This window comes from Nymphaea colorata, chromosome 2 (assembly GCF_008831285.2).
Source record: "Nymphaea colorata isolate Beijing-Zhang1983 chromosome 2, ASM883128v2, whole genome shotgun sequence".
NCBI lineage: Eukaryota > Viridiplantae > Streptophyta > Magnoliopsida > Nymphaeales > Nymphaeaceae > Nymphaea > Nymphaea colorata.
In genome coordinates, this window is record NC_045139.1 from 3,744,522 (window position 1) to 3,816,610 (window position 72,089).

Sequence of the window (72,089 nt, forward strand, 5' to 3'; positions counted from 1 at the left end):
ATGTAAGGGCTACGGGCCTGGTGTCCACCTTCACCATTGAAATTTGCAGAGGACGGTGAAGGTTCTGTAAAGTGAAATTTAAAAGACAAAATTCTTTCATAAATTTGATATATATTTTTTATTTCAATAAATTACTTTTTATTAATTTTCTGGATGCTAAAAATAAATAATGTGCCTATGAGGTGTATATACAGGTGCTGGAGAACATTTAATGTGATCTTTGTGCCAAACTACTTAGAGGGCGGTTTATTCTAGCTTAGTGCAACTTTGTATTGGTATATATATATATATATATATATATATATATATATATATATATATATATATACTTTTTATTAATTTTCTGGATGCTAAAAATAAATAATGTGCCTATGAGGTGTATATACAGGTGCTGGAGAACATTTAATGTGATCTTTGTGCCAAACTACTTAGAGGGCGGTTTATTCTAGCTTAGTGCAACTTTGTATTGGTATATATATATATATATATATATATATACATATATTTATATATATATATATATATATATATATATATATATATATATATGAATCTTGACTCTAGATGTAGTATATATCTAGAAACGAGATAACTTCAAATTTGAATAGTTTAATTTAAGATTGAATGGTCCAGAGTTTTAAGTCTTTCCCTTCCTTCCTCTCCTCCATTCTCCCCAATCGGTCTTTTAGATTCATTCCTAACCCTCTCAAAAAGAGTTTGAACTCACTACATTTCTTATTTAACTTCATCAATGTTGCCGATGGCTAGTTGATTGGGAGAAGGCTGCCTATTTGTAAGTGGAAAGACAAATTCTCCCTTGAATTAATAAAAAATAATTCATCTTTAAAAGAACCGAAAAAGCAATTTTTTATAATAAATTACCAACTTGCCCATGGTGATGGAGAGAGAGAGAGAGAGGAGAGAACTTGGAGAAGTGGAGAGTGGGGCCTAAGACCCGGCAGTATCAGCCTAAAAAATGGTTACTTCAATTTTAACCAACAGCCTTCAATACTATCTGGATAGTATTCTCCAATAATTGAACTGACGACATGCATAACATGTTACTCAGCCTGACCAGTTGCACTATCCATCATTTGGTGTGTGTATGAGAGAGAGAGAGAGAGAGAGGTTCGTGTTTCATTAATGTGCTTAGTGGTTAATTTGCTTGGACAGTAGCGTACAAAAGAAAGAATATTGTGTATAGTTGACATAAAAAAATTAATATATGTAATAATGTAAAGCTGGGAAATGATAAAAAGAATATTCACAAAGAATGTTGCGAAAATTCTCTACTGTATAGCAAAGAAATTTACTTAATCTTAGGATAAGGGATATGAAAACCCAGTTTAGCTTTCATAATACATGTGTTTCCTCTCCATTCATTCTCAATTCCCATTGGCTATGACATGCACTCCGCTATGTACTTTTCACTTCAGGTACGTGGAGGAACTTATTACCGTCATATGCAATCGGATTTCAAGCATGCTAAACTCAGTTACATTCAGAATGACACCCCCTTGGTTTGGTGTAAAGGATGTGATCAGAATATTGGAGAAAGATAGAGGCCATGTTTGCGTGGTCGGAATCTATGGACAAAGTGGAATCGGGAAGACTACAATTGCAAAAGCCATATATGACCAACTATCTCATGAATTTGATGGCAGTGCCTTCATCTCTTATGTTCGTGCCTTCGAGGAAAGGAAATGTCAGTTTAAACGACAAAGAGCACTTATAGTCTTTGATGATGTTGATGGACGTGATGAATTTGAAAGTGGTGAAATATTTGATCCAAATTTGTTTGGTAAAGGAAGCAAGATAATTGTCACTGCAAAAGACAAAGGAGACCTCATCCGTTATGGAGTGAAGAAGAAGAACATTTATTTTGCCCACGAGCTAAACAACATGCAGTCACTACAGTTGCTTGGTTACTATGCTTTTAAAGGTAAGCAACCAACAACTGAGATTGTTGAATTAGCAAGGAAGGTGACAGAATTGGCTGGAGGGCTGCCATTAAGTCTTGCGGTACTTGGCTCACTCCTTTCGACTATGGGAACCAAAGAAGAATGGGAAAGCATGTTGGAAAAATTATCAAGTGGTCGGGGTGAAGGTATAGATAAAGTACTTAAAGTAAGCATGGATGCTCTCCATCCTAATCAACTAGAAATATTTTTTGACATAGCATTGCATCTAATTGGGTGTGAAAAGGAGTATGCAACTTATATGTGGGAGGATTGTGGGCACTCTACAACCGACACGATCGACGTTCTTCAGCAACGGTGTCTTATAAGCATCGATGAGAAAGGCAGGTTCAGGATGCATGACCAAATTCGAGATATGTGCGGGTCGATGGTTGAAAAGGGCGAACTCAAAATCTCTAAAGAGAATGGTTTAGTGGTGGCCTTTCCTGGTGATTGGCGGGTACGTATGAAATAGTTTCTGACAAATTCTATTTCACATTTTCAAAGTATTTGGGAACCTAATGTGCATGAGATTACCCATTACCTTCGGCTTGGTCAAGGCCAAAAAGGTGGGTCTGGTATGTCACATATTTTGTATTTTGCAGTTGAAAGTACATGGCTAACTGCTGTCTCCTTGGCTTAATCCCTCTATTGCCTCATTAGTAGTTGACCAATTCTGCCCACACCTTATTTTATTTACTATGAACCTTTTTTTTTTGCATGTATTAGTATTTGAGTGAAATTTATTGAATGAACTTTTAATAAAATGGCATAGTACCTCAAGAAGATACAAGTGAATGAACTGCATAGACGTACTTTTGATTCTTTGAAAAAGAAAAAAAAAATCATTTGTGAAGCATGTCAAAATGGTGAGTAATTAGATACTAAACACGAAAGAACAAATTTCTTAAATAGAGTTGTGAGTTGATGAGCTTACTGTCGGTCTAGTAGATTTGAAAGAACACATTTTTTAAATAAATTTGGTGGTTGATGAATTTGTCAGTTACCTGTAAGTCTGATAATTTTGAAATAATCATTTTAGACCTTCATAACTGATCTAAAGTATTGCTTTGGCTCACTTTATGAACAGGACTGGCAGATCGATGGTCTTCTTTGTCGCTTTAGGTGGCCTACACGGATTGAAGCAATGGGTACACAGATTGAAGCAATGGGCAATCTAAGGATGCTCCATCTTACAAATTGCGTTGTCGAGCACAATAGCCTACAGCTTTTGAAGAATCTTAGATGGCTACGGATGGAAAGGTGTGGGGAGTCCAGCCCGAAAGTAATTAACGACGGAGGCATCCTTGAGAAACTTCTTGTCCTCCAACTGCACGAATGTGAGATGCCAAGGCTGGTTAAGCAATTCATGACCACTGCACGCAATAACCATCAAGAGGTAAGAGTAGGGTTGTACAACCACTACTCACCAAGTTCGAGCAGAACTGGGGTCAACACATCTCTCTCTCTCTCTCTCTAAATTAATGCTTATTTGCATCCCGTTTCTCTGACCGTAGCAAAAAAAATTTATTCTGTAGGTCTTCAAGAAACTGAAGGTCGTAGAGATAACAGGTTATTTTGCACTGACATGTCATGATTTCTCACTCATGCCGAGCCTAGTGAAGCTGGTGATTGAGTATCCATGGAATTTTGATCACACTCCCAAGCCGATTTTGGGAAATTTTGAACAAATTCCTAAGTCGATATGGGGGCTTGGGAAGCTCGAATACTTGAGAATTAGAGGTGGGGAAATGAAGAAACTATCCAGTAGTATCAGTAACTTGAGTTCCCTTCAAACCCTTGACCTTGAAGGATCCTCTTGCCTTTTAGAATTGCCAAAAGAGTTGGGGGATTTGGCAGCCCTAAGAGAACTCATCCTTAGCAGCTGTGCATTGTTTGAGATTCCTAGTTCTGTGGTGCAACTTAACCATCTAAGGACCCTTATCATCAATGACTGTACGAGCCTTCATTGTTTGCCGCAACTTCCATCCTCTTTGATCACTCTTGATGCCTCTGGGTGTACCAATTTGAGACAGATCGCAGATATTTCAAGCCTAAAAGATCTAAGGAGTTTGAATGTTGATAAATGTGTTGTACTTCAAGACGTACCAGGCCTACAAAAATTAAAATCCCTAACATTTTTAAAGCTGCCATTTCATATTAGTCAGAGGGAGAAGCTCTAGAGTAGAATCTTATTAGGGACAGTTGCTTAGTCGTTGGCTGGTTCATTTTTCATTGTTCCGGTTTCAAAGACTCCATAAGAGAAGGACTACTTTTTCCATCACTTCTGTTTTCAGGCTTGAAATTTGTGTGGATTAATATGACATTGCTTGACTCCATGATCAGCACTCATTTCTGCCACTAATTCCACACTATTCTATGAATTAAGATTGCCTCTGTTTCAAAGAAGAAAATGAATTAGATGTTAAATTTATGTCTGAGATTGGTTCAACCTTCTTTATCTAGTTCCATTTAGATGGATTTGATCGTTTCCTGAATAATAATGTATTTGAAAGTGGAAGTTTTTCACTTGGAAAAGGCTTGCCACGATGCAAACATGCCAACAAAAATGAAAAGTGCTACATTATGCTCGCCAACCACGAGCGGTCAAAGAGGAAAAATTGCCAATTACTTAATAAATTATATACTTTTTCTTAGAAATTATTGAATATATATATATATATATAAGCTTTAATTAAATTTATGTTCATTTGATAAAAAATTTGTAATTTAGTTGTAGTACATATCGATCAATTAGATAAGTTTATCGTCCTTAAGTTAACACAACTTTTATATATTTCACGCTTTTCGTAAGAAATATTCCTTTTCGTTAAAAAATTATAAGAACTTTATTTTTGCATTAAAAATGGAATAAAAAATAAAACAAATTTGTAAGCTTTACTCTTTGACCAACCACCTTTTATATTGTTAGCAAAATGGTAGGCCACAAACAAAAAGATCGGAATATAAAACTTCATTTACGAATTAGAGGAAATTAAAAAAGGAAAGGAGTAGGAAATTGGAAGTTAGATATAAGCACAATTTCAAAATACTGCATTTTGAAAGTGAATTAATATAGAAAGTTTTGCGAGATGACCATGCTGACAAAAATATTACAATAGTTTTAGAAATTCAAGAACGCTTTTATGTTTTAAACAAGCAAATGGGCGCCCACGTGCAATCGTAAGCTTGGTGTAGTCTTAAAATATTATTACTGCTCTCAAATCGCTGCAAATTGAGCTTAATTATGTTCAATTTAGGTAAGGAAAATATCTAATTTGGTCAAATATTTACTTTGAAACGTTCCCCTAATCTTGTATTATTTTATAGAGATGTTTGGTGGTTACGGCAAAGCATTATCACATGGAAGCAAGAGAACACCTTCTAGATGGGGTTCTAGATGGGGCTGAGCAAGGAATTTTTGTTGTAGAAATTGAACTATAGTTTCAAAATTTTAATAAGAGTTGAAATATAATTTTTCAAAATTTATATAAGTTAAACTAAATTTTGGGCAGCACAATTAAATGTTTTAGCAATAATATGCCCACAAGTTTTCAATATCACAGAAAGGTACACTTTGAATTTTTCTATGGTTATGTGGTTATAAGAGGGCGTACGCACACGGTTAAATGTTAAATGAGTGAAAACTTGTCGTGAAAAAACATGGTAAACGTAGTTTTGACTTTTTAATAGTTTCCACGAGTAACTTTTGGGCAATATTAAAGGAAAAATGAAGGTTCGCCTGGCTAATTTAGAGATTAACAAACCATAGCTCATGATAAAGTATAGTGGAAACTATATATTAATATGTGTAATAGAAAGGGTCAATTTAAACCAACAAACGTTAAATTCGTTGCCATCGTGGATATTTGGGTTAGTTTATCTTTCAATAGCTTAAGATTTAATTGAACGAGGTTGTTTCCAACCACAAGACCAAAACTTAGACCAAAACTTAGGTTTGATTTCATAATATCACAAGGGTAGTTGGTATAGTGTTGAATATTGTCATACTTTTGTGCATGGTAATGTTTCAAAATTTCAATTTTTTTCAGCTTAGTTCTGTTGATAAATTTATCTCTGTGGAATAAATTAAAACTCAAAACGAGTAAAGTTGAGATTATAATATTTGGGAATGCATTATACGATGTGTCTCTGAAATTGTCCGGAGTGAGTCCTGTATGTACATGGAGATTTTGCCGCTTAGCACGACACAGTTAAAAGGGGATGGAGGAGGGTTCTATAGGATTAATCTTCCCACTCATCCAGAAAAACAAATTAATGAGCAATCATAAACTCAAATACATAATCACAAACTCAAATGCATGCAAACATCTAAAGTTACGCACGCATCTAAACAAATGTGCAACCTCTCTTTCCAAATGTCAAAAGCAAAGCAGCCCCTAGCTGCGACAAAACTAACACTATAATCAAAGCCGTAAGCCGTAAGTTTGTCTAAATCTCCTAGCAATGAGTCTAGCTAGCAAGCTTTGTATCTTTTTAAAGAACCATCTCTGTTATATTCTCTCTCTCTCTCTCTCTCTCTCTTCTATAATTGCATAGACACGATAATGGCATCTTCTGCATAAAATAATTAAAAAGCTGATCTGCTCCCCAGTCTTTTGCCCCTGCAAAAATGGAACTTCCTTGCACACATTTTAAATCTCTCACTTGCTTTTTGTTTCGTTGCCAACAAGTTAGATAGAGGAGCATCAGTTTCAATTCTCAGCTTGGGGTATATACATATTAATATATAATTGCTTAGATCAGAAAACCAAAAAAAAGAGGAGAGACGTAGACACTCTTGTTTTTGTCTGTAATTTAATTTGTCTATCTGTAATCTCCATTAATAGCTCCCTTAACTCAGGCCTAAGACCAAATCCGGTCTGGCGGGTCTTCGTTCAAGCACGTTCAAGCAGACCCGGTCTGACCTGTTGTTTACCCGACCTAATGTCGGGTATGATTTTTATCTTTTGAGTCACATGAAACTTCAACTTTTTTATAATTTTTCAGTTAAAAAGTGTGTTGTTTTTGCCCTATATGATTAAAGTAAACTCTTATTCTTGTCAAAGGAAGTAAGTCTTGCATCAGTAAGATAAAATAGAAAAAACTGAAGCTCTTAGATTACATGTGCTGTTTTTGCTTACTTAAATATTCATTTCCATCTACCACATGCATTTATGCTCCCCTTGCCATTTACCTCATAAACACATGAACTTGGCAGTTTTAAAATGGTAATTTATATTCTACTTTATAATCCATAATTCGGGCAGCTGAATTCTCTCGTTGCTTATTAATAAAATGATCTATCTAAAACGGAACCAAGACATGGGTAAAGGGTAGAAAAATAAAATCTAAAAAAGCACGATGATTTCTGTCACTATTGAGAAAAGCCAATAGAGAATAAAAACAGAAGGGTTGGTGAATAGATAATTCGGCAATATCCCAGACAACTTTTAAGTCTTCGCGTTTTAATGCAACGTGAGACGTGAGTTGGGGCCAGGGCCCCCCTGGCTCCACCTCTGGTGTCGTGGAGAAGTCGAAGTCTTTTCCTAACCCTTGTCCTGGGGTTTTGGACCTACTTGAAGGAAGAGACTGGGTAGCTGTGATGCCACCGTATACTATGTAGGCAAATGCATAGCATCTATGAGAATCAAACCGATTTACATGCAAATGCAAACGAATAAGCCACGTAAGGAAGGGGGGAACAATGGGCTCCACACAATGAACAATGGCTTCCATCTGATTGATTCTCCTCTCGGTTCTTTAATTTGCTTGGAACGTCCTTTGGGGTCTAAGTGCCTTAGGACGGCCCTTTTAAATCTTCCAAACAAAGCTGTCCAAGGTGGGGTGGGGTGGGTGCGTCTGGTAGCTCATGAATTGACGGTAGGAGACCACCACCACCACCACAATTGAAGGTGCACCTCCACTGAGCGGTCGTTCACGTGCTGGCTCTGGTTTTGTTGTTGTAGGTTCACACCACATCCTCACTCAAAAGCAGATTCTGAGACCATGAGCAGTTTGATAAGGAAAGTAGAAGAACAGGGACGATGAGAGGAATAGACCTTTTTTTCATTCTCTATTCCTCTCATCGTTCTATGAAATTCTACCATGGTGGATCTCTTATTCACTGATCCTTTGTCTCTAATACCATGATAAGGAACGTAGAAGAACAGGGAAGATGAAAGAATTTCATAGAAGAACAGGGACGATGAGAGGAATACGATATACATTTTGTCATTCTCTATTCTTCTCATCGTCCCTGTTCTTCTACGTTCCTTATCAAACTGCTCATCGTCTCAGAATCTACTACCCCAAAGAACTAGAATATCATCAGTTACTTAAATTATTTCGCCATCATGCCTTTAAGCTGTAGACCGCCAACATCGGAGTTTCTTGACTTGACTTATTAGAGAAGGTTGTCAAAGTTGCAGGGAGTCGCCATTAGCCCTCAAAGTGTTTGGGTCACATTTTTCTGCAAAAAATAGGGGGATAAACAAGTTTGGGAGGTTGAGTTGGGAAAACTGTAAAAACATTCACATCAAAAGGTTATTCAAAGGGTGAAAATAAGCTACGATGGATTGGATTTTTCGCAGAAGTATGTATTTTTAAATGTAGGTGTTTTAGTTTTCATGATGGTGATTTGGTTTCTCGTTCTGCGCTGTTTTGTGCGATTGAAGAGTTTGTTTGCTACGGTGTGTTTCCCCTTTTCTTCAGTCCAGGGGTTTCTCATCGCTCAGCAATTTTTGTCCCAGAAACGACGGTTCAGGATTGTTCTCAACAAAGTGACATTGCAGTGTTATGTACTCATTCTTCTTGTGTCCTTTGCTTCCCAAAAAAAGGCTTACGTGATTCTTGTTGTTGCGGCCACTGTGTTCAGGGCATTGTCTTATATGCCCAAAAATGGCGGCGTTGTTTCACTTACAGTGATAAATTGTGTTCTTTTTTTAAAAGTTGCAGTTGCTCTTTTGTTGGTTATTCTGATAGCATGGGGTCTTACGCATCGATTGATGGTGGAGTTATGTTTCTCCTTTTTACACCATTGGTCAAAAATTTTAAAATATGAAGAAGAAGAAAGCGTTGAAGCATGTCATTACCATGCAGTCTAATGTAATAACAGTCTAAGTGAGAAAAATTTCAACCATCAACCAGCAAAGTTAGTTTACTTTTGTTTTGGAATGTGTGGCTACTCTTGAGCAACAAAAATTGCATGATAATCCATGTTTTATTGTGTTACTGAGCATTAAATTCATATTTTAAAGTGTTAAGTAGGTAATTTTTGTATATGGCGAATCCTTATCTGTTCATTATACAATTGCAAGTATGGTCACCTCAACAAAGTTTGAACGAAAAGTAGAAACCGAACTTTCATTCATTATGTTATTCGTTTCGATGATTTCCTAGTCAATTATTTTGCTCCGAAATTTTGGACAGATTCATGGAACACTACGCTATAATGTTCTACGGATGTACTTAAGTTTCTAGCAAACATTCACACATAGGAGGAATACGTAAAATTTTTAGCAAACACTCCTACGCATGTATAGGAGTATGTAATGACTCAAATACCCTTCATAAAATGGAAAAGAAGGGTTTTAAAAACGTTAAAAGGAGATCATAAAGAATAAAAAGACTAGAAAGTACACGACATTATCAAAAATTTCTAAAATGTCTCAATCCCTCTGTAAATATCTTGTTATTTGTGGCTTGTTTGCATTTGTGGTTGTCTTTTGTTTTTAGTTTTGGCAATGGCGACTTTGTCTTCTTTTTCTTCATCTGTTGGGGCTTTCTACGATCACCTATCGCCTCACTTTATGTTGCTTTTGTGTTATTCGATATTTGGTATTTTAGTTTTCGTGATGGTGATTTGGTTTCGCATTCTGCGCTCTTTTGTGCGATTGAAGAGTTTGTTTGCTACGGTGTGTTTTCCCTTTTCTTCAGTCCAGGACGTTTCAGTTGGGTTTCTCATTGCTCAACAATTTTTGTCCCACAAAAGGCGGTTCAGGATTGTTCTCAACAAAGTGACATTGCAGTGTCATGTACTCATTATTCTTTTGTCCTTTGCTTCCCAGAAAAAGGCTTACGTGATTTTTGTTGTTGCAGCCACTGTGTTCAGGGCAATGTCTTCTATGCCCAAGAATGGCGGCGTTGTTTCACTTACAGTGATAAATTGTGTTCTTTTTTTGAAAGTTGCAGTCGCTCTTTTGTTGATTATTCTGATAGCATGAGGTCTTATGCATCGATTGATGGTGGAGTTATGTTTCTCCTTTTTACACCATTGGTCAAAAATTTTAAAACATGAAGAAGAAGAAAGCATTGAAGCAGGTCATTACCATGGAGTCTAATGTAATGACAGTCTAAGTGAGAAAAAATTTCAACCATCAACCAGCAAAGTTAGTTTACTTTTGTTTTGGATTGTGTCGCTACTCTTGAGCAACAAAAATTGCATGATAATCCATGTTTGATTGTGTTACTGAGCATTAAATTCATATTTTAAAGTGTTAAGTATGTAATTTTTGTATATGGCGAATCCTTATATGTTCATTATACAATTGCAAGTATGGTCACCTCAACAAAGTTTGAACGAAAAGTAGAAACCGAACTTCCATTCATTATGTTATTCGTTTCGATGATTTCCTAGTCAATTATTTTGCTCCGAAATTTTGGTCAGATTCATGGAACACTACGCTACAATGTTCTACGGATGTACTTAAGTTTCTAGCAAACATTCATACATAGGAGGAATACGTAAAATTTTTAACAAACACTCCTACGCATGTATAGGAGTATGTAATGACCCAAATACCCTTCATAAAATGGAAAAAAATGGTTTTAAAAACGTTATCTGTTCATTATACAATTGCAAGTATGGTCACCTCAACAAAGTTTGAACGAAAAGTAGAAACCGAACTTCCATTCATTATGTTATTCGTTTCGATGATTTCCTAGTCAATTATTTTGCTCCGAAATTTTGGACAGATTCATGGAACACTACGCTATAATGTTCTACGGATGTACTTAAGTTTTTAGCAAACATTCACACATAGGAGGAATACGTAAAATTTTTAGCAAACACTCCTACGCATGTATAGGAGTATGTAATGACTCAAATACCCTTCATAAAATGGAAAAGAAGGGTTTTAAAAACGTTAAAAGGAGATCATAAAGAATAAAAAGACTAGAAAGTACACGACATTATCAAAAATTTCTAAAATGTCTCAATCCCTCTGTAAATATCTTGTTATTTGTGGCTTGTTTGCATTTGTGGTTGTCTTTTGTTTTTAGTTTTGGCAATGGCGACTTTGTCTTCTTTTTCTTCATCTGTTGGGGCTTTCTACGATCACCTATCGCCTCACTTCATGGTGTTTTTGTGTTATTCGATATTTGGTATTTTAGTTTTCGTGATGGTGATTTGGTTTCGCGTTCTGCGCTCTTTTGTGCTATTGAAGAGTTTGTTTGCTACGGTGAGTTTCTCCTTTTCTTCAGTCCAAGACGTTTCAGTTGGGTTTCTCATCGCTCAGCAATTTTTGTCCCACAAAAGGTGGTTCAAGAATGTTATCAACAAAGTGACATTGCAGTGTCATGTACTCATTATTTTTTGTCCTTTGCTTCCCAGAAAAAGGCTTACGTGATTTTTGTTGTTGCGGCCACTGTGTTCAGGGCAATGTCTTCTATGCCCAAGAATGGCGGCGTTGTTACACTTACAGTGATAAATTGTGTTTTTTTTTTAAAGTTGCAGTCACTCTTTTGTTGGTTATTCTGATAGCATGGGGTCTTACGCATCGATTGATGGTGGAGTTATGTTTTTCCTTTTTACACCATTGGTCAAAAATTTTAAAATATGAAGAAGAAGAAAGCGTTGAAGCAGGTCATTACCATGGAGTCTAATATAATGACAGTCTAAGTGAGACAAATTTCAACCATCAACCAGCAAAGTTAGTTTACTTTTGTTTTGGAATGTGTGGCTACTCTTGAGCAACAAAAATTGAATGATAATCCATGTTTGATTGTGTTACTGAGCATTAAATTCATATTTTAAAGTGTTAAGTACGTAATTTTTGTATACGGCGAATCCTTATCTGTTCATTATACAATTGCAAGTATGGTCACCTCAACAAAGTTTGAACGAAAAGTAGAAACCGAACTTCCCTTCATTATGTTATTCGTTTCGATGATTTCCTAGTCAATTATTTTGCTCCGAAATTTTGGTCAGATTCATGGAACACTACGCTACAATGTTCTACGGATGTACTTAAGTTTCTAGCAAACATTCATACATAGGAGAAATACGTAAAATTTTTAACAAACACTCTTACGCATGTATAGGAGTATGTAATGACCCAAATACCCTTCATAAAATGGAAAAGAAGGGTTTTAAAAACGTTAAAAGGAGATCATAAAGAATAAAAAGACTAAAAAGTACACGACATTATCAAAATTTCTAAAATGTCTCAATCCCTCTGTAAATATCTTGTTATTTGTGGCTTGTTTGCATTTGTGGTTGTCTTTTGTTTTTAGCTTTGGTAATGGCGACTTTGTCTTCTTTTTCTTCATCTGTTGGGGCTTTCTACGATCACCTATCGCCTCACTTGATGGTGTTTTTGTGTTATTCGATATTTGGTATTTTAGTTTTCGTGATGGTGATTTGGTTTCGCGTTCTGCGCTCTTTTGTGCGATTGAAGAGTTTGTTTGCTACGGTGTGTTTCCCTTTTTTTTCAGCCCATGACGTTTCAGTTGGGTTTCTCATCGCTCAGCAATTTTTGTCCCAGAAACGACGGTTCAGAATTGTTCTCAACAAAGTGACATTGCAGTGTTATGTACTCATTATTCTTGTGTCCTTTGCTTCCCAGGAAAAGGCTTACGTGATTCTTGTTGTTGCGGTCACTGTGTTCAGGGCAATGTCTTCTATGCTCAAGAATGGCGGCGTTGTTTCACTTACAGTGATAAATTGTGTTCTTTTTTTAAAAGTTGCAGTCGCTCTTTTGTTGGTTATTCTGATAGCATGGGGTCATACGCATCGATTGATGGTGGAGTTATGTTTTTCCTTTTTACACCATTGGTCAAAAATTTTAAAATATGAAGAAAAAGAAAGCGTTGAAGCAGGTCATTACCATGGAGTCTAATATAATGACAGTCTAAGTGAAAAAAATTTCAACCATCAACCAGCAAAGTTAGTTTACTTTTGTTTTGGAATGTGTGGCTACTCTTGAGCAACAAAAATAGAATGATAATCCATGTTTGATTGTGTTACTAAGCATTAAATTCATATTCTAAAGTGTTAAGTAGGTAATTTTTGTATTCGGCGAATCCTTATCTGTTCATTATACAATTGCAAGTATGGTCACCTCAACAAAGTTTGAACGAAAAGTAGAAACCGAACTTCCCTTCATTATGTTATTCGTTTCGATGATTTCCCAGTCAATTATTTTGCTCCGAAATTTTGGTCAGATTCATGGAACACTACGCTACAATGTTCTACGGATGTACTTAAGTTTCTAGCAAACATTCATACATAGGAGGAATACGTAAAATTTTTAACAAACACTCCTACGCATGTATAGGAGTATGTAATGACCCAAATACCCTTCATAAAATGGAAAAGAAGGGTTTTAAAAACGTTAAAAGGAGATCATAAAGAATAAAAAGACTAGAAAGTACACGACATTATCAAAAATTTCTAAAATGTCTCAATCCCTCTGTAAATATCTTGTTATTTGTGGCTTGTTTGCATTTGTGGTTGTCTTTTGTTTTTAGTTTTGGTAATGGCGACTTTGTCTTCTTTTTCTTCATCTATTGGGGCTTTCTACGATCACCTATCGCCTCACTTGATGGTGTTTTTGTGTTATTCGATATTTGGTATTTTAGTTTTCGTGATGGTGCTTTGGTTTCGCGTTCTACGCTCTTTTGTGCGATTGAAGAGTTTGTTTGCTACGGTGTGTTTCCCTTTTTCTTCAGTCCATGACGTTTCAGTTGGGTTTCTCATCGCTCAGCAATTTTTGTTCCAGAAACGACGGTTCAGAATTGTTCTCAACAAAGTGACGTTGCAGTGTTATGTACTCATTATTCTTGTGTCATTTGCTTCCCAGAAAAAGGCTTACGTGGTTCTTGTTGTTGCGGCCACTGTGTTCAGGGCAATGTCTTCTATGCTCAAGAATGGCGGCGTTGTTTCACTTACAGTGATAAATTCTGTTCTCTTTTTAAAAGTTGCAGTCGCTCTTTTGTTGGTTATTGTGATAGCATGGGGTCATACGCATCGATTGATGGTGGAGTTATGTTTTTCCTTTTTACACCGTTGGTCAAAAATTTTAAAATACGAAGAAGAAGAAAGCGTTGAAGCAGGTCATTACCATGAAGTCTAATGTAATGACAGTCCAAGTCAGAAAAATTCCAACCATCAACCATCAAAGTTAGTTTACTTTTGTTTTGGAATGTGTGGCTACTCTTGAGCAACAAAAATTGAATGATAATCCATGTTTGATTGTGTTACTGAGCATTAAATTCATATTTTAAAGTGTTAAGTAGGTAATTTTTGTATATAGCGAATCCTTATATGTTCATTATACAATTGCAAGTATGGTCACCTCAACAAAGTTTGAACGAAAAGTAGAAACCGAACTTCCCTTCATTATGTTATTCGTTTCGATGATTTCCTAGTCAATTATTTTGCTCTGAAATTTTGGTCAGATTCATGGAACACTACGCTACAATGTTCTACGGATGTACTTAAGTTTCTAGCAAACATTCACACATACGAAGAATACGTAAAATTTTTAGCAAACACTCCTACGCATGTATAGGAGTATGTATTGACTCAAATACCCTTCATAAAATGGAAAAGAAGGGTTTTAAAAATGTTAAAAGGAGATCATAAAGAATAAAAAGACTAGAAAGTACACGACATTATCAAAAATTTCTAAAATGTCTCAATCCCTCTGTAAATATCTTGTTATTTGTGGCTTGTTTGCATTTGTGGTTGTCTTTTGTTTTTAGTTTTGGTAATGGCGACTTTGTCTTCTTTTTCTTCATCTGTTGGGGCTTTCTACGATCACCTATCGCCTCACTTGATGGTGTTTTTGTGTTATTCGATATTTGGTATTTTAGTTTTCGTGATGGTGATTTGGTTTCGCGTTCTACGCTCTTTTGTGCGATTGAAGAGTTTGTTTGCTACGGTGTGTTTCCCTTTTTCTTCAGTCCATGACGTTTCAGTTGGGTTTCTCATCGCTCAGCAATTTTTGTCTCAGAAACGACGGTTCATGATTGTTCTCAACAAAGTAACATTGCAGTGTTATGTACTCATTATTCTTGTGTCCTTTGATTCCCAGAAAAAGGCTTACGTGATTCTTGTTGTTGCGGCCACTGTGTTCAGGGCAATGTCTTCTATGCCCAAGAATGGCGGCGTTGTTTCACTTACAGTGATAAATTATGTTCTTTTTTTAAAAGTTGCAGTCGCTCTTTTGTTGGTTATTCTGATAGCATGGGGTCTTACACATCGATTCATGGTGGAGTTATGTTTTTCCTTTTTACACCATTGGTCAAAAATTTTAAAATATGAAGAAGAAGAAAGCGTTGAAGCAGGTCATTACCATGGAGTCTAATGTAATGACAGTCTAAGTGAGAAAAATTTCAACCATCAACCAGCAAAGTTAGTTTACTTTTGTTTTGGAATGTGTGGCTACTCTTGAGCAACAAAAATTGAATGATAATCCATGTTTGATTGTGTTACTGAGCATTAAATTCATATTTTAAAGTGTTAAGTTGGTAATTTTTGTATACGGCGAATCCTTATATGTTCATTATACAATTGCAAGTATGGTCACCTCAACAAAGTTTGAACGAAAAGTAGAAACTGAACTTCCCTTCATTACGTTATTCGTTTCGATGATTTCCTAGTCAATTATTTTGCTCCGAAATTTTGGTCAGATTCATGGAACACTACGCTACAATGTTCTACGGATGTACTTAAGTTTTTAGCAAACATTCATACATTGGAGGAATACGTAAAATTTTTAACAAACACTCCTACGCATGTATAGGAGTATGTAATGACCCAAATACCCTTCACAAAATGGAAAATAAGGGTTTTAAAAACATTAAAAGGAGATCATAAAGAATAAAAAGACTAGAAAGTACACGACAGTATCAAAAATTTCTAAAATGTCTCAATCCCTCTGTAAATATCTTATTATTTGTGGCTTGTTTGCATTTGTCGTTGTCATTTGTTTTAAGTTTTGGTAATGGCAACTTTGTCTTCTTTTTCTTCATCTGTTGGGGCTTTCTACGATCACCTATCGCCTCACTTAATGTTGTTTTTGTGTTATTCGATATTTGGTATTTTAGTTTTCGTGATGGTGATTTGGTTTCGCGTTCTACGCTCTTTTTTGCGATTGAAGAGTTTGTTTGCTACAGTGTGTTTCCCTTTTTCTTCAGTCTATGACGTTTCAGTTGGGTTTCTCATCGCTCAGCAATTTTTGTCCCAGAAACGACGGTTCAAAATTGTTCTCAACAAAGTGACATTGCAGTGTTATGTACTCATTATTCTTGTGTCCTTTGCTTCCCAGAAAAAGGCTTACGTGGTTCTTGTTGTTGCGGCCACTGTGTTCAGGGCAATGTCTTCTATGCCCAAGAATGGCGGCGTTGTTTCACTTACAGTGATAAATTGTGTTCTCTTTTTGAAAGTTGCAGTCGCTCTTTCGTTGGTTATTCTGATAGCATGGGGTCATACGCATCGATTGATGGTGGAGTTATGTTTTTCCTTTTTACACCGTTGGTCAAAAATTTTAAAATATGAAGAAGAAGAAAGCGTTGAAGGAGGTCATTACCATGAAGTCTAATGTAATGACAGTCCAAGTGAGAAAAATTCCAACCATCAACCAGCAAAGTTAGTTTACTTTTGTTTTGGAATGTGTGGCTACTCTTGAGCAACAAAAATTGAATGATAATCCATGTTTGATTGTGTTACTGAGCATTAAATTCGTATTTTAAAGTGTTAAGTAGGTAATTTTTGTATATGGCGAATCCTTATCTGTTCATTATACAATTGCAAGTATGGTCACCTCAACAAAGTTTGAACGAAAAGTAGAAACCGAACTTCCCTTCATTATGTTATTCGTTTCGATCATTTCCTAGTCAATTATTTTGCTCCGAAATTTTGGTCAGATTCATGGAACACTACGCTACAATGTTCTACGGATGTACTTAAGTTTCTAGCAAACATTCATACATAGGAGGAATACGTAAAATTTTTAACAAACACTCCTACGCATGTATAGGAGTATGTAATGACCCAAATACCCTTCATAAAATGGAAAAGAAGGGTTTTAAAAACGTTAAAAGGAGATCATAAAGAATAAAAAGACTAGAAAGTACACGATAGTATCAAAAATTTCTAAACTGTCTCAATCCCGCTGTAAATATCTTGTTATTTGTGGCTTGTTTGCATTTGTGGTTGTCTTTTGTTTTTAGTTTTGGTAATGGCGACTTTGTCTTCTTTTTCTTAATCTGTTGGGGCTTTCTACGATCACCTATCGCCTCACTTGATGGTGTTTTTGTGTTATTCGATATTTGGTATTTTAGTTTTCGTGATGGTGATTTGGTTTCGCGTTCTGCGCTTTTTTGTGCGATTGAAAAGTTTGTTTGCTACGGTGTGTTTCCCTTTTTCTTCAGTACAGGACGTTTCAGTTGGGTTTCTCATCGCTCAACAATTTTTGTCCCAGAAACGACGGTTCAGAATTGTTCTCAACAAAGTGACATTGCAGTGTTATGTACTCATTATTCTTGTGTCCTTTGCTTACCAGAAAAAGGCTTACGTGGTTGTTGTTGTTGCGGCCACTGTGTTCAGGGCAATGTCTTCTAGGTCCAAGAATGGCGGCGTTGTTTCACTTACAGTGATAAATTGTGTTCTCTTTTTTATAGTTGCAGTCGCTCTTTTGTTGGTTATTCTGATAGCATGGGGTCATACGCATCGATTGATGGTGGAGTTATGTTTCTCTTTTTTACACCCTTGGTCAAAAATTTTAAAATATGAAGAACAAGAAAGAATTGAAGCAGGTCATTACCATGAAGTCTAATGTAATGACAGTCTAAGTCAGAAAAATTCCAACCATCAACCAGCAAAGTTAGTTTACTTTTGTTTTGGAATGTGTGGCTACTCTTGAGCAACAAAAATTGAATGATAATCCATGTTTGATTGTGTTACTGAGCATTAAATTCATATTTTAAAGTGTTAAGTAAGTAATTTTTGTATATGGCGAATCCTTATCTGTTCATTATACAATTGCAAGTATGGTCACCTCAACAAAGTTTGAACGAAAAGTAGATACCGAACTTCCCTTCATTATGTTATTCGTTTCGATGATTTCCTAGTCAATTATTTTGCTCCAAAATTTTGGTCAAATTCATGGAACACTACGCTACAATGTTCTACGGATGTACTTAAGTTTCTAGCAAACATTCATACATAGGAGGAATACGTAAATTTTTTAACAAACACTCCTACGCATGTATAGGAGTATGTAATGACCCAAATACCCTTCATAAAATGGAAAAGAAGGGTTTTAAAAACGTTAAAAGGAGATCATAAAGAATAAAAAGACTAGAAAGTACACGACATTATCAAAAATTTCTAAAATGTCTCAATCCCTCTGTAAATATCTTGTTATTTGTGGCTTGTTTGCATTTGTGGTTGTCTTTTGTTTTTAGTTTTGGTAATTGCGACTTTGTCTTCTTTTTCTTCATCTGTTGGGGCTTTCTACGATCACCTATCGCCTCACTTGATGGTGTTTTTGTGTTATTCGATATTTGGTATTTTAGTTTTCGTGATGGTGATTTGGTTTCGCGTTCTGCGCTTTTTTGTGCGATTGAAAAGTTTGTTTGCTACGGTGTGTTTCCCTTTTTCTTCAGTACAGGACGTTTCAGTTGGGTTTCTCATCGCTCAACAATTTTTGTCCCAGAAACGACGGTTCAGAATTGTTCTCAACAAAGTGACATTGCAGTGTTATGTACTCATTATTCTTGTGTCCTTTGCTTACCAGAAAAAGGCTTACGTGGTTGTTGTTGTTGCGGCCACTGTGTTCAGGGCAATGTCTTCTAGGTCCAAGAATGGCGGCGTTGTTTCACTTACAGTGATAAATTGTGTTCTCTTTTTTATAGTTGCAGTCGCTCTTTTGTTGGTTATTCTGATAGCATGGGGTCATACGCATCGATTGATGGTGGAGTTATGTTTCTCTTTTTTACACCCTTGGTCAAAAATTTTAAAATATGAAGAACAAGAAAGAATTGAAGCAGGTCATTACCATGAAGTCTAATGTAATGACAGTCTAAGTCAGAAAAATTCCAACCATCAACCAGCAAAGTTAGTTTACTTTTGTTTTGGAATGTGTGGCTACTCTTGAGCAACAAAAATTGAATGATAATCCATGTTTGATTGTGTTACTGAGCATTAAATTCATATTTTAAAGTGTTAAGTAAGTAATTTTTGTATATGGCGAATCCTTATCTGTTCATTATACAATTGCAAGTATGGTCACCTCAACAAAGTTTGAACGAAAAGTAGATACCGAACTTCCCTTCATTATGTTATTCGTTTCGATGATTTCCTAGTCAATTATTTTGCTCCAAAATTTTGGTCAAATTCATGGAACACTACGCTACAATGTTCTACGGATGTACTTAAGTTTCTAGCAAACATTCATACATAGGAGGAATACGTAAATTTTTTAACAAACACTCCTACGCATGTATAGGAGTATGTAATGACCCAAATACCCTTCATAAAATGGAAAAGAAGGGTTTTAAAAACGTTAAAAGGAGATCATAAAGAATAAAAAGACTAGAAAGTACACGACATTATCAAAAATTTCTAAAATGTCTCAATCCCTCTGTAAATATCTTGTTATTTGTGGCTTGTTTGCATTTGTGGTTGTCTTTTGTTTTTAGTTTTGGTAATTGCGACTTTGTCTTCTTTTTCTTCATCTGTTGGGGCTTTCTACGATCACCTATCGCCTCACTTGATGGTGTTTTTGTGTTATTCGATATTTGGTATTTTAGTTTTCGTGATGGTGATTTGGTTTCACGTTCTGCGCTCTTTTGTACGATTGAAGAGTTTGTTTGCTACGGTGTGTTTCCCTTTTTCTTCAGTCCAGGACGTTTCAGTTGGGTTTCTCATCGCTCAACAATTTTTGTCCCAGAAACGACGGTTCAGAATTGTTCTCAACAAAGTGACATTGCAGTGTTATGTACTTATTATTCTTGTGTCCTTTGCTTCCCAGAAAAAGGCTTACGTGGTTCTTGTTGTTGCGGCCACTGTGTTCAGGGCAATGTCTTCTATGCCCAAGAATGGCGGCGTTGTTTCACTTACAGTGATAAATTGTGTTCTCTTTTTGAAAGTTGCAGTCGCTCTTTTGTTGGTTATTCTGATAGCATGGGGTCATACGCATCGATTGATGGTTGAGTTATGTTTTTCCTTTTTACACCGTTGGTCAAAAATTTTAAAATATGAAGAAGAAGAAAGCGTTGAAGCAGGTCATTACAATGGAGTTTAATGTAATGACAGTCCAAGTCAGAAAAATTCTAACCATCAACCAGCAAAGTTAGTTTACTTTTGTTTTGGAATGTGTGGCTACTCTTGAGCAACAAAAATTGAATGATAATCCATGTTTGATTGTGTAACTGAGCATTAAATTCATATTTTAAAGTGTTAAGTAGGTAATTTTTGTATATGGCGAATCCTTATCTGTTCATTATACAATTGCAAGTATGGTCACCTCAACAAAGTTTGAACGAAAAGTAGAAACCGAACTTTCCTTCATTATGTTATTCGTTTCGATGATTTCCTAGTCAATTATTTTGCTCCGAAATTTTGGTCAGATTCATGGAACACTACGCTACAATGTTCTACGGATGTACTTAAGTTTCTAGCAAACATTCATACATTGGAGGAATACGTAAAATTTTTAACAAACACTCCTACGCATGTATAGGAGTATGTAATGACCCAAATACCCTTCACAAAATGGAAAAGAAGGGTTTTGAAAACGTTAAAAGGAGATCATAAAGAATAAAAAGACTAGAAAGTACACAACATTATCAAAAATTTCTAAAATGTCTCAATCCCTCTGTAAATATCTTGTTATTTGTGGCTTGTTTGCATTTGTGGTTGTCTTTTGTTTTTAGTTTTGGTAATGGCGACTTTGTCTTCTTTTTCTTCATCTGTTGGGGCTTTCTACGATCACCTATCGCCTCACTTGATGGTGTTTTTGTGTTATTCGATATTTGGTATTTTAGTTTTCGTGATGGTGATTTGGTTTCGCGTTCTGCGCTCTTTTGTGTGATTGAAGAGTTTGTTTGCTACGGTGTGTTTCCCTTTTTTTTCAGTCCATGACGTTTCAGTTGGGTTTCTCATCGCTCAGCAATTTTTGTACCAGAAACGACGGTTCAGAATTGTTCTCAACAAAGTGACATTGCAGTGTTATGTACTCATTATTCTTGTGTCCTTTGCTTCCCAGAAAAAGGCTTACGTGGTTCTTGTTGTTGCGGCCACTGTGTTCAGGGCAATGTCTTCTATGCGCAAGAATGGCGGCGTTGTTTCACTTACAGTGATAAATTGTGTTCTCTTTTTGAAAGTTGCAGTCGCTCTTTTGTTGGTTATTCTGATAGCATGGGGTCATACGCATCGATTCATGGTGGAGTTATGTTTCTCCTTTTTACACCATTGGTCAAAAATTTTAAAATATGAAGAACAAGAAAGAATTGAAGCAGGTCATTACCATGAAGTCTAATGTAATGACAGTCCAAGTCAGAAAAATTCCAACCATCAACAAGCAACTTGGTGGCTTGTGAGGAACTTGAACATTTACTTCACATAATGTTTTCCTTTGTTGATGGACTGATCGGCCTCTCCCGACTAAGCTTGGTCCTTAAAGGCAAGTCCAGGGGAATGGCAAGGAGAGGCTGACAAGGGCTCTGGCCCCACCTCATTTTTTCTTTTAAAAAAAATGAATTCAATATAAAAAAAAAAAATTTAAATGATATTTCAGCTCCTATCAAAAATTTGAAACTATAATTCAACCCTCCATAAAAAAATTTTGGCTCCACCCTTGTCACTGTCACTTTTTCATTATTGCATTGAATACATAAAAATGTCATTAAAAACAATATGAAGTTAAAATTACAAATCGATTTTAAAAGAATTTAATAATTAGGATTCTGGCTCATAAAGTTCCAACCTAGGTGTTAAGAAAATAATGCTACAATACTCATAGGCAACCGTTGAAACTGTCAATCATGCCGGAATAATGAAAGACAAAGTTTCACTGGAGCAGAAAAATCACCAATACCAAACAGTGACAATGCTTCTCTTTCATCACCGCACACAACCAAAACCATCAGTAGGTTCCTATCTCAAATAAAGCTTAGCAAAGTATAATAACTTGAGAGAATCTGTTGATGACAAATGATTGACAATAGATAACACAGTACCCCAAACAGAACTCTTATATAGTTATATTCCTCTCCATGCTCCCCCATATCAACTGCAGTAACTTAACGCAAGTCTGACACATGAACATCATGAGCGCTCAAAGGCCAAACTAACTTTGATGAAAGGCAAGGGAAAAGGGAAAATCTGTCCCCCAGCTGGAAAGGAAGAAGGATGCTTGGCGCATATAAAATTTTTGTTATAGCATTAAAAGTAAAAAGAATTCTTATCATAATTACTTGTATATAAAATTTGTTGTATTAAATGTAAATCTCCAACATAATTACATCTTTCTCTAATCAATTGATTGGAAAAAAAAGTTCAATTTGATCGGAGTCCATCAATTATGATTCACACCTACTTCAACGAAAGTGTTTGGCATTGGTAGAAGCAGAACCGTCTAGCGCACTTACTTTGTTGCCATGCCTCGCACCAAGCTTCCTAAAAGGTCTACTGTCAAAACCGTCGACTCCAAGGCCTTAGCCGCTAACATGCCGGAATATTCGTTGAAGCCGAAAAAAACGATATGCAGCACTTGCTTGGAAAGGTAGATCCACACCACAAGCTTCAATATGTACATTAGGCACTCCAAGTTGTGGAGCTCATGTGGACAGTTCAACTCTTCTCTTGAAAAGGTGGAAATAGCTGTCCAAGTGACGAAAAGGAAGCGAACAAGGAGGTAAGAAAATGGTGGATTCACAAAGTAGAAGACCACCAAGAACGCGTGGGAGCTGATCGCCAGTTGGTGTGGCAGCACAAGCAAGGCTTCCCATGTTGAGACCATCGACCAAGCACGATCGCACTCCTTAATATGAGAAAGAGAGAGAGAGTTGGTAATTATAGCTATCAAGAACAAAAGAAGCACAAAAAATTAAAAAAAAATATGATATCACCGCAAACCTCTGGGCTTCCTGATGGAGGCAGACAGAAAATGAACACAGCCGTTGTTCGCCGGATGCATATTGTCAAATGGACCATGATCAACATGAAGGACTCGCATAGCATGGCCATCAAGCGGCAACTGTCAGCGGAAATACCGGGGGCAACGTCAAAGATATTGAAGCTTTTGAGAAAGCTAGCTACAACAAAGTAGCTGAGAAAAGCGGCTTCACCGCGCCCGGCGGCGATCAGGTAACGGAGTTCCCGAGGTGCGTCGGGTCTTGGAGAAGCTCGCCAGAGACAAAGGGCCAGCCGCATGGAGGAGAGGTAGCAAACCAGAAGGTAGGCAAGGGGTGCGTTAATGGTGGAGAATAGCAGCTACAGCGCGTGAATGTAGATCAACAGAATGATGGGAGTCATGATCACTTGTGCTCAGCTCAAATCTGGTCCAAACGGGGTTTGTTAGAAAATGTTCCAAACTTTTTAAATTTTTTTGAAGTTTATAATCTATAAGACTTTATTATGATATGTCAAAATATGTAAATCCAAGAGCAGGTCCGGTAGATTCTGAACCATAAAAACTGCATCCATATCTTTCCAATATTTGGAAAAGAAAGAGCAGAATTTTTAACTTCCAAAAGTTTGAATTTCATATGATGTCACTTTGGCACCTTTTGGCTTTGTGGAATATGATTCTTTTGTTGAAAAGGAGGAAGTCCAAGTTATAGCAGAATTGCTTAAACAGATTGACAGATTCATACTTATATTGGTCGATATTTTAATAAAAATATAAGTCGATAATATTATATTTTTTAAAGTTGGACTCAAATTGCAAGATAAACCGAAACTCTTTATATTAAGTTGGATCGTATTGGTTGCGTTAACTCAATTCGAAACTTTACATACGAACGTCAACAGATTGGATTCCAACCAATGCTTACGTATTCGGATTTAAACTCGAATTTAAATAAAAATAAAAAACTTTATATCACATCCAAATATAATTTTTTTGATTCATAATCCGAATCTAATCATAGTCCAAATTTTTTATGTTGACATCGAATAAGAATCCAACTTTTAAATATTCAAAAAAATTTTAAAAATTTGAAAAATATTTCCTAAGCTAGGAAATTTTCGACCCATCAAGCGGGTCCTAAATGTCTGACATATTTTTAGGATAGACTCATGGGACCCTTATAGAGGGATGAGTGTTTTGATGCCAAAGTACCTATTAAAAATATAAAAGTGTAAATTCTTGAGGGATCACATAACCTTTGAGAAAGGGCTAAGCCAGGGCGGCGGCAGAGGCAGGGGCAGGAGACATATCTTTCAGAACCAAGAACGGGATATTCGCATTAGCAGAAGATGTCTCCTGCTATATAGAGATATCTATATACATGGATCCTTGGCCTTTCCCTCTTAAACAAAAAAAAAAAAAAAAATCACATATAAATTTCATGAAATTTATTTGTCTTATATAAAAATTTATAAAAGTTATATTTTCGATCCCATTGAAATTTTGACATTATAATTCAACCCCCTTTATAAAAAAAAAAAAAAAAATCTATCTTCACCCCTGCCTCTCAATAAAGAAAAAAAAAGGAGAAGAGTGCCCATGACGATTGGAGTTTCACGGACATTAATTTGGCTAAGTGCATCAACAACGACCCACCAGCTAAGGTGGTCCAAACATCAGCCAATGTATACTGTATATGAACTACCGTAGAGGAAAACAATATTTTTTCGACGTTCCTCTGCGATGAAGAACATCAGCGAACATCTTGAATGGAAAACTTCCACATATGAAGGAAGTAAAAGGTCAACAGCCGCATGATACGAATCAGCCAAATAGCAGCAGAAGAGGCAGGGTTCCATTGAGCGGAGAGAAAGAGAGAGACTGTACCTGATCCCTGTATGCTGATCGTCGTCCGCGCGCTGGCCGGCGGGTGCAATCGGGGCGACGTCCGGCGGATGACAGTGCTCTTGAAAGAAGCGGCGAGCGGGCTAGACCGTGCTTTCCAGAGCTGCTAAGTCGCGTGAAGAGAGAAGGTTGAAGGATGTGATTTTGGATTATTTTGAATTCTAAGTATTACTGCATTAGTTAAAGATAATATCAAGGGAAGCTAATTTCTTGAGGCGTTTTTATGTTTCTGTTTTGTCTTCCTTTTCATTTGCTGTATGGAATTCCTCTTTCCATTTGTACCTATAATTTTTTCTCCTTTAAAAGGTACAAAATCTTTTGGACAGCACCAAAGAATTTCCTCTCTTTGTTTCACCATTTTCCTTTTTAATTTATGGAAGGGAGAAATTTTTTGTAATTAATTTAAAAATTAAAAAAATCTTCGTCAATCATACACGGCGTTTTGTCCCTTTGATCAGCGACAAATGAAAAGAGAGAAAGAGAGAGTGCGGTATTTTTGTAATTAACTTAAGAAGTAAACAAATCTTTACATAATTACTTTCCCTATGTAAAATCAATTTTAATAAATCAACATTTTCCATCATAATTTCTTGAGGGGGCTCACCGGTGCGGCAGCGCTAAAGTTTTGTTAATAAATTAAAAGTAAAAAAAAAAATCTTCATTTTAACTACTTGTCGTATATAAAATCTTTAACTACAAGTTCAACTTCCTATCCCTCCTTATGACCATTCGGCCTGTTGTATTCGCTGACATACAAGTGAATCCAGACAGAGACAACCAATGTCATAGAACCACTTCAAATCTTCCTCCTACAGAAAATGAATCAGATGAACAAGAAAGCATAAGTGAAATTGGTTAAACAGAGTCTATTTCTTCTATGGGTTCCAGACATTGAACACCATAAATCCACGAGACAGAACTACGTCCACTTAGGTCCAAAGTCCCACAACGCTTCCAGAGAAGTGCAACCTCTTGCATAAAGATGCGTCAGAGAATACGGCAACTGTGGAAGATAGCGAATTTCTTGGCACTCGCATATTGAGAGCAGCTGAAGTCTTGAAAGTTGGCTGATGCATAATGGAAGTTCATCCAAATTGTTGCCGTCTAATATCAGGGCTTCCAGTGATGGCATACTTTCAAAAACAAAGTTAGATAGAAGGTCAGAGAAGAATATCCCATCCCAATTTAGGTTCGGAACCAGCAACTTCTGTAAGTTTGCTGGAGTCGGATTTGAACCTCCAGGTTCTCGGAATTTGAGCCTAACCTGATATACACCGCCCAGTTTTTCAGCAGTCCTTCTAGAGTCCAGTTCCTGCAGATTGGCCAAATCCACGATGGAGTCTCTGCCTTTTATTTTTGTGCCTACTATTGACAGATCTTTCAAAGACTCCAATCTGCCGATGAGGCCTGGTATTTCACCAGTAAGCTGCACCTCTCCAAAGACGGCTCCGAAAGTTTTTTAAGCAGTGCCACCGATTCATGTGGCTTCTTAACTCCAGGATCTTCAGTTGGCCAAGAACCAATTGACCGCAAACCCTTTGCTAAATTTCATAACAAAAAATAAATGAAGAATTAGTAACCTGAAAAGGAACTATCATAATTCCTTGCATCTTACCACTCCATCAAACTCAAGTGAACTCCTTTAATCTAGGGTTTCTTTTTCTGATTTTCAAAATTCAAACCAAGGAAAGCGGTCAAGTCCAATAAAGAGTTGGTAAAAGTGCTTAAACAAATCGAGCTGACCGAGTTCGAGCACAACTCGACCCGTGTGCAGGGGTCAACACATCTCTCGCTCTGTCTCTCTAAATTAGTGTTTATTTGCCTTCCGTTTCTCTGACCATAGCAAAAAAAATTTATTCTGCAGGTCTTCAAGAAACTGAAGGTCCTAGAGATTACACGTTGTAGTGATGTTGCAATGGCAAATCTGGATTTCTCACTCATGCCGAGCCTAGTGAAGCTGGTGATTGAGGGGATTGAGTATTCAAGGTATTTTCATCAAATTCCCAAGTCGATTTGGGGGTTTGGGTAGCTTGAATACTTGAGAATTACAGGTGGGGAAATGAAGGAACTGTTCAGTAGTATCAGTAACTTGAGTTTCCTTCAAACCCTTCACCTTGAAGGCACATGGCTTTCAGAGTTGCCTGAAGGTTTTGGGGATTTGGCAGCCCTAAGAGAACTCATCCTCTCAGGATGTGCCTTTCTCAAACATCTTCCACAACTTCCATGTTCCCTTCAAACCCTTGACCTTGGAGTTGCCAGAAAGTTTGGGGGATTTGGCAACCCTAAGAGAGCTCATCCTTTCAGGATGTGTCTCTCCCAACCATCTTCCACAATTTCCACGTTCCCTTCAAAGGCTTGAGCTTGGAGGATCCAAGCGGCTTTTAGAATTGCCAAAAGGTTTGGGGGATTTGGCAGCCCTAAGGGAACTCATCCTTCGCAACTGTAATGAATTGAAAGAGATTCCTAGTTCTGTGGTGCAACTAAACCATCTACAGACCCTTATCGTCATTAACTGTTGCGGACTTCGCCGTCTGCCACAATTTCCATCATCTTTGATCACTCTTGATGCCTATGGGTGTATAAATTTGAGACAGGTCGCAGATATTTCAAACCTACAACATCTAGAGACTTTGAATCTAGATAGATGTGATGTACTTGAAGTGGTACCTGGCCTACGCAATTTACAATCCCTAACATTTTTAAGACTGCCATTTCATATTAGTCAGAGGGAGAGGCTCTAGAGTAGAATCTTATTGGGGACAGTTGCTTAGTCGCTGGCTGGTTCATTTGAGGACTACTTTTTCCATCACTTCTGTTTTCAGGCTTGAAATTTGGGTGGATTAATATGACATTGCTTGACTCCACTAATTCTACATTCTTCTATGACTTAAGTTTGCCTCTCTTTCAAAGAAGAAAATAAATTAGATGTTAGATTTATGTCTGAGATTGGTTCAACCTTCTTTATCTTGTTCCATTTAGATGGATTTGATGGTCAATTTTCTGGATAATAATGTATTTGAAAGTGGAACTTTTTTACTTGGAAAAGGCTAGTCACTATGCAAACATGCCAACAAAAATGAAAAGTGCTACATTATGCTCGCCAACAAAGACCAGTCGAAAAGGAAAAATTGCCAATTATTTAATAATCGATATACTTTTTCTTAGAAATTATTGAATATATATATATAAGCTTTAATTAAATTTCTATTAATTTGAGAAAAAAATTATGATTTAGTTGTAGTATATATTGAATAAGAAAGATCAATTAGATAAAGTTTATCGTCCTAAAGTTAACAGTTAACACAACTTTGATATATTTCACGCTTGTCGTAAGAAATGTTGCTTTTGTTGAAAAATTATAAGGACTTTATTTTTGCATTAATATGAAATAAAAAAACAAAACAAATTTGCAAGCTTTGCTTTTGTTGAAAAATTATAAGGACTTTATTTTTGCATTAATATGAAATAAAAAAATAAAACAAATTTGCAAGCACGACTTTTTAATTGTTAGTAAAACGGTAGGCCGCAAAAGAAAATGTCTCAATATAAAACTTTATGAATTAGAGGAAATTAAAGAAGGAAAGGAGTAGGAAATTGGAAGTGCTGCTCCTCCCTCTGCCACATCATAGACTCCAAATTTTTTTTTAAAAAAAAATCAATGCAAAAAGTTTGTTTATATGTTAGAAATTAATGAAAATAACAGATAGGAAGGAATTGATGAAAACGAAAAAAATTAGAAAAGTGCCTTCAAGTTTTGAGTATCCTATAAAAACTTTCGAAATATTCTGTGCCATTGCGTAACATTTGCAAATGCGTAACATTTGCAAATACATTTCACCATAGGAAATTAACTTTGGTTGAACTCAGGGCGGAGAGAAGGGGGGCTTGGAGGGGCCCCCTCAGATTTTAAAAACGTTAAAATTAAATATATAAATCTAAATTTTAGTTTAATATATATATAAAATTTAAAAAAATTTATTTCCGCCCCTGTTAAAATTTTGAAAGTATAATTTAGTTCCTGCCACAAAAAAATTCTTGACTCTGCCACTAGTTATACTGATGTACAGATTAAGACAACACCTTAGGAAAAACTCTATACCTTAGGAAAAACTCCATCGGCATGATGACAGCGGCAAAGCCATATATATCCATGGGCCACGCTGGCTTCTTCTCAGTGCGAGATGATCATCACTCTCGATCTCATTAGGCCCAGAAGAAGGCGAGTCTCACATGGCCGTTGTACTCGTGTTTGAATTGCAAACTGCTTGCTTAACATGCTATTCATGTTTATCGGCATATGATAACACATCAATATGCATAAATATATCCTTTCCCTTCTTCAATTAGGTAACCAATCCCTTCCCAACTCTTCAATCACCATGGAAAATTGTTTCATCGGGATGTCAGCCTTCCTAGTTGGCCCTAGGGATATCTGCACATGAAGTCGAGCTCAAGTTGGGCCAGCTCAAGGTCGACTCTACTAAGAAAACTCGACTCCAAGTTTGGATGAACTCGAGTCCAGCCAGCTCCATAGAACAGAGTCGAGCTCGACTCGATGATACAGCGTTGAGCTCAAGCTCGACTCGGTTAACTTGTTTAATTTCTACTCAGCCTGTTGATTGCTACTCTCATTATATTTTGGTATTCATTATGTAGTCAAGCCGAGCCAAGTTCTTAAAACTAGAACTCCACTCGTTTAACATTTTAGGCATACATTTGAATTGAGCTCGACTTGTTTTATTTTTGAAGAAGTCAAGCTCGAGTTGAGTTCAGCAAGTTTGAGTCAAGCCCGAGCTAAGTCAACCTGTTGTGCAGCCCCTAGCTGGCCCTGCCACATTAGGGATCACAACAACTCCACTTTCAGTAAGGAATGCTGCATTGCTGTGTGATGAAAATTACACATTTGAGTTCATTTTTGGCTATAAGAAATGCAGACACTTCTCAGCCACATTAACAGTTGCCAGCTTTGCACCTTATGTTTTTGCTTCACATAAGTCAAGAGAATCTTCCTCTGGGATAAAATTAATTTCTTTCCTTGAATGTGCTAGTTCAATTCTTGAGATGTAGTGAAGACAACCCAAACCTTTGATTTCTAAGGTTTTGCGTTGCTATGCTTTCATCGCATATATATATATATATATATATATATATATAATTTTAATTGTTATAATGTCATATGCGTAAACCGCGACAAAGTTTGTGCTTTCGATTCCTTTGATATGAATCAGGAATTATTTAACACACTTCTTTAAAGGGAAAAAAAGAAAACTTGTGAGAGCAAAACTAAGTTTGGCATACTATGCTTGTAGAGGTTGCTTCAACCCACATATTAATTTCTTAAGATTACACACAAGATAATTGCATGTTTTAGCCAGTCTTGGAGGAAATTTGCATATAAATAAACTTCTACCTTAAATCTCCTTGTAAAAATATTGCAGGCAACAGATAACATGATTTTCAAAATATTCATTTTGCAATTGCTACAAAACTAACACTATAATCAAAGCCATAAGTTTGTCTAAATCTCCTAGCAGTGAGTCTAGTATATCTTTTTAAAGAGCCATCACTATTATATTCACCTTGTAACTCACTTTACAACTAACAACTTCCATCCCTTGAGCCAAAGGAACTATATTCCATGTGTTATTTTTAGACTAAGTGCTCGGAGCTCCTCCTTCATGGCCTTGCCTCCACTCCGGAGATCAGTTTACCTCTTTAAATGTTATCTGGTCCTTCTATATGAGAGATATTACCCAAGAAAGCAACATCGCCGTTTGGCAAATAATCATAAATAATATTATGTCACTCTGTAGGGTGAGATGCAGCTTGAAAATTAACATAATCGTTAATTGACTGGGAGAATGTTCATTAAGACCAGACTGTCTAAGAGGTTCTAATCTCAACTTCAATTTGCATGAGTTCCAACACAAACATTTGCAAGACATTGATGGGTTCAGGTTTGCTTAATTGTCATGGATATTGTTATCGGGTTTTTAACGGTGAGACTTCTCTCGGGTATCTTTGGCAAAGTTTTTCTCAAAAAAATATGAGAAAAGCACTTGAAAAATTTTAAACAATGAAAAATTCACAAAATTAGGTAAAAATTAAACAAATCTGAAACTAATAAGAAAAACATAAATAAAAAGAGATAAAAGTGATGAAAAGAATGTTTTAATGATGATAAAACTAGATAAGAGTGATGAAACAAATGTTTAATGATGATAAAAATGATGTTGAATAATTATAGTTTCAGCTTGAAAAGGAATAAGTGATGATATTACCATTAAAAAGAAGAATGAAAGATAACATGAAATAACACAAAAATAGTGCAGAAAAAATGTGATAAATATGTTTTCCCTTTTCTTCCAAAATGTCATGATTTTTTCCCTTTTTTATTTTCCTTGTTTTTCTCGTTAATATCATAATAGTTTCGAAAATATTAAGATGTCTGTGACACTTTTTCATGATTCACTTTGAGCCTTAGACTTGTAGATCTTTCATAATACAACTTATCTTACATGTCTTAGACATCTCTGGACATATATAATCTTTTCTTCTATAATTATAGCATCATTGACCTTTTCGTGAATGTGAATGTCCTAAGTAAACAAACCTAATGGCTGAGTGACTCAACTCATTGTTGTTGTGAGCTTGTTTGTGGAAGAACAGTGTGCAGCCAAAGACTTGCAAATTGCTCAATAATGTGTTTTTTCTTTATAAGGACTTTAGCAAGAGACTTATATTTTTAATCTCCTATTGGGCAATTGATTGATGATCTAACTAGTAGTAAAAACTGCTTTTACCGGGTGGCTGTTTTTTCATTTTGCTCTCCTTCCTGTTCTGCTTGGAACTGCCCAAACACATAGTTTCATGCATCACTCCCATGATTCCATGTTTATTTTTTAGTAAATAAAATTATAATTGACTTGCTCTTTCCTGTTGCTTGGAACTAATTCAACTTTAGTGCCAAATTGAGTCGAAACTAACTTACAGAAAGTATGGAATTTTTTGAAAAAGTTCATATTTGGATTTGAGGAAGTGCAATTAGCTTAAGAGAAATCATCCATGGTGAAATATCTACAACCATCATAACACTCAAACTCAAGAGGGTTGACCAAAACATTAGAACCCACCAATTGAAAACGAAACAAGGAAACACCATCGAACTATGGCCAAAAGCTTTTAGTTACCTTTGACATCTGACAAGCAGTCACACTTGTCACAGACAAAACAAAGTTCTGGAAGCAACTGATTCAGTGTTTGACTAGATGGGTCCCCAGCTATCTTGTTGCTTTCATCGAGTATGCGAGAAATCAAAGCAATCTTAGCATGAAAGAGCAGACATAATCTTTGAAGCACAATTCTTTCAGCAATCTTCATCTTACATTGATCCTGAAACACAATCTTGGAAGAAGTAAATAATGACAGACAGTTATGAGTTTTAGTCATTTTGCTAACCAACAATAAATTGGAGGCAGGATGGGGCATGTATATCACTCTGCTTTCAATTTTAGAATGAAATGTGTAGATCCTTTCCAATCAATTGTAAGATTTGTGATGTCAGCAGTAGTGACTGGATTCTGCACATTTGATAGGCAATATATGGAACCAAACATATTGTCTGATGTGCTGAAGCTAATAATGCAAGAACATTCATTAGCTTCGACATCCATATCTAGAACTAACTATTTAAGTACTACATATCTTTATTAATTTATAAATCTTGTACCTAATTAGCCAAAGCTATGTGTATTGAAAGTTAATTTTGAAGATAAACTTTTGTTTGGAAGAGTTCCGTCTGCATTAAAGTTAAAATTCAGTAACTTTACATAATTAATTTGCTGCCAATAAGAATTAAAGACAAGAAGAACATTCAACAGTGATGGTGAGCTCTGCAAACGGGGGATTGAAATCCGACCAAGCAGTGTTATCCTGTGCAGTTACTCGCAGCACAGCGGGGTCGCTCCCCAATAACTTGTGTATATCCTCATCCTTCCCAAATTTGGCAGTAAGAAGCTCCGAACTGGTCCTTCCCACATCCTCAGAATCAAGGACCTTCGTGGTCTCGAAAACTTGCCTGCCTTCTATCATCACCCTAACGAGTACATGAAAGGGATTACATCCCCCTACGAATTTTGCAAAGTTTAAGACCATCTCCTTAATGTAAATTTGACAGTCGCTTGCTGGGGACTTGGGTATCACAAAAGAAACTAACTTTGAATTGGGTATCACAAACTTTTTTTCTCCGCTATTGACATGAAACAAATTGCAGGGAAAGTGAAATTGCTTCAGTTGCTTGAACGTTGTTCTCCCAGTGCACCTCGAGCTAAGATCTTGCGGACCAGCATGAACATGTATGCTGACGTCTAAATCTCTTATCAGCTTGTACAGTTCATCACCCTCCTCAAGATTGATAGTGTACAAATAGTCGTCAGTCATAAGTTCGAGATCATGTAGGTAAAAATGAGCAATCCGTGACGACTCAAAGACAATTTGTTGATTCACCACAGCATAAATAAGAACACCTACAGAGTTCAACTTCCTATCCCACCTTACGACCATTCGGCCCGTTGAGCAAGACAATCGCTGACATACAGGTGAATCCAGACAGAGACAACCAATGTCATATGTAGAGATACGAACAAGAAGAAGAGGAAGAGAAGCAATGATCACGATGTAACGTGGAAAACCCTCGACACGAGGGAGAAAAAACCACGAATGAGGAGGAGTTGGTGCCCACTAGCAGCCAGACTCTCTCTCTCTTAAGATTATCATTAACTCTTAAGGATTAGGGTTACATGACTTAAGTAGAGCCCAAAACGGGCTACAAGGCGGGTCGGGTATGGATCCGGACCCGAAACCCACAATCTATCAACACTCCCCCTCAAGTTGGGCGTACATATCAAACATGCCCAACTTGGATACATTCCTCTCAAATGAAGCTGAAGGAAGAGCTTTCGTCAGAACATCAGCAGTTTGGTCTTCAGACTTCATGTAAGGTAAGATCAACTCTTTCGCATCAATCCTTTCCCGAATGAAGTGACGATCAATTTCAACATGTTTTGTTCTGTCGTGAAGTACAGGATTGTTGGCTAAGTTGATTGCAGACTTGTTATCACAATACATCTTCATAGGTCCTTCAATCTCTATTCCAATGTCAGTCAACAATATCTTCAACCATAATAACTCTGACACTCCCATAGCAACTGCCCTATATTCTGCCTCTGCACTGGATCTAGAGCAAACATCCTGTCTCTTGCTCCTCCATACAACAAGGTTTCCTCCCAAGTAGACACAGTACCCTGTAGTGGATCGTCTGGTATCACCACAACCTGCCCAATCCGCATCAGAATAGCCCTCGATTTCCACAGTCTCTTGTTTCACATACAGGAGTCCCTTACCAGGATTTTTCTTCACGTAGCATAGCACTCTGTCCACAGCCTTCAGATGTGCATCGGTTGGCGCATGCATGAATTGGCTCAAAACATTCACCGCAAAGGTGATATCAGGTCTCGTGAGGGTAAGATAAATTAGCTTCCCAACCAAACGTTGATATCTTCCCTTGTCTTCTTCACAGAGAGGCTCTCCATCTCTAAGACTCAACTTGTGCTCAGTGTCAAAAGGGGTAGGAGTAGGTCTACATCCCAATTTACCAGTTTCTTCCAGCAGGTCTAATGTATATTTCCTTTGGTTTAGTACAAGACCAGTACTAGACCTAACAACCTCCATACCAAGAAAATACCTTAGTTTTCCAAGATCTTTGAGGTCGAATTCTGTAGCCAGTAACCCTTTTAGCTTGATAATCTCCTCCTCATCATCTCCAGTAACAATCATGTCATCTACGTAGACGAGCAGGAGAGTAACCTTGCTCTCCTTCTTCTTCACAAACAGAGTGTGATCTCCATTTCCTTGTTTGTATCCATGACGTATCATCACTCTTCTCAGTCGTTCAAACCACGCTCTGGGCGATTGCTTAAGGCCATACAATGCCTTTTTCAGCTTACAACACATTTCTGGTTTTTCATATCCTGGAGGCATATGCATATATACTTCTTCTTCGAGGTCACCATTGAAGAATGCATCAAAGGTTTCCAAGTAATCAATTCCATATTTCTGGCTAAACCCCTTGGCCACAAGTCGAGCTTTATATCTTTCAACACTCCCATCTGGTTTGTACTTGATGGTATACACCCATTTGGATCCAACTAGGTGAGCGGCTTCAGGAATCTTCACCACTTCCCATGTCAAGTTTCTTCTTAGGGCATCTATTTCTTCTTTCATTGCATCGGCCCACTTGGAGTCACTTTGAGCTTCAGCGACAGTCCTGGGAATCACAGCCAAAGAAAGAGTAGAAACAAAGCACTTGTAATCTTTCCCAAGTCTGGAATAAGAAACAAAATTACCAATGGGGTGTTGAGTACATGACATGACACCCTTTCTCAGGGCAATGGGAAGATCGTCATTCTTCTTTTCAACCTCATCATGGGTCTCCACGGTCTCCTCGGTAGGACTTGGTTCATCCAGGGAAGGAGTGGCATTGGGATTGGAAGTAGATCTAGCATCACAAGTCATCACCTCTGTCCGAGTACCTCGTCTAGAGTAGAACTGTCCAAACAACTGAGGGTCTTCCTTCTCAATGTTATTGTCACCCCTTTCCTCCTTCTCAGGCACATCAACAGTATTAAGTGATTCTGTTTTCTTGTAGTCCAAAAAATCTATAAACTGAAGTTCCTGTCTCTGAGAATACTCTTCCCTGCCCACAGACTGCTCCCCCTGAAGAGGATTTGCACCAAAGTAAGAGGCATGTTCCAAGAAGGTAACATCCCTCGTAACATAAGCTCGACCAGTAATAGGATCAATACATTTGTATCCTTTTTGCGTAGGGGAGTATCCAACAAAGACACATTTGATAGACCTAGGATCAAGTTTCTTGACATTTGGACTGTGATCATGGATAAAACATACACAACCAAAAACACGAGGAGGAAGAGGAAATGGTGGACGACTGCCAGGAAGCAACGAGTGGGGAGTCCTACCATTCAAAACACGACTGGGCATGCGGTTAATAAGATAGGCACTAGTAAGAACTGCATCACCCCAATAGTGTTTAGGAAGATTTCTCTGAAACAAAAGAGCCCTGGTGACATTAAGAAGTTGACGATTTTTCCTTTCAGCTACCCCATTTTGAGGGGGGGTGTAACTACAGGATGTCTTGTGAACAATCCCCCGTTGTCTAAGAAACTCCTCAACAGGCCGACACATGTACTCACGGGCATTATCGGACCTGAAAGTTTTAACATTCGCACCATACTGGGTATGCACAAGAAGAATAAATGTCTCGATGATTCGAGGAACCTCGCTGCGGTCTTTTAACAAGTATATAAATGTAGCACGAGAGAAATCATCAATGAAAGTGATAAAATACTGGAAACCTTGACGGGTATGAATGCCCGAAGGTCCCCATACATCAGAGTGAATCAGAGAAAAAGCTTCATTAGCACAACTAGAAGAAAGAGGGTACGAAGCCCTCACATGTTTGGCAAACTGACAAACATCACAAGAAATGGAAGACACATCAAAGGAGGAACACAAGTCTGGAAACAAATGTTTCAAAATCCCAAAAGGTAAATGCCCAAAACGTTCATGCCAGTACATAAAAGACTGAAGACAATCTTCTCTTCTCTTATCTGTCTTGCGGATCGCTGTCAACAGAGCAGTAGCCACACGTATGGGAAGACGATATAATCCATCAGAAGCTAAACCAATCCCAATCCTCTTCCCTGTCACCAAGTCCTGCAAAACACAACGATCGGCAGAGAATATAAGTTCACAATTCAATTCTTTAGTAAGTCTACTGACTGATAAGAGATTTAAAGGAAACTGGAGAACATGTAAAGCGCCCTGCACATGAAATTTGTCCAACAAGGACAGAGTGCCTTCGCCTGCCACACAGGTAGAGGAACCATCTGCAAGAGAAACACGTTCCCTTCCCGAGGACAACTTATACTCATGAAACAATTTTGGATTACCTGTCATGTGATGAGTAGCACCACTATCTACAATCCATTCCCCCACAGAAGAGTTACCTTGATTGCCAATAGCTGCAAGAGCATGATTAGCTGTAGTTCCCTCTGAGGTCTCAGTCTTGTTGACATCGAGCCTGCCCAAATAAGCCCTTAGTTCACGAAGCTGGTCAGCAGAAATGGAGACTTTTTCTCCACTAGAGGCTTGCACCTCAGACACGGGCGTTCTCCCAGTCAAAGATCTCCCTCTGTTCCCCTTCTTTTCTGGATGAAGATCCCAGCAATAATCCACAGTGTGACCTGTCTTCTTGCAGTAAGTGCACCGGCGAAGAGACCTAGATGGGCCGCCAGGACCACGACTCACGAGAGCAGATCTCTCGTTATAGGGCACAAGTTCCCTCTTCCCTTCTTTTGTAACAAGCCTTCTCTGTTCTTCCGCTTCAACACAGGAGTACACATCTTCAATACTGGACACCTCCCCTGAATTCAAAATCTGACTTCGAACACCTTCAAACTCATCATTTAAACCTGCTAAAAATAGGAACACCCTGTTTTCCCATTCATGAGCAACATAAAGCGCCTGATCATGGGGACAATGCCAAGGAATATCAGAATGATAGTCAAGCTCTTCCCACTTGGCTTTCAAAGCCCCATAGTACTCTGCAACAGACGAGGTCCCTTGTCGAATGCCATAGACTGTCTTCATTACTTGGTAAGTACGAATTGCGGTCTTCTTTTGGCCATACATTTGCTCGAGGACCACCCACATGTCTCTAGCAGTCTTCTTCCGAAGGATAAGGGGCTGAATATCGGCGGAAACGGAATTGACAATCCAAGTTTTCACTTGATTATCCTCAAGAAACCAAGTATGCCACACATCACTTGTTCTTGCTGGTTCGGGGTTGCTCCCATCAATATAGGCCATGCGACCACGGCCAGCAATCCCCATGGTCATAGCAGGTGACCACGAGAAATAATTATCCTTGGTGAGGCGAAGAGTGATGACCTGCATGGGAACATTCTCAGTTCTAAAAGCCCCTATTTCAGTGGGATTGGTGTTGACGGTTGACGAGGAAGAGGCTGCCATAATCACAGACCAGTAGGCAGCAAGGGCAGCAGGAAGCAATCACACGATACAACACCAAAAAACGGACAGAGAGCAGGAAACGGAACCAGGCAAAGCGGCACGGCGCCGGAAAAGGACACGGCGTTGGGCGGAAAAAGACCGCCGTTGGACAGGTCGTCGTTTGGGCAGGCCGACGCTGGGCGGAAGCGGCTGAACGGGAACGCCGCTGGGCAGGCCGACGCTGGGCGGAAGCGGCTGAACGGGAACGCCGCTGGGCAGGGCGTCGCTGGGCGGAAGTAGCGGATTCCTGAGCGGCGCTGATCAGGGCGGCGCTGGGCGGAGACGGCGGCGGGACGACAGACGACGCTCGGGCACGAGCGTCGGGCACGGGCGAGACGATGAACAGTGCCGGGCGATTCTCCTCTAACACGGGCAAAAGACAACCAGAAACGCCGGAACTTCACGGCTCTGATACCATGTAGAGATACGAACAAGAAGAAGAGGAAGAGAAGCAATGATCACGATGTAACGTGGAAAACCCTCGACACGAGGGAGAAAAAACCACGAATGAGGAGGAGTTGGTGCCCACTAGCAACCAGACTCTCTCTCTCTTAAGATTATCATTAACTCTTAAGGATTAGGGTTACATGACTTAAGTAGAGCCCAAAACGGGCTACAAGGCGGGTCGGGTATGGATCCGGACCCGAAACCCACAATCTATCAACATCATAGAACCACTTCAAATCTTCCTCCTACAGAAAATGAATCAGATGAACAAAAAAGCATAAGTGAAATTGATCAAACAGATTCTTATATGCCGCAAAATCAATGCACTCATTCAATCAATACTTACTTTGCACCCAGTCAACAGAGTCTAATTAATACAATTCATTACCAATGGTTCATCATTTAACGAGAATCTAGCAAGACTGTATCACTCAAGGGACCGTTTGGTTGGAGGTAAATCCCAAAATTACAGGGCCCATTCATTTTAGAAACACCAAAGTGGCGACTACCAATTGACACCTGAGCCTCACAGGGGCCACGGGTTGAGTGGCTCAAATTTCTGGGTGACTTGCCTAGGTGATGACCCTATCCCAGTTTGAACTGCAAAGGTGCTACACAACTTTCCTCGAGTGGAAAATTTTAAAGAGATTGATTACCTTTTGGTACGTGATATCAAATTCAGGGCCAAGATGAAAACAACCACTTAGGTCTATTTCTTCTATGGATTCCAGACGTTGAACACCATAAATCCACGAGACAGAACTGCATCCTTTTAGGTCCAAAGTCCTCAGGTGCTTTAAGTTTGAAATGTCCCACAACGCTTCCAGAGAAGTGCAACCTCTTGCATGAAGATGCTTCAGAGAAGACGGCAACTGTGGAAGATAGCGAATTTCTGGGCACTCGCATATTGAGAGCAGCTGAAGTCTTGAAAGTTGGCTGATGCATAATGGAAGTTCATCCAAATTGTTGCCGTCTAATATCAGGGCTTCCAGTGATGGCATACTTTCAAAAACAAAGTTAGATAGAAAGTCTGAGAAGAATATCCCATCCCAATTTATGTTCGGAACCCGCAACTTCTGTAAGTTTGCTGGAGTCGGATTTGAACCTCCAGGTTCTCGGAATTTTAGCCTAACCTGATATACACCGCCAAGTTTTTCAGCAGTCCTTCTAGAGTCCAGTTCCTGCAGATTGGCCAAATCCAGGATGGAGTCTCTGCCTTCTATTTGTGTGCCTACTATTGAGAGATCGTTCAAAGACTCCAATCTGCCCATGAGGCCTGGTAATTTCACCAGTAAGCTGCACCTCTCCAAAGACAGCTTCGATAGTTTTTTAAGCATTGTCACCGATTCAGGTAGCTTCTTAACTCCAGTTCCCTCAAGTACGAGAACCACTAGTGCTTCCATGTCGCCCATTCGTTCTGGCAAAGATTCAAAGGAGGTGCAGTAAGAAAGATCTAGAATTTCCAGAGAGCTCAACTCAGAGGCTTCTGTTGGCAGCTCACGCAGGGATGTACAGTGTATCATGCTCCAGAACTTCAGCGATTTGAGGTGCCTTTTAGAGGCATGGACTTTCTTCAAATTGCAACAGAAATCAAGTTTCAACCTTATCAAGAATGGGGTACGAGAAAAATCAGGCGTTGAAGTCAGGCAGGTACAGTCGCTGAGGTCAAGAATATTCAGTTGGCCAAAAACCTATTGACCGCAAACCCTTTGTTAAATTTCATAACAAAAAAATAAATAAAGAATTAGTAACCTGAAAAGGAACTATCATAATTCCTTGCATCTTACCATCCTTGACGGTCCCCACTTTTTGAGCACTCCGAAAATCGAATTGCATCGTGAATTCCGGAAGTTACATGTCCTGAGCTCTAACCAATTCAGATTTTTAGGAAGGTCCGACAGTATTCCATTTAAGTCGACATCTGATAATTGAAGCAGCCTAAGATTTGGCATTTTTCTAAAAACATCAGTGCTCATCAAACTACGACCGCAAGGCCGTGAATTCGGCACAATGGCTTCAATATTACTGCACATTTCCTAAAAATGAAAGAAACGATCAGCATCATCATTTTCACTCATTTCACTTTATTCAAATCTATTGATTCCCTTGACAACTTGGTCATAAAACTCACTAGAACTAGAAGAACTAGGAGAAAACAAGCAGAACTGCATGCACCAGTAAATTTTACATGGTCAGAAAAAAACAATTGAGTGGCCACAGAGAGGCGTGTAGACTTTATTAGTAATCAGACACAAGCATAACATTTGAGAAAACAAACGCTTCGAGAAATAGCCTGATCATGGGCGGAGGTATATTGGTTAGGAACTTAGGATGAGATTACTCAGTGTTCAACTTTATTAAGATACACATATTCACACCAGAATTGCATAACCTAGAAATATGTTCTCTACTAAAGAAAAAGTGTATATAGATCTATAACGTCGCATGAAAGAATATACACATTTACGAAAATCTCTAAGCACGAAAGGAACACATATCATCACTGTATGTAACCCGTGGTGCAAGATCTATGAGGACTTCAATTCGCTCAGCTTGACCAAAAGTTATTGAAGTTTAAGGAAACTTATCTCTGGCATGCCATGCAAGACTTTGTCTTGCCCTGTTTTCAGGGGAAGATACTACGGCAAGAATTAGTTCTTTTGGCTTCAGGAAGTCGGAGTGCAACAAAAATACTAGGTTCTACGGAGACGAAATCTTATAGAGGTGTAGAGAATTTTATAGGGTTGAGGAATGTCACCTTGGGATTTTGCAGTACGTATAATATATCATCAGGATCCCACAACCTGCTGCGCGACAAAGGATTTGAAGGGCTTTCTTGCCGAACAATATCTCTACCCATGTCTCGGATTAAATCATGCACCTCAAACTCTCCACTGTTACTGTTCATCTTAACAAGAGATTTATGCACAAGGACCTTGACAGATATGTGTGGGAAGAGCTTGCAGCTTTCCCACATCTGCATCCACGAAGAAGCAAGCAATGTCTAGAAATATGCTTTTTTCTTCTTTGGTAAGTCGATCATAGCTTATTCTTAACTTTTGCAGAACATTATGATTTGGAGCGCGTGTGAGGTTTTCCAACATTTCTTCCCACTCTGCCACTGTTTGGAGATCAAAGCACAATGAGCCATACACCTCAAGAGCCAAGGGCAGCCCACCAGCCGCTCGTACCACTTCTATGGAATGTTGTAGATGCTCTTCCGGCGGCTTCTCATTCCTAAAAGCGTGATAACTGAATAGCTGAAGGGACTCTTTGTCTTTAAGCAGTTGAATGCTGTAAATTTCATGTCTTCCTAAATCATGCTTGACCAAAAGGCTGTCATCCCTCGTTGTAATGAGGACCCTGCTTCCTGGTGAAAACCAACTGCGCTTGCCTGCCAACGACTTAAGCTGTCTTTCATCGTCGATGTCATCAAGAACAAGCAATATTTCTTGTGTGCGACTCTCTGCCTGATCACGTTGATCCCTTGCCCGAGGGCATCATCTATGCTTGTGGACGAGACATCAACTTTGAAGAGGTCGACAATTAGCTTTTTCTGCAGATCCACGAGGCTGTTGTCTGCTTTGGACCTCTCTGCAATATTAAAAATGAAGCAGCTGTGATCGAAATCACGGTGTAAGCTGTTATAGATGGCCTTGGCGATGGTTGTTTTGCCGATTCCTCCCATTCCGTGTATGCCCACCAGCCGAACGTCGTTTGCCTCCATGTCTAACAGTCGCATCACGTCCTCCACCTTAGAATCAACGCCGATGGGATGCTCGGCAATGTTCATGGGGGCACATTTCAGCCGACTGAGGACATCCTTGACGACAACTTGAATGAGCTTCGCTTCGTGCCTGCTATTTTGCAATAAAAAATCAGCGAAAATTTTCCCCTCAAAAGTTTGAATCAAGAAATCCACTAGACGAAGCCATGCTGGTTTATCATCTCAAGCACGGACTGGACTGACCACCGGGCAAAAGATGTTCAGCTACTTATCGCAGAAAGAGAGACAGAAAGGGAGAGAAACTTACCCATTTGTCTCAGACAGGAGTTCGTATCCACAGAGCTCCCCTGCCTTTCTCAATGCACCCCTCCATCCATTCACCGTTTCTTCATTCAATTCCGTGTTCTTCTCGTGCTCCAAGAATGCCGGCTCGAATGGTCCCGTTTGGTGCCGGACATCCCTCGGCTCCACATCGAAGAAGACAGGGAGTACCAACCGATCGCATTCAACAATCTTGGCGATCTCACGAAGGCACCATTCGGAATCAGCATAGCGCTTTGAGAAGACAGGAATCAAGATCTCAGAACACTCTATCGTCCCTAGCAGCTCGTCTATTCTTCTCCCCTTATGCAGTTCTTCACTGTCCAAGAAGGTGGAGATGCCCTTGCCTCTCAGGGCTTCGCAGAGGTGGCCGGTAAAACCCTTTCGAGTGTCTTTCCCTCTGAAGCTTAAGAACACATCAAATTCGAACGTTGGCCGTGACAAGTCCGCCTTATTTAGCCCAGAATTTAAGGCCTTCCTTCACTTCTCTCTTCCCTTCAACCCCCATGAGACGAGAGGATCGAGAGGAAGGGGTTCTCTTGCATCAGACCATGAAGTCCCACAGTGTAGAGTTTGAGCGAAAAATTGTTGGAGTAGCGTGACTTCCCTATGCTCCACCAAGAAAAGTAGGTGAGAGTTTGCAGTATTTTAAAAATTAAACAAAAAAGATTGACTTTTAAGTTTTTTATTATCATTTTCATCTTTATAAGAAAAATTGCTGCAGTATTCTGGTCTGAGATTACGATGCATATAACCAGTTTTGAATTGACATTGCATTAAGCTGACTTACAAAAATTAAAGAATACGGTGTTAGGCACACGCGTGGGATTAGCTGTGGCGTTATGACTAGCATTTCATTCTACCACTTAACATTGAAACTTTTACACGGCTTGCATTTCTTAAGATTAGGATACCAGGAATATTTCATTCTACCGGAAGCGAAACTGTCACTCTTCTCCCATCCCCCCACAAGATATCAAGTGTACTTACTTTGAGTATTTTGACTGATGTTCCCCTAAATTTAACTTGTGTATCAATGTTTCTTTCTATAGGATCAACAGTATGCGGCTCAATCCGTTGCATGATGCGAGATGAGATGGAGTTCAAGTGGATCAAATGCTCTTTATCTGATTCCCCTCTATGGTCAGCATCGTAATCATCATGCACTTCAACATTTCTATTTTTCTTTTTTCTTTTTTTGATAAATATAACTTTTATTTCAATATGAGATTTTGGTTTTGGCTTAATCTTAGATTTTTTTTCTTAAGAAAAAAGGTTTTTGTCTTTAGTATCCAACTTTGTCAAAATTGGTCCACATGTTAATAAACGATTTTTTTTTTAATTGGGTTGACCTGGTAGAGGACCAAATCAAACAGAGTCAACCTGTTTACCCGGCGATTTTTACATTACTGTTTTCAGCATTAATAAAAGATAGTTTTGTGCAGTCTAAAACTGATTATTGGATGTTCATATCTTATACACTTGCTATGCTCCTAATTGTGTTAGTGTACGTTGACAATCTCATAGTAGCATTAACATTGTATAAGTGCATGGTAGGAAGAATGATCTATTGAACAGTAACATGAACCTATATTATATTTGTATTCTATCTGTTTGGGGTAGATAAATGCTGAAGAGGCGAAGTCATAATTTTTTTTTTAATAAGACACTAAATATATAGTTAACAAATTTTTAATTGACTATGGGGAAGTGGCCCGAATCTTGTGGAACTACCCATATAATTGGCCTTAAGTTCACTTAAATTTTGAACGCTAAACAATGTTTCAAAAAATGGGCTTTGCGGGGCACACATCCCACAGAAACCTCACCTGCCTTTGCCCCTACGTGGGTGCGTAAAAACATGTTGTTTGTTCTATTCTTATATGTGCTACTCTCTTTGATCTTTTTAAGATCATGACACTCAAGTTGAAGGGTATAGCATATCCAGCTTAGGTCCCGACACAATCTATGACCCTGAAGGCAAGAGGGGGATGACCTTTGAATTTTTTTCAGGTGGTGGGTTGCTCACCTTTTGCTCATATGAAGTAGGTAAATGTAATATTCAACTATACTCCATGTAGACGGTTGATTATTTTTAGTGCTTTGTATTCCTGGAAGTGTTATCTTCATGAAGGTTCTACATTGACTTCCTATACTTGTCATAAAAAGTTCAAGCATTAAAGAGACATCACCCCGAGACACTAAAAGCATGCCCGGTATCCTTCGTGGTTGTTTGACAGTCAAAACACTATAAAGATTGAAGCAAATTCATGAAACACCACAACTAAGTGTTTATGAATCTACCTCAATTATTAGGGTAGATTCATGGAACACTTGCAAGGTGTTCCACCAAACAACCCCTAGAGGATGGAGCTTCTGTTCTTTTGTTGGGCAGTTAAGATGAAATATTTTTTCTACTCACTTAACACTGATGTCCCCTAAACATGTTTAGAATGAGAAGCAGCTCACTTAACACTGATGTCCCCTAAACATGTTTAGAATGAGAAGCAGCCAAGAAAAGGAGATTTCATTGTACTCTACAGGTAGTTACGAGATGAGCCAAGCCTCAAAGTTCCTTTCTATGGTTCTGCATGTCTGAAAACGGCCACATACCCTTTCAGGTCGATGAATGTCGATTCTGGTACTAAGCAATCTAATTGTGGTGAATTAGATGTTAAATTTATGTTTTGATGAGTGAATTGAAACTTTCTTACTTTTATTTTATTTCTTACAGATATATTCAATGATTTATTTTCCTGATAACATATTTGAGAGATAATATTTATCAAGGAGAAAACTAGCGGGATGCAGTGATGCTCGTAAACATGAGGCGTTTTCCACTTAGCTAGCCAAGGCATTGTACTCAAGGCATCCAGTCAGGGGCAATGACACATGTGGGTTGGTGTGGACAATTTTTGCTTAATCTTATATTAATATCTCATGACTATTTAAGTATTTATACTTTGAGTTATCTCTTAAAAACTATAAATTAGTAAGAAACTTCTGGCCCTGCCTCTGCATCCAATATGAAGGAGTAAGATCTGGAGATAAATATTGTTATCCCTTGGCATAAGTTGGTAGAGATCTCCATACTCTGAACCAATTGTGTTTCAAAAGAGGAAAATGTTGCCTCTTTCAACAAATTTTGCTTGGAAATGTATAGTTTTAACTGTTCTCATTAACTTGAATAAATTCCTTAGTTTGTTCAAATTTCTTAAAAGGATTTTCTTTAATTTTTCTTACTAAAAAATTATTTCAATTTGATTCGAACTCAGCTGATTTTAGAGAGAGGTGGCTGCACTGTAGCTCATACATGTGTTACAGGATAATACGTCGGGTACTTGCAATCATAGAAAGGATACGGCGTTGGTCTATTAAAATCATTCTTTTATGTTGCCCCAATGTGGCTACTTGCATCATAAGTACATTTATGAATGCTAAAACAAGAGATACTTCTCATTTAACATCGTTTGACACGAATAATGATTTAATTTGTATACGTCGCTCCTCCAACAGTGTGATACATTGACCATACATGAAGCATCTCAGTGTTTATCGATATTAAATTTGCCACCAATCAAGCTTGCTGCATCGAGAACGATAATTGTCTCCCAGGTTCTCCTCTCCAATTGAATATTGTTACATGAAGCATGTCGAAGTTTTCTGCTATCAGCATCTGGTCAAAATCTCAGCACCAGTCCTAGTTATCAAAATTGTATGCTCACATTGTGCAGCGAGACTGCCATCAGCTGTAAGTGTCGTCCAGTTGTCGTCCCATGTAACACACTCTGTACTTCCCACTGTAAGGATTGGTTCTGCAGATCCCAAATTACATGATTTGGTTCAGTAAAATTCAAACCGAGTCACGTTCGGAACACAAAGTTGACATAATTTCGATTATATGGATGACAAGTGAAAAGCATGATACGGGGAAGACAGTAAGATGAAGTGGGTGACAGGCCACACCTTCAGATGCTCATTCATTGAAGAAAATGCACGAATGTAGAGTGACGTGCTTCAGCTGTGTGTCAACCACTAGCAAGGTTGGTCACTAGCTGGAGAAAGCATAAAAATAGTTGTGCACAAAGGGAATATAGTACAGTGACAAATCCAAGCAAGCACATAATGGTACAAGATTGCTCATGTTACATGCAGACATACATGAACACGTGCTCGCACTTGCAGAACACAGTGAAGCACACTGACACATTTGACGTGGCTTTGTGAAGCTTAGTGGTGGACAAAACAATTCAGCCCTGAGCTGAATTCAAACTAATATGTTGTTTATTTTGGTTGAGAAGTAATCTTGAAATACACAACCGAGACTGCTATCAGTTTTTTTGAAGATCTGCAAGAAATAACCGGGCCCTTGCAGTATGGGTATATTGTGAAGGTCTAAGTTGAAACAATTGAAACGACACAGAAAGCAAACCTTCTTCAAAACACATATTCCGATACACTAGAATGGCATTACATACCTATGGTAAATGTTTGACCTTCAACCATGCGGCCAGGTCTGTCATTACCTGCAATTCAGAAGGTTATTGAAGTCAACTCATTTTAAATGCAGGGAACCTATGTCAACCAACGCTCAAACTAATTTTCTGTCAAAAAAATTAAAAGGAAACAGCAAAAAACTAAAAAGTATCCTTAAAAGGCCATTTGGCCTAGAACTACAAATTCCCCCACAAAAAAGGTATTAATCTTACAGTCAGCCAGTTGCCGGAATACTCTTCAGAAATGTCATATATTCAAATAAGATTCTCAAGAGGAACTGAAACTTTAGTATAAATCACGTATTAGAAGAAAGATGCCAATTTTGAAATAGTTGGATAAATCGATTGTGCCTTACAATTACATGGAACCATCACACGTACAGAAATTTAGCTATTATGGACTTACGGTTATGCAATATAATCGGCTGACAGTGAAAGATTTGGCCAACACCATGTCCAACAAATCGCTCCACTACATTATAGCCAAATCTTTCTGCATGCTCACTGAAAATTGAAGGAAAATGTCACTAGTCTACTCTAGCAATGTAGAAGCCGTTGAGCTTGAAAAATCATCAATAAGTAAGAAACTGAGGTAAAATTAAGAAACGATTCTCTGAAGCAATAGCATCAGCATCTAACACAGGTTTACTGGTTCTAATAATTATTTTTATACCTTCTGATCTTTTAGATCATAATTTCTTGCAGACTTATGTTCTTGTTACATGAAAACGACATAAGACAACCATCTGTACCTTATCCGTTTCCCGATCTTTTTGAAACTAGCACCGTCTTTGCATACAGAGATGGCTCTGTGCATGCACTCTTCTGTCACCTATCATACAAAACAATAAAATTATGGAAAGACATTTCACTTATGCCACAATGAAAATGATGGTAACAGTAAAGAAAGAAACAAGAAGTTGAGTAAACAGATTGAAGCTTGAGCAAAAATAAAAACTGACTAATAAAACTTCATAAATCATTTGCTCCACTCCAGAGCAGCTTTTGGTTAACACTGGTTCCTTACAGTTGGGTGTTCAGTTTTCACAATAATGTCAAGTTTCCAAATATCCATAATCATGCTTGTTCTGATGTTACTAAAAGTATAACACTCATTGTTTGTCCAAATGAGATATGAACTTGGTTTTACATGTCAGGGACGTCAATGAAAATTTTCTTTTTGGATATTTTCTTATTCATCTCTATGTCATGGGTCATTAACATATTTGTCCCTATATCATATCTATATGTATTTACCAATCCATCACAACCATTTCCTTTAGCATTTCAAATTAGTACTTCAGAATAAAATTTTCAGCAAAGATTGTTTGTCTTACATGAAATGAGACAATTTCCCCTGTAAAGAGAAAACATGATGTATTAACTAGCAGATGGCATAACACCAAGTTGCTTTCTACATAACCACAGTAATTTGCTGACTTGTTACAAATAAGGGAAAGATGATCTGTCTTAAAAGTGAAAACATGATGGGTGGGTTTATTAGTCACCATAAGGTAGAAACAAATTGCTCATTGGCCAATGAATCAAGGATGAATTTGGACAAGCCCCTTCTTCTAAACATTTGTATACAGATTCTGGTCAAATATTGGAAAACCAGGTTTACCTCCCTGTAGATCAGGTTCACTACTCCCTACAAAGCAATGCTCTTTTTCTTAGACAACCAAATAATACATGGGCTACCAAAGGTCATTCAAACAGAAAAACCAGGTTTCCAGTTTGTTACAGGAACCAGGCTTTCTCATTCTGTCATTCTGTCCAATTTATCTAGAAGTAAACAAGAAAGTTTACATGCAGTCTAGAATCTCCTGAATTGTTCTGTACTTACAAGAAAATTCAAGAGCATTATTTGTTTTTGAAAAAAAAGAAAAAGAAAAAAAAGAAAAAGTCCATCAAAACTCCAAAATATGGCCACTGCCAAACCAATGGATAACAGTCATGCAAAGCAAAGGCAAAACTGAAAGGGTAAATGTAAATAAAAATGAATGTTCATCTGAGCCGAAAGGCTCAAGGTTCAGAGCCAAGGCTAGAGCTCAACCTATTGCAAGAAATGACCTGAGATAAAACCTTGACCACCTATCTTTTAGATAAGTTCTACTAAATCGTACCAGAGGAAGAAAAAGGCACAAAAGAACATGAAACCACATTGGTTCTCACATCCTCATCAGAAAGAAAGGTAACTATTGGAGTAAAAATATTACCCGCACAAGGCGCTTAGCAGCTTCATCAACATTTCCACAAAGAAAAGTCTTGGAGGTGTCACCATGATAACCCTATATTTCACTTACAACAAAACTTAGTTAATGATTAGCTAAGCAAACATAATGCTTGCATATACATCTTAATTCTCATTCATATTTAGCACATTAAAAGCCAATATCAAACAGATATAGAAAAAGTAATGACCGCGCCAATTTCTAAAGAGTAAAGATCTTTCATAATTTCAAAAGCAAAATATTCAGATACATGTTTAATAAAAATCAAGGCCATGTTATCACATAGACTAAATCAATACTTGGGCTAAGATGATGTCACACAGGAACAACTGCAACATTCTGCAAGTTCTTAATTAAAATGGATGTCAAATCCACCAAATTCTCAGATATATAGTTTGATAGCTTGGCCCAACCATATGCTATTGAGCAATGACCATTAATCTAAGCCACATGGGTACGGGTACATGTACAGGTTTTGGGTTTACGTATGGTGAGGTAGGTACGGGTAAGGCAATTTTAGAAAATCTGGGTACAAGGGTAAGCAGAGTTAAGCATGGGCATCGGGCCAGGCACCTGACGGGCGACGGGTACCTGGTACTCGGCCCAGGCTCGGGCCAAAAACAAAAAAAGCACCGGTCCGGCCCGATAAGTTATCGGGCCGGCCGAGGTGGGCACGCCTGCCGATAAGATTTTTTTAATTTTATTTTTATTGATTTTTACATATAATTATAATATTTTATTATGATTAAATTATATTTATATATTATTTTATATTTAAAATATATATTTTTAATTTTAACCAGGCCGGGCCCAGGCTTGGGTTTCAGGTGTCGGGCCAGGCTGGGCTGATGCCCAGGCCTAAGCAGAGTGTCTATGTGAATATATACATAATACATTATATATATAATAATTCACTAAAATTCTCAAAATTAAAGAAAAATGAGAGGAAAATACAGAATCTAGATGGAAGGGAAGTAAAAAAGAAGGGAAAAATCAAAATCAAAGCAAAAATTAAGCTTGAAAATATAAATTTTTAAGTTTTAAAATATAGTCGTACATGTGTCGACGCATCTGTGTACCGACACAGGTACTTGGGCAGATGCCACAGATCGCAAGCAGCTGTATGACTTAGATTAGCTTTCATTCTAATGGATGCTTTCACTAGAAATCCAGCTGATGACAATGGTCATAGAGCATACCAGAATATGCATGTTTCTCAACGAGAAAAGTGCATGAGGCTGTCCGCTGTGGTTGTGCAAGGTTCAGACAAGATGCAAAGTATTTATTAAAAGTCAATGGAAAGTATCACCAATCACTCTCAGATTAGCACCAAAAACAGAAGATTAAGGCTTCTGCCTTCTGGATATGACAGAATGCTTCATCTTATCAGAATGCTAAAGCAGAGGCCTTGTCAGTTTGGCATATAGCTTTGCTTTGACCGCATTATTCCTAAATTCCTAATAGCATTTCTCTTACTCACCCTTATTCACACTGTATCTGCATTATCCTTCTTTATATGTATTAATGCTTATCCTTTTCTTTCTTTTACATTAACAAAAATTAATCCATTCTAGAGGCAGGCCTTTTTCTCATCTTCTCCTCAAAGATAAAACAGGACTTGACCCTACCTGCCTACCACAATGCTTCATTCAGTTGATACTAGCATCTCCTGTACCTATGAATGAGAAGGATTTCAATCCCATCCTTTAAGATAGATAGAAGCACCTTTACATTGTGTACCATTAAATCTAAAGAAGAAGCCAGTCGCAAGTCTAAAACATTTGGCAGGTTGAGCAATAACCACTTTCACAAAAGATCCATGGTATCACACTAATTTTTAGATGCAACTTCTAGATTCTAAATACAATTCTACTTATAGATCCATGTAAATAGCAAGCACAATAGAAAAAAAAAAAAAAAAAAAAATATATATATATATATATATATATATCTTTGGAGATCAATCATTAAACATATGTTATGGTAGCAGGAAACACTAACCATCTTCACAAAAGCTTAACCATATCATGCCAATTTATTGATGCAGTTTAGGCATTTTAATTACAGATTCACTTGCAGAACAACGTAAATTAGGAAGTGAGGCCAAAATTTTCTACATATTGATCATTAACCATCTTGGCAGCAGCAAATATTAACCACCTTCACAAAAGATCCATATCATGGTACCGCACCGATATCTTCGCTGCAACTTGTGTATTTTATATACAATTCTGCTTGCAGACCAATGTGATTAACAATGACAGTCAGAGATTTTAGATTTTGATCATTAACCATTTAGGTAATGGCAGCTGAAAACCAGAAACTACTACTTTAATTGCTGCAGGTCATTTTATTAGTTCAGCCTTTCCAGTGGCAATTTCATCTCAGAATATAGTCAACATGTTAAACAAGCACAAGAAAGTGGCTGTTTAGCATAACTTAGGCGGGAATAATATAACACATGCAAGTTTTGTACCTTAAACAGAAAGCAAAACCAGTCACATTTTATGTTGCCAAGCAGCTTGTGCCATCACTCCATTCCAGTCTCAAAGACCAAAAACCACCCTACATGAATGACTTTTTATGTCTCCAGATTCTATGATAATGCATTCTTAATGATGAGACAATAGCCACTCAACAAATTTCCCAGAGATAGCTAAGACCAATTTGAGAAAATATTTGCAAGCCCGCAGAAGTATGGAAGACCTAATCAATCATAATTAAAAGCTAAAATTGTTTAGCTGCACTGACCCAAATTGAAAAGAAAGAAAGTACTTCTACGCCCAAGTGCATCTCTTTCACAACAAAAATTTTCAATGTCTTTTTAATCTATTACCCTTTAGCTTGTTAAACCCACTATGCTTGTTTCCTACAAGCAGAGAGATTTGGATTGTCCAATATAAGCAAAATAACTAAAATACAAACTCTTCACAGCCAACAGTTTTTCAGATCAAGCCTACTTGCAGGAATTCCAAAGCTCCGCTCTTATAGCTGCTATTCAACTCCCCAATTCCATTCTGATAACCCTTCACAAATAATAAACCCATCATCTCATCTATCCTTCTCTGCCCTTTAAGGTGTCTCAAAAAACAATAATTTTCCTAAAGATACCAAACCACTTGGAGAATCATGAACAACTAGCAGTTTTCTATTGTGATCATCTTTGGATGTTTAGAAGCTTCAATCACAATTAAATCCTAGTTGCAACAATATGGTCAATTAATGACGTAGGGCGCATTTGATGCACAGGAAAAAGAATGTGCAACAAGAAGGTTTTTTCAAGATTCTAGGGCTTTTCCGCACAGCATCAAACCCCGAGAAAAAGAAAAGAAGATGACGACAAGTTGGATACATGTGTATGATTCAGTTCCACAGTTCCACTAAAGTTGGAATCAGTTATGCAAACATTTAGAAGCAAGCCACTCAAACATTTGTTGCTCCTGTTAAATGCTTTTCAACATAAAAAGAAGGTTCATATTACCAGCTGACACGGTGTGCTAGCTTGCCCTAAGAATGTGACTATGGCCTACTATTAACTGGTTGAAACTTAAAAGATATGCTAGAATTTCTTGTGTCTATGCAAAAAAAACTATAACTCCATTGCACATGTAAATGAAAATTCATTCAAACTTAAAAGATACAAATTTAAGTTCACATGCCTGTTTAACATTGTTAAACATTAGTCACGAGGACCTAAAGTACAGATTGCCATGTACAAGTTAATAATTAAAAATGAAAGAACAGAATCTTTACACAATATTATATGACATTCAGTGGAAAATTAAAAAATAAATGAAGGAAATGGTTCAGAAACGTACATCCAGATAAACAGTAACATCAATATTAATTATGTCACCATCCTGCAAAATTTCCAGAAGAAGTTTGTTGAATGTTCAGATGCTACTATTCACACAAGGTCCAAATGAAATGCATAAAGTAAAAACAAATTGTCAGAACCTGTAATTGACGAGAATCTGGTATTCCATGGCACATGCACTCATTCACTGATGTACAGACACTCTTTGGAAATCCTCCATAGCCAAGTGGAGAAGGATAAGCCCCAGCATCAATAATCATCTCATGCACTGCTTTATCAATTTCATTTGTAGTAACAGAGGGCTGATGAGACCACAAAATTTACATCATACAAGAGTCACCAACACACAAACCAAATTTGTTTAAGATGCATAGTCTACTAATAGCGTAAAGCACTTTTCTAATAAAGAAGTCTTCGTATGCCAATGTATCACCAAGAGTAACAAAGAACTAACACTGTCCATCTTGCTACCCCATGGTTTCAGCATCACCAAAAGTTTTGGTAAAAGCCAAATCACTGTAGTGTTAGTGAGCCTAAGAAAACATAAGTACCTAAGATACATTAAGCTTGAAGGAACTGGAAATACAACATTATTTATGATTCATCAATTCCTTTAACATTATTGCTCAACTTCTCTTACCAAATATACCTTAAAGATTTAGAATACAATTTCAATTATTTTCATCTCTACATTAGCAAATGACTATCAGGAAATAAAATATGATAGGATCTCATCAATCTTGAAAATATTTATGACAACATATTCATTTAGAATATTCATGCACATCAAGAATATATCAACTAACTAGAAAAAAACTAGACATGGTAGATATGTAAAACTTGGACGTACATGAAAAGTAGGACTAAAGTTATTTTTCGTCATCTTCTTTTTCTCTCTCTCTCTCTCTCTCTCTCTCTCTCTCTCTCTCTCTCTCTCTCTCTCTGTTTTTGAGTATTCAAGCAAGACTAAAATCGATCCATGTAAAGGTACCAACTTCTTTCTTAACTCTACTCACCCTGACCATCTTTCCTGCATTTTCCAGTACAACAGCGGCAAGCTTGCAAGCAGCTCTCATGCGAGCAATGCCCTCACTGTCATGTACTTGTGGTTCACTTGACAGCTCTGGCAACAAAGTTGAGTTAACATAAGGAGGCTTCTGAATATGCTCTGGCACAGGAAGACGAGCAGATACTTTTCCACGTCTTAAAGGTGGTCTTTTTCTCACCTTTCCAGTGGTTTGTAACTCGCGGGACCTGATAACATCATAAAACTTTCTTTCTTACAACTAAAAAGCACTTCAACTGGACCAGATTCATTTTTAGTCATTAACTTACATAGGGCGATCATGCAAGCCTCTGCGTTTGTGCATGTGAATTTGCACTAAATAAGAAAACTCTCGACTTGTGTATCGTTCTATCTCAGTCGGTTCAAACATCATACCTTCTTATGCGCATGGCCTCCTCTAAGCCTGATAACCTTCTTGAAAAGACAAAAAGACGTTGAGGTACACTTTTATTTCCTGAAATATGAAAAAGTCAAGGACAGAATATAGCAACAACTTGGAGACAAAAAAGGGCCATGGGAAAAAAAACTCCAAATTTCCAAGTATTTTTTGCACTAAGTGGGAAGAGACCTTGCCTGCTTTCTTAGTTCAGGAACTGGGTATTAAAACATAACAGGAAAATGCCAACATGAAACTAGCATATATCCAGAAGAAAATTAACAAAACCCAGTGACTCAGACATGAAATTTCCATTAGAGGAAACTTCATGAAGAAAATTCCTCTTGGGCAAAAAAATGGAAAAAAAAGCAGAAACATAACAGCCACAGGCTAACAACAATCAATGGTTTTAATTGCATCATATGCAAGAGGATGGTGGAATTCGGAAGTATCAACTAGTCAAAATTGGAAGGCCTTACAGATTGAACGGCAGGAGCATAGAGAGAGAGAGAGAGCTCACCGGGAAGAGGACAGGTTCTGAGTTGGATGCCCATAAAGGAGTCTTCAAATGACTGGTGCGGGCCACACGTCATCATCGTGGAGACTAAGTGAGACGGAGAGGCCGCCATGGGAGAGAGAGTGCGAGTTCTTTCCTTCTTCTCGGGAGATAACGAAGCGGGACAAGCGTATGGCGCCCACTCGCACCGATTCCACTATGAAGCGAGACAATCGAGTTACTCGATACCACCGATTTGCATAGCCTCGGAGATTCAGCATGCTTTGCTTTCAAATTCCGGGTATGGATTGGATAGATCTGAATCCACGTGTTTGCAAGTACGACCGGGCGTTTGATTTCAATGGGTCCGAATCCGGAACAGAGTTCCAGATTCTTGTATTGGATCTATGTTGAGTTATGCAGAACCCTCGGCTTATAGTTTCTTAGACATCAGTTGGTCTCAATTTGAAACATTTATAAAAACAGATCCAAATTCCTTATAGGTTCAAACCCTGAGACCAACTTGACGTTTGACGGTGCCATCGATCCAGATTTTTGTCCGATCCAATTTGAATAACCATTTTACTGACTGGAACCAAATTCAACTGACACTTCCAAAAAAATTTCCACCAATCTGGAAATCTGATTGCCACAAATTCATGTCAGATTTTGGTCCTCAACATCCATTGTGGATTTATGGGATCCAGATTGAATCCGCAAGTGACCGAATCAGATCAAATCCAGGCACACCTGTTCACATCAAACTACTGTTTTGCTCCTTGAAGCAGAATTACTTCTCCGGTTCACCCTACATCAAATGTTTAAATTTTCTTCCATTTTATGATGAAACAAACAGTTCACTGTGCTAAAAGAATTAAATTTTATAATCTATTGATCCATTGAAGATCTTACATCCTCACCATGGGTTGGTCGTATGCTATGTGGTTCATCCATCTGTAATGTGAATATTGCAGCCTATCAAAAGCACATCAACAATACTCATAATGGTAGTCGTCTATCATGAAAAGTAATGGAACGGTGGAAATGATGTTTTTGGAAAGGTGACTTTCTCAGATCACATGAACTGCCATGCCTTCCTGCTCTACTGTTAGACACATGTTAAAAATTATTAAGATATTGAGTGAGCAAAATGAGTATTTCATGTTAGCACTCTACAAGGGACCGGAAACCTCATCCTTCCTCCTATCTTTTTAGAGTTTAGGTTTACTTTTGGTGCCTCGGATAAAACGCCCTACTGTGCTTAACTTCCATAACGGTGCTCCTGTTTTATTACACAAGATATTGGTACTTCAAGAATTCAAAACGGAGACTGACCACCACCGCCCCTATCCTACCCATTGCACCAACCCCAGTGGCGTAGCCACATTGTGACTAGTGTGGGCAAAAGTTCTTTATTTTTAAACGAGAATCTTGAATATTTATCACTCCATATATATAAGTGTCTCACCAGATTTGAGTATTTTTAAATAAATGGTTAAATGCCCTTCTAGCGAATTTTTCTGACTCCGCTACTGACCAACCCAATCAAAAATTAAAAATTATTAAGGTAGAGATTTTATCTCCTAAAGATAGATCTAACATCAGCAGAGAAAGTATTCAACCTTTTGCATGATGTCATTATCAATCAAATCACTAATCGCATTGACCGAGCATGCAACTTGAAAATCAACAAGAATTTAATACGCAAATCCAATTTACATGCAAGTTCCTGTAAACTTGGTCCTATGCCCAACATGGCAATTGCTGGTCTAGAATCAGGCTCATCCATGGTATAAGAATAGGAAGAATAGTTTTCCGAATGAAGAGAGTCCCAGTTTTGCTGCCATTGTCTCAACTCTTCTGGCTTACTTTACTTTTCAAGGCAACTTAGATGTTGATCAGAATTTCATGGTAACTCAAAATTATTCTACTAATTGGATTTACATTTTTAGTAATCTGCATGTTTGAGAAGAAAATCCCTTGAAGACGACCAAGATCAGGTTGCGTGCAGAAAGATGATGATATCTGAATGCATATAAAATCTAAATCTGTTTCTTAATTCCAATGCTTGTCCACACTATGCCTAGTCAGACACAAGGGGATTGACATTGTCTGTAGATTGCGTTTGCGGAACGAATAAAAGTTTCGGAATTTTGAGCAGTGCACCGAAATATCATTTTTCAAAATTTTTATATACAACAAATGAATTTCTTTTAAAATTTATACATATTTTTTTTAAAAAAAAAATTAAGGTGGGGCCAGAGTCCATTCCGGCCCTACTCTATCCCCTCCCTTGGTCACCTCCTCGTGGCACCTGTAAGGCCCAAATTGGCCGGTTCGAATCGAATTGGTGACAAATTGGTTTGGTTCAAAAGTCGATTCAAGAGCTCCACATGTTGCCTTTAAAACGATTTTCAAATATATTAAAATTTTCTTATTTTTATTTTTTTATATTTATTTCTTTAAAAAAAAATTGTTATAATATTTTTCATTGATTCACAGTTGGACTTTAAAACGGTTCTTGCGACGCTGCATGCTTTTAAGTCTAGTGAACAGCTCGGATGCATGTTTATAAACTGGGCCATGAATTTTTTTATTGCAAAATCTAAATTATAGTTTTAAAATTTTAATAATTTCTCAAAATTTTTATATAGGTTAAATTAAAATTTATCCATCCAATGCCTCAGCTGAACCGGTTGCGATTGTGCGAATAATGAATTATCACTTATTTAAGAAAAGTAAATGGAAATATGTAGCAAATAATTAAACCACCGGGTGATCTGATTTGCTTCGAGTGAGAATGACGCAAATATACTCAAGCTAATGAAATGCATCAGAAGACACACAAAGTTATATGGTTTTCCGATATATGGATGGTAGTCTGCTGAATGAGAAGGATTTAGTACGTTCTCATGGACTGGAATTTTAGAATCTGTATAAGATTGGATGCAGCTAAAGAGGCACAAAATTAGGGATATAAATAAATCTGATTTGGATCCGAAACGTCTCAAACAAAATCAGATATGGAAAAAGAATTTTGCATCCAATTAAAACATTGGATTGGACTCAGATATAAGAGATTGCATCCTATCAGATTTAGATTCAGATTCAGACTTGGATAAATATCGCATCAGATTTAATTTTAGATAAACATCCAGTATCCAATGTCTATATACTTTCAAAGTTGGTTCTTAACATATGGTAATGTAGTCTCGAGTCGACTTAAAATTTGGATTCGGGTTCCGATGTGACATACAGAATCGATACAGATCGGATTCAAATTAAGAAAATGATAGTTAGATTCTGATTCAAATATGATTTTTCTTCTTTGTATTTGAATCTAAATCCAAATATATGAACCTCGGAAAAAGCAGATATAATTAAAAATACATCTGATTCAATTCCAATCAATTGACAGCCCTACACACAAAAAAAAAAAAAAGATACTAAAAATGGGAAAGCTCAAGCCTTGGTGGGAAGGTTGCTATCTTTATCCAGGGTCCTCAATTTACTACCGAGGAGCATACGTACTAACTTTATGTCAAATCCAATTTGATATAACAGAGTAAATATTCATTATTCGCATATAGCGTATGATTTGGTACCTTACTGGGCTGGCATTAATGAAGGATTATTTGCTAGATGGGGAGCTTATGAAATTCTTCACTGATTGGATCCTGTCTATTCTTGTTATCTTTTTTTCTTTCTTTCTTCTAGAATGGCAAAGATAAATTGTAATAAAATTCATATTCCTAAACATTTTGGGACTTATTTTCCGCTTTCTGCTAATAATTCCATAAAGAATAAGTTCCAGCTGATTTTTTTTACGAAAATCTTGGTACATAGCCATTCAACAGTTTCGGCAGAAATTCAGCAAACTTATGTCATTTCATGGTCAGCAGTTCCTGACATGTTTTTGTAAGACTACAAGGCAGACCATCCTACCCAAATTCAAGTTCATTATGGCTAAAACAAGTTTGACAGATTTTTTGTTCCCGATTTGGCTAAGTTGGAAGTTCTATCTATTTTGGTTAGCCTCAACAACTATGCAAAGTTGCCAACAATGTCATCCCACAAAATGCAGGCAGCAGATCTTCAGAAAGTAAGCTTGAAGAAGTTTGTTCTTTTATTCATTTTCACTATCTTATTCTTATAATGTGCTGAACTAAGATTATGACTTTGCTTTCATATCTGTGCTTTTTGGATCTTGTCCAACATTTAGATCAGTTCAGTTTTTATTTTAGCCCCCACTCAGTACTCCTCTTGGTAGCTTTTAACTAAACTATTGGGAGAGTGATCCTCGATTTTCCAGTACTCTCCTGCAATTTTCTTGACTTCATTCGGAATCATAGTTTGAGCAGTATAAAAGATAGATTTTCTCCTCCATCATCCCAGCAATATACATCACTTAGGCTCAATTGGAGGCCTGGAAATAGGAAGAGGATATGGTTTTCCAGGGTCTAGCAGGGCATGTTTTTCAAATTTATGGAGTCACAAACCTCAAAAGTTGTTCATGAGCTCTTCTAGTTTCCAGGCAGTTTTCTTCCATGTAGAAAACGGAGCTCGAAGAATGAAGTTAACTAAAACACCTCAAAACATTGTGTCGCCAATATATGTACAAGATGGTACCAAGATGTAGTTTTGAGGATGAAGTTACATTATCAACTCCATCTGCAATGAAATGTTTGACAAGGTTCGCGTGACCAAACATCAAAAGATATTAAGGAAATCCCTGTTCCCACATTCATCTTTCTTCCCTAGGAAGGACAAGTTCATAAAATGAGAATGGTTAGTCATGGTTTGATTAGTTATCCATCTTGTCTGCAGAAAAGCAATAATATCTTGTTAAGAATGAAGGTTCCTCCAAAATAAGCTTGTAATTGATGTTTATGGGATTGAGGAGACCTTCCTCTGCCAAAGCCATGCAAATGGCTTTGAATCCTGGACAGCTAAAATGCACTAGAATCTTAGTGGGTATTGAAAGCAATATAGAAAATTAAGAATGACAATCTGCTACTGTGGTATCTGATTCATTTACATCCTTACTGCCTTTCCCACATTAATACGCACTACTCAGCCTCAGTCAAATCCCCGGGCCAAAGTTCACATGGATGACATGAACATCAGAAGAAGATCAGCATGAATTGCATACCTGAATGGGTTAGAGTGGAAATAGATAGTGATTTGTGCTCCTGTCTACTCTAGTTATTGACACTCCAATAATAGATATTGCAGCAAACATGAAGAAGTTGTTCTAAAATCCTCTCTCAGTGAATCGAATAGAAAGTGATCATGTCACATTGATTTCCAAGATGTAGGTCTGCTCAAAGTTTACATTACCAGAGACTCGTCAACTGTGAAGTTTCTATTAGAGATATTGTATGGAAGAACAACTGATATCGTTGGTTTCCATTCATATGACGTTGGTTTCTGTTCATGGATGAGGAATGATCAACTGAAATATAGTTGCACAAAGTTTGCTCAATTACTTTTTTCAAATCGATTGTTAAAATTCCTTTCAAAATTTTAACAAACAGATGTGATCTACATGATTCACGAAGTAAAAATGAGTTATTGAACCAGTCCATTTGATGCCTAGACAAGTTTTTATAAAGGTTGAAGGTCAACAGTCTAAAATTTCTGAAATTTTGTAGGCATTAAAATCTTATTTGCATGTTGACAAGCATTGATTTCTGAAATGTAATTGCATGAAGATTTGCAAAAGAACTACACAAAAAGTGTTCAGTTACTGATTTCTGCAATGTAATTACAAAAGGAAAATTCCAATTATGTTCCACCTGATCCTTTTTCTGTAATTATACTTTGGTAAGGGTCTGTCCACCTAAAATAAGAACACAAACTTCAGATATATCTAACTTCTGTACAGATGCAGATAATTCAGATTCAAAACCACTAAACACATTAAATGTCAGATGAAAATTAGAAATGGTACGCCAAACATGGAAAAATGCTTGTAAGAGGACCTGAACTTATTTTGCATCGTCACTGACGTTAGAGATATCTTAATCGTGGAATATGTACATGAAACTTGCATTTTAATCCTCCAGGATAACGCAAGCAACAATGGATAAGTTTTGAATTTCATGACATATTCTGACCACCAAAGTTGGAGAGCAGGTGACAGAAGAGATTAATACAATGCATTTAAAGTGAAGACTTGGACCAGTTCCCAAACCTACCGCTTTGACACTGGCTTTCCAATGGCATATTACTGGTAGCACATAGTGGTTGGGTTTCAACTAGGATTTCCTCTTCAGATCAGACGTGCAAAGTGGTCCTGAATTTGGAGGACTTTTATTCATTGAAGAAGCTATCTCAATTATTGTTCATTAATATTTCTAGGCGTCAAACTTCTTGGCCAAATATATATAGATACAGACTAGGTGAAATGCATCTATCTCTGTTTTTGCTCTTAATTTTAAATCAGAGGCATTTGTCATCAAGGAGACTGACAGCTGAGTGCCTTGCTTCCTTGCCTTAGCAAAAGATGATGGCAAGGAACCTTACCAAGCCATACCTATATGGATGTATGTTTTCCATAAAAAAGAACAAGTTTCATCTAACGAAGACATCATTTACATAAACCTTTAGGTGCAGTTTTTGCCTCTCCTAAAATGCTGAAAACCCAAAAATATTCAGGGGAAGAAAACTGCTTTATAAAGGATAATTGAAAAGGAAATCATGGTTCTGTCTAGATTGGTGAAAATCTTGGGGCTAGTTTGATGTGATTCTTAAGAGTTAACTGCTCATTGATAATTTCCGTGCATGAAATTTCTTCACATCCTTGACTTTATTTCACTAGTTATTATCTCAAAAGAGAAGACAACTATAATTGTCATCTATGTGGGGGTGCTCCTGTGGAACACAAATCTTTCAAGCAAACTCATTCCAGAAAGGCTGTTCCCGGCATAAAGTCATTGCCGATTTCACAAGCTATCAGTGATGCCACCTTTAGCAAGTTCAAGCATTGGAGATATTTGTTAGAGTTCCACTCAAACTGTTGCAATTACGGGTCTTGTCTAATTATTTAGGCAGCAGTAGCCGGAAATAGTTGGTAGATTTCCGCTCTTGTAATTGAATTATTCCGATTAATGTTTCAATAAGTCAACTGTTCAGGCAACAATGGAAGTTAACATTGTCTGAAACAATAGTACAATGGCTAGTTCCCTGAAGGTCTTCGTTTCCATCAGTTCATAAGTGATAGAACGACATGATTTGACAGATACCACTCTTACACGCCAACAGAGCTCCAATCGCCTGACCAGGGGGAGAACTTGGACCCTTCAAGTTGATGGACTTCAGCGATTCGAAATGCAGGGCATGTCTAATTAGTATAAAATGTAAAGACTTCTTCTAGCTGAAAAGGAGAAAAGTGTTCCACTACTACAAGTTAGAACACAGATCAGGCCAGGATTCCCTTTAACAAATTGCACTTGGAGTCCCAATCTGATGTATCCCAGTAGATGTGGATGTATTGATCCTTGAGTACTTGGACAGAATATGTCAAGCTCTGCGGTCCAAAGTCAGATTTTAACTCTTACAATTCCCATATCAAAATATGCAATTATTTAGCCTGGATCAAGTAGAATCAGATCCACAAGTTCAGTAGATCCTTGGCAAGTTTAAACAAACTTGCAAATATAGGAGATGTACGTAATAGCTTTGAAACCACCAGAAGTTTGAAAGCATCTGTTCTTCTGTTCCATAGGCCACTTGTTGATCAGATCATACTGTATATGTCGGCAAATATTTGTTGTTCTTAACTTATGTTGCATAAGATTTTAAATTATAGTGCTATATGCTATACCTAAAGCTTCATAAAGGCATGATGATCTAAAATAAGAATGAAGTCATGTTTGGCTTCTGCTTTAGTTATATCCTTACTAAACTATACGAGCAGATCATTCAAACCCCCTATCCAGGTGCCTCTTGAATATGGAGATCCCTTTGGGCTATATACATAACAGGTAAGCTCCGTTGTACCACCTTTTGCATCAAATCAAGGTGTGGGAACAAATGGAACAGTTTATCTTTCTAAATTGAACTATATCATGGAAATACTGAAAATGTCTGTTGCATTATTGATGAAATACCTTGATGAAGAAAGATTGCACAATTTCTTGCTTATAGTAATCTGATGCTTCAGAAATCCAAGACTGCTTTCTTTTCTGTGTTCTCCTTGGATTTCTTTTTTCCTGAAATAATTAATTACAATAGTGACAAATGGGAAAGGGAAAAAGAAAAAAAAGATTTGGAGGTTCCTTTTAGTCCATTTTTTGTCCCCTCATGAAACTGACCTGATAGGTGCTTCAAGGACAGCTAGGAAAGCAATCCTAGATAATTTGAGTGTCAAACACGCATGAAATTTGGACAAAAAAACAGAAAACAACAAAAAAATATCAAGGTGAAGATGTTCAAAACAGCAAGAAAGAAGAAAGAATATACTTTGGGCCTTCGGCAGCCTCCTTCCATCCCTGTCCCTCTCTCTCTCTGTCTCTCTCTCTTTCTCTATCTCTCTCTCTCTCTCACACATACCATGTGGGTTCAATTTATGTGGTTGATATTCAAGTATCATCTTATCATGGTGCAGAAAAGTCAGCACCGTTTTTGTTTGGTTCCAAAATCAACACACTAAAGAGACATAAAGTACTAGTCTAAAAAAAAGTCCTGGTTTTCTTTCATGTTTGGAAGATCGAACAGCTTATTCCTGGATCAACAGCTTATTCCTAAACTAATTTGGCTAGACAATGGTGTAAGTGACTTTTGAAACTCTCTCTCTCTCTCTCTCTCTCTCTCTCTCTATGTACATATATATGTATATATATCACTCACATGGGTACGCATGGACAGATGAATAAACGTTTCTTAGTGAGAAAGATATTGAAAGTTACTTAAAACAACAAGTTAGAAAGAGTACTCATGAATTCTAATCTCTTACATGTGCTCTCTAGCAAGGAAAAGAAAACTCTCGAGGACTCGAAGTCTCGTATTCTTTTTAGGCTTTGGGCAAAAGTGGGCACGGAGGATTTTGTTTCATCTCTAGCCATAACTTCAAAGTAGGCCTCATGTTTCTGTCAAATAAGATCCCAAAGTTGAGTTGTTCGAACACGTAAAGTTTTTGTGCTTTCTATACTTACCTTAATTTTCAAGGGAAAATGACCTAGAGCAGCTTGCATGTTAGGAGGAGCGGAGCAAGAAATTTTTCATAAAGGATACCAAATTAAAGTTTAAAAATTTTGACTAGGGCCGAAATATCATTTTTCAAAAATTTTATATAAAATAAATGATTTTCTAAAATTTACATGTCAATTTAAAAAAAAAATTGAGGTGGGGCCAGGGCCATTGGCTCCCCCATGCATGTTAGGGCCCTATGCCGATTCTGTGAGGGGGTGTTTTGGTCTTTCTTTAATTTTTCTCTTTCTGCTAACTTTGAGGGTATTCGAGTCATTTTGGGCTCTTCCAGTTGAGCGAGAGGTTAACAATCTACCACTCCGAAGATAGGCCGGATGACCTCCCCCAGTTCCTCCTACCTACTGGGTCTTGGGCCGCATGCAGGCTTGCCTGCCTGGGCGGGCAGAGGGCTGCCTAGGGGAGCAGCACCTATGAGAATCAAATTAAAAAAGTACGTCATTTATGTAAATGTTGCCCCGACCTATGCTACACTCCTTGATGCGAAAATGGTAGATGGCACATCCCCGTTTCGATTAAGATGTAGGGCGCAAAATGTAATAGTTGAGAAAAAAGTTGCTGTCATAATATAATGGTTTCAACGATCGAACCAGTAGTTGTGCTTAAAATGATCTTATCTGAAAACAAAAGCTGCTGAAATTTTGAACTATAGAAATGAACCTCTTAATTATTCCGTGCTAAGTCCACCTATGAATAGTACAAGATCAATTCTAGACTTGTGCAAGTCTCGACAAACAAACAAACATCATGAAATAGACTTGTTGGCATTGATACTTCAATGCAGTTTGGATTCCTCAAATGGTAGGGCTGTACACGAGCCGAGTCAAGGTCAAGCTCGGTTAGTTTAAAACGATTCAACTAGACTCGTTCATTGCTTGGTTCTAGTTAGTTTCGAGATCGACTCAAGTGACTGAGTTTCGACTCGAGCTTGGCTCATTTAAGCTCGTTTACCAACTTCCCATTTGACTTGATCTTTTTCCTTGGTTTTAAGATTAGAAAATTATAAAAAAATGATAAACTTAAATTACATGAGCTTAGTTGAGTTTAATCAAGTCGAGTTCATGTAACTTGAACTCTGACTCGTTTTTGAGCTCGAATTTTCAGTTAAGCTCGAGTTAAATTAATCGAGTTTAACCGAGCGAGCGAGTTCAAATCATTATACAGCCCTATAAAAAGGTGAATACTACATAAAAAATCAAACTCAATCTTTTGAATGGGTGAGAAAGAACCCTGCACAAGTTTGAACATGTATAAACTTACATAATTTAACTGCTCAAATTACAGTTGCTCGCATAAAAAAACAGGAACTTATTCTGCCATCATATCTCGTTGCACATTTTATGTTTCTTGAGCTTTCATTAGCAAAAAGATCATGGCCTACTTATTTTCATATTAATTTATGCACCTAATTAAAAACTATGGTGGGTCGAGCCAATCCGAACAAACATGAGCCTGGCCCAAGGTCAACAGTGAACAAGGTCATTTAAAGTAAGTCCCACTTGCACAAAAATAGCCAGACAACCCATTAAGACCTTTGGGCTAATGTCATAGCACTAAAGGCTGATAGTGATGACCAGTAGCACAGTTAAGTCTTAATCATGGCCACAACTAACAACAATGACTCATTCAATGGAGAAAGAAAACTTTGGTCATTCAATTGTCAAACAAGTTATGCGGTAGCAGCGAAATATCACCTGTAAAATCATCCCCAGGTTGCAACAAACACAGGGCCAAGCTGGTTAAGGGGCACTAGTTATAAAATTTTGAATTTTTAAGGGACACCAATGTGTAAATGAATAAAAATTCCTTGAAATATATATCAAAATGAGGAATTTTTCGCGGGCCTGTGTGGCAATTGCCTCCACAGTGCCCACACCTACCCCGACCCCTGAAGAGTTTGATGCTAAAACTGGCAAGGTCACAAGGTTTAAGGGGGCACACATGGTAAAAAAAATTAGTTTGGGTGGACAAAATGGTCATTTTCCATTTTATGTATATAAAATGAATTTTTGATAAGTCAGAGGGATCTATGACCCTCCTTAATTATATGTGGCTCCATTCTTAGTGGGTAGTAGGATTCTTCTTCTGGCCTAGTCCAAAATTAATGGAAACTTTTACCAAAAAAAGAACTACTGCATGATTTAAATGTATATCTGAGACAATTAATCTAAAGATCATGACTGTTGTCATGGGAGAAACTGCCTATGAAAATACAGTTGGAAATAGGTTCATGGTCTGACCACTTTCCCCAACTGCCGCTCGCGAAAGTAAAACCTCTAACTAACCTCACTAACTCATCTATCCATGGATCAGACTCGAGTTTGATATACTCTTAACCATATCCACCTTTTCAGATATTCACATATTCGGACGCAAACATGAAAAAAGAAAAGTTATATCTAAATCTGAATCTAAAGTCTGATTTTACACTCCAAATCCGATCCAAATGTAAATTTTGAACCGAATCTAGACGATTTTTAAAATATAAAAGTGTTGGATATAGGATATTTCTTTGAATCTAAGTCTGATCCAAATCCATTTGGATACCTATGTATGTCTCAGTCCGAATCCGAATGAATGTTATTGCTTAAATCTGAATTCGATCCGGTTTCTTAATTGGATATTATTATTTTTTTTCACATATGATTGTTTGGGAATGGTTCAGTTGGATATTCAATCCAAATTGTATATATTGACATCCCTATTTTTCACTACTTATCCATGACCTGTGTTTGAATGCTTAAGTTATCACTTTACCCAGGCTTGTGGAGTTCTTATGGCTCCTTACTGGTCCAAGTTGAACTTGTATGAGTGCTACTTGTATCATAATGCAGGCATGAAATGACTTCTGCTACATGCTTCCAGCATACCATCTTCTGATATTGACATTGGGAATGAAGATACATAATATGAGCCAAATAGTCATTAAAATCTCAGTTGACTGCAATCTTGGTATTATCTCAGAGTTATTGCACCAAACAAACTTCTTTATTTTAGTGGATGAATCATTTCAGTGTTGTCCTTTTCTTCTTTGCTTGAGTTTAGATGCCACAAATGAATTTCAAATGCTTATATTAAATTAACTGGCTTGATGGTGACTCTGTCTAATCACACCAAGAAAAGATCTCCATTGCCATTTTCTTTGTAATTATCATTCTTTTGCTTGACTTTCTGTTTATACAGAAAATGGTAAGTTAGTTGCAAATGCGATCCAATATCTCTAATTATTTTGCTGTAATTGTTGATTCCTTATCAAAGTTGCAGATAGCTGTGCCTAAACTTTTTGGGAAATTTCAATGGCCTTCCCTGAGGTCAATTATCTAAAAAAAGAAGGATTGATAAGATTCAGAATGTCCTTAGTTAATGAATTTTACAGATAAGAGCCTACTTTTTCTACTATTCATTAACCCGGGTTATCAACTTAATCAAATTGAACCAAACAGCAATAAAGTTTACTTTTTCTACAGGAAGAACTAGAGTACTTTTTCAACTACTTCAAAGGACATTAATGGTGAAACTGTGTAGAATTTTCATATTTTCTAAACTGGCAGACTTTAGCATGAGGCTATCATTGGTCATGCTGTGAGCAAATTGTTTAAGGTACTGTTTCATGATGACCTTCCTGTAGGTCTTGCTTAAAAGGTGGGAGCTCCCAAATAAGAACATTGTTATGAGAAAGACAGTCACAAGGAGGGAGACGCTGCAGACGGAGTACGTTCAACCCGGGTTCTAGTACATAAGCCTGCTAAGTGAACCCAGCAGATTGATGTTGGTCTTGTAAAAATTCTCATTCCTGATCAGCTCCTTGAGAAAATTGAGCAAGCACATAAACTGCTCATATTCATAGACAATCCAATATACAAGTGAAGTGAACTGAACCTTGAGAAAATTGAGCAAGCACATAAACTGCTCATATTCATAGACAATCCAATATATAAGTGAAGAATGCATTCAAAAGACCTTTTGTGTATGTGTGTGTATGTATATATATATATAGGAAAACAGGTAGCTACCAAACCCTCATGTACCACTAAACTTTGATGAGAATTATGTAGGCCATCAATTCTAATAAAATAGAATGGTAGAGATTAAATTACAAATATAAAAGGCAAGTAGTTTTTTCAAAAGTCTAAATAACCCTAAAAAATAAAAATAAAAAGTTGAGGGAAAGTCATTTGTTTCCCTCTTTCCTCTCTCTCTCTCTCTCTCTCATCCTTGAAGGAAATTTCTGACTCTTGAACAAAAGAACTTGCCTTACATATTTGTGACTGAACATGTACTATCTAATCTCCTATAATCAACGGTCTAGATTATTCATATTATATATATAAATGGTGACTCTAGTTTTTCAGAGTCACTCGATGAATGGTTAAAAAAAAAAAGGAAAAAAATATGATGGGTATTTTTGTTATTTAATATTAATTTACACATTTTTTCCTTGTTTTTCTTTCAACCATCCATCTTTATCAAACAGATGGTCCTAATTAGATGGTTAATTAACTCTAAATAACAAGAGTTATCGTTTACTCACTATATATATATATATATATATAAGTGTGTGTGTCATGGTGTTGTTGCATTATTATATGCAACACCATTTTACCACAAAGTAACATTTATCTCCTTCTCTCTACCACCACCTCGTATTACTAGTTTGATGCAACCAATATTTTCACCATAAAATTGACATTTATGTAGTCCTTATCGTTCTCCTGCTGCTGGTACGATGCTTGGTCTCGTCGCTTTTGTATTCTCCTTTACGAGCAACTTGCTGTACGTGATTATAGACCACCTGCATTGCATTTGATGTCTACCACACATTCCAATGGCAAGCACCACCACCTACTCACATCTTCTTGCGCGTTGATAATTAGTTCACCTTCAAAGTCCTCACCAATTGACTTCTTCATGCACTGTTCTTTAATTAGACATGGAAAACCCGCCATGCTAATTACCTTGATCAAGCTCATCCTGGTAGAGTGAGTCGAGTCGTTACAGTCAAAGCCTGGTTTAATTAGACAATGATCAAGTTTATGACCAGCCAACCAATCTTGCATATATAGTCGGTCTAAGCCTATCTACTACATATAAACCACTGTCACAAAAAACGAGTATAATATAGCAAAACTTAGTCAGCCACATAATATCCATACAAAACACGCCTTGTTAAAAAAATGTCAAAAAATAAAAAACGTGAAAAAATGCATATTATACGTGTATTATACCTGTTTTTGCGTTTTTTCATATTTTTATGATTTTTTTTATTTTTTAGAATTTTTAGGATTTATTAAATGTTTTAATTTTTTTAAAAATTTGCTTAGATTTTTCCATTTTATTCTCCCGAGATATATAACTTTGCCGTATTATACCTATTTTTTTCTCTTCGTATAAAACACAGACACTTTTTTTGTGACAATAATATAAACTGATCATCATTTGGTTGAGTACAATTAATAGATTGATTGAAGCCAAACACGTCGCAATATAAGTTTACTTGCACGTTTATTTACCGAAAGTATGACAATGTAAGGTAGATTTTGCGGCCGACCAATCCGCGGACAGTGTCTAGACCTACTACAGGGCCCTATGATGAGCTGAAAATGAAAGAGGGGCTGCATGACCACATGTAAGGCTGCATATCTTCCAAAATCCTAATGACCACTCTTTTGGTTCATACAAAGCAGACACACCAATTATTTTGCTTCTGGTCCACAATGAAATTAACCAAATATAGCATCACAATGGAGAATGCATTGCATTTTACTTATTAGAGAAAGTTGATCGAAAGGACAATCTTCTTCCCCCTCTTCACCTACCCAACATTCATGGCTTCCAACAGTTGGGGCACCAGCTAAGGGAGCATTTATATACCCAAAATCATGGAATTTTAGAATAGAAATTCTCATTTTTTAAGAAAATGGAATTATTAGACAAACAGGGTATTTTGTCTTCGGGATTAGAAAACTAAAACCTGAAATTTTGATTTCGTTCCATTTTGAGGCAGAATTATGATTCTGGAATTTTCATTCTTCAATCAAAATTCCAAACCATCGAACACTCGCCAGTGGCTGCCAAATTCCACTGCAATGGTATTGCTTGCAGTAATTTCACATTTGACCAAGTAAACTAGTGAAATCATGATGAAGAGTCATATTGAGGCCAGTGGAGGCACATGTCCCCCCTTCACCCATTGAAAAGTCCATTGAAGGGACCAGGTCCAGGGCATCCCCATTAGACCTAGCTCAAGTGCTTCTTGACTTGCATTTCTTGCTCTTCAGTGGTGGAGCCACAAGTGGAGGAGCCTATAGCTAAGGGTTCTTAATTCCAAATGAGGCTAGCCCTAAGTCCCAGGTATATGAGGTGACCCAATTTGGACGCAAATTGTGCATTGGATTCCAGACCTAGTCAAGTCACACGGCAGATTGGTCATCGCACCCACTTCAACACACCAAGTCACATGGATGTCGTCGCACCCACTTCGACACGCCGACACAGTGACCCAGGTACTCAAGGTCAGACCCAACCCAAAAATGCATTTAAACTTCAAAAAGCATCAACTTTTTCATCAAAAAATTCATTACATTGTGTTAACTTTCCATCGCCCATACCAAAGTTGTGTCACCAATTCACCACGAATGAAAAATCTTAACTCCGCCACTAATAAAATCCTGGTTCAAAACACATGAAATTCTTTTTTCTTAACAAAAAAGCTTACTTTTGTAAAATTATATATATATATATATATATATATATATATATAGCCGGCTTGACCGTATCTTAGTGAAATGAGGCTTTCCAATGGAGACAAAAAAGAAAAGTAGGCAAGGCAAAACAAGAAGAGCCATTTTCTGGCGCGCAACAATTTGAGGTGCTGCCTCGGCGGCCTAAATCTGTCCACTGGCTAAAGGTCACGTGCTTTGACCCTTACTTTAAAGTCAATGACGGCTACGTCAGATTCCAACGCGTAGGGTGAGGTGCCGAACGATTCTCCGCCGTCGGTTCGTGTGGCGCCGACGTGGATGGACGGGCGAGATTGGTCCGTCGCTGGAACTGACGTGGACGCGCGTCGAAACGTCCGTTAAGAGGCTGCTCGCGGGCCCCACTCGGCGGACGCCATTCGGGTCATCGCCATCATCATCATCATCACGGAAGTTATTATCATCATTATCAAGGCCATCGCCATCATGATTTAACCATCATCATCAAGATAAGACCATGATGATGATGGGATACTCACAAAACTACCGTTCTCGAGAAACCAGGGGCGGTTTTTCGTGCCCCCCCCCAACTCCCCGACGGCGTTCGGTTGAGCGGATCGGGATACGAAATATATGGGTTCGGACCCAGATCCACAAAATTCATGGCATTGAGGTGGCACTTAAATTGGATAAAAGGATTTAGATCCAAAACAAACAGTTCAAAGAAACAAGAAAGAAGGAAGCAGATCTCGTGATTTGAGCCGTGGATCCCCAGCCAGACACTCCTCAAAAGTCCAATAGTTGAAAAGTCAGACAAAATCCTG

At 37.6% G+C, this 72,089-nt stretch overlaps 2 protein-coding genes and 1 pseudogene across 6 annotated transcripts; all 3 read right to left on the minus strand.

Annotated features, from left to right (window-relative positions):
- Positions 1–26,147: 26,147 nt before the first annotated feature.
- LOC116246697 (disease resistance protein RUN1-like) lies at positions 26,148–43,800 on the minus strand (annotated as a pseudogene).
- LOC126409783 (uncharacterized) lies at positions 36,796–38,927 on the minus strand. Its single transcript, XM_050076064.1, has 2 exons — positions 37,315–38,927; positions 36,796–37,021 (listed from the first exon to the last, which is right to left on the minus strand). Exons 1-2 carry the CDS (start codon positions 38,336–38,338, stop codon positions 36,978–36,980), a joined length of 1,068 nt encoding a protein of 355 aa, XP_049932021.1. The 5' UTR covers positions 38,339–38,927; the 3' UTR covers positions 36,796–36,977.
- A 2,422-nt stretch (positions 43,801–46,222) lies between the features above and the next one.
- On the minus strand, positions 46,223–55,589 carry LOC116247870 (methionine aminopeptidase 1B, chloroplastic). Of its 5 annotated transcripts, XM_050075997.1 has the most exons (11): positions 55,382–55,589; positions 54,861–54,939; positions 54,436–54,673; positions 53,560–53,721; positions 53,421–53,462; positions 49,588–49,659; positions 48,121–48,200; positions 47,775–47,872; positions 47,351–47,398; positions 46,839–46,893; positions 46,551–46,687 (listed from the first exon to the last, which is right to left on the minus strand). In XM_050075997.1, the coding sequence occupies exons 1-10, from the start codon at positions 55,488–55,490 to the stop codon at positions 46,853–46,855; spliced, it is 969 nt and encodes a 322-aa protein (XP_049931954.1). In that variant the 5' UTR covers positions 55,491–55,589; the 3' UTR covers positions 46,551–46,687; positions 46,839–46,852. The 5 variants fall into 5 exon arrangements, with proteins under 5 accessions (XP_049931952.1, XP_049931953.1, XP_031476131.1 ...); XM_050075995.1 differs by lacking the exon at positions 46,839–46,893 and having other exon boundaries at positions 46,223–46,687; positions 54,755–54,896; positions 55,382–55,586; XM_050075996.1 differs by lacking the exon at positions 46,839–46,893 and having other exon boundaries at positions 46,223–46,687; positions 54,755–54,899; positions 55,382–55,586.
- Between the last annotated feature and the right edge of the window lie 16,500 nt (positions 55,590–72,089).

Bases quoted from the DNA above. Each gene is read 5' to 3' on its own strand.
- LOC126409783 (XM_050076064.1), bottom strand. From the start codon at position 38,338: ATGGCAGCCTCTTCCTCGTCAACCGTCAACACCAATCCCACTGAAATA. The intron at 37,022-37,314 runs GTAACTCTTCTG...TGTGTTTTGCAG, and splicing joins TGCAGCTATTGGCAATCAAG to GACTTGGTGACAGGGAAGAG.
- LOC116247870 (XM_031620271.2), bottom strand. From the start codon at position 55,490: ATGGCGGCCTCTCCGTCTCACTTAGTCTCCACGATGATGACGTGTGGC. The intron at 53,463-53,559 runs GTTCTGACAATT...GAAATTTTGCAG, and splicing joins CAGATTCTCGTCAATTACAG to GATGGTGACATAATTAATAT. The intron at 46,688-47,350 runs GTATGTAATGCC...TGGGATCTGCAG, and splicing joins AGGTCAAACATTTACCATAG to AACCAATCCTTACAGTGGGA.